Genomic DNA, 60,948 nt, shown 5'->3' with positions numbered 1-60,948 from the left:
TTTATCATTAACATATCATCGAAAAGACCATGAACTATAGTAACTATAGTATTTGTAACCTCTGTGACCAATAATACAAACAAATTTCAAATACACATACACAAAAGTTTACGTTTCAAAAGATCATGAATTGAATCAAAATGTCAAGCTTTCTAGCATCATACCAGAAAACTATGCGAGGGAAGCGCGAAGGATTAGAGGAACAACGTGGATCGGTCCAAAGACTAAAAAGTAGAAACGACAAAGTAGTTCAACTGCTGAATTTCGAGGTAAGAATTTTGAGTGGGATACTAAATCCAAGAGTGTTTTATAGTGCTTGGTTGTCCTCGAGAACTAGCACACAACATAGGGTTTCCAGCTGGTTGGCAAAATCTTATAGATTTTTTTTTTTGGAAAAGTGGCTTGAGCTTTGTGTTAATAATAAAGTATGAAAAAATGATGCTTTTTGTTAACAACTATACTAATTATTAATAGAAAATGGTCAAGAATACACTAAGTAATATTTGTTTATAAAATAATATTAAGTATTAAAACTATTTAATGAAATGATGTTTTTTGTTAACAACTATATAAAAATTACTTTAGAGAAATTTTAATGGTATTTATTATTATTAGTTATTAACTCTTCTTTGTGAAAATAAATTTCAATGATTAACTCTAATGGATTTGACCAGAGCTATTTTCCCTTTTTTATATTAGTGATAATACTAATTAGCTATTAATGATTTTTTTATCTTACTAGTCATATTAAATATAAATAATAAAATTCGTTAAATTACTAGTTATTAATAGAAAAAGTTCAAGAATACAACTAAGTAATATTTTTATAAAAAATAGTAAGTATTAAAACTATTTAATGAAATAATACTATTTATTAAAAACTATATGAAAAAAGAATTTAGATGAATTTTAATGGTATTTTTTTGTTATTAATTATTAACTCTTCTTTATCAAAATAAATTTCAATTATTAACTCTTATGCATTTTTTTTGAATGTGGAACATATATTAGAAAAATTAAGTGGGCTATAGAGGCAGTTACACCAGACTCAATAAAAACAACACAATCTGGCGGAATCTCTTCAATCCAAACACAGTTTGGGTACCTTGAAGAGTTATTAGCCAAGTGATCAGCCACAAAGTTTCCAGATCGACAAACAAAAAACTATTAAAAAAAAAACCAAAAACTTGCAATCCTTAATAATATTAACTAAGTAAGATACCCCTTGCATAAACTTATGCGAAGTTTCATAGAGTTGAAGGCGATCAGTCTCCGCAAAAATATCTAGAACAAATAAATCCATAGCAAGCAAAAGGTACCAACAGAAAGCTATAGCGCGACGAGCAAAGGGGAGGAAGCCTCCACCGGGTTCATCATTGCTGCAGCCATGAATTTGTCATTCTCATTCCGAGCTATACACCCCAATCTAGCAGCTCCTCCAGGCCCCAAGGAACCAGCTAAATTCAACTGAACAATATTCTGACTTGGACGCCGCCAACAACTAGGGAACTCACGATGGACACCAGCAGCTGGGGCACTCGGCGGTGCTGTCAAAGCGTGCAACCGTGATACCAAATCATCCATAACCGAAGACACCCCATGAAATATAAGTATATTCCTTGCTTCCTAGATAACAAACAAAAATTTAATACACGCACCTGTCATGGCTGGGTCATCAAGAGCAAAAAAATGCTGCAACATACTCTCTATCGTGCTGTCTCCATGCACCGTCAAACATCCCGGGAAAGAAAACCACCACCGGACATAAAAGAAGAGCGTGGTTGATAGATTCAGAAGCCTCATTGCTAAAGGGACACTAGTCCTCGACATCCACCCCCTGAACGCGAAGAGAATGGCGAACAGGGAGGACGCCACTGGTAGCACACCAAGCTACCTCTTTGCAGCGAGGAAGGGCCTAAGCGTGCCAAAGAGACTCCCAAAAACACACTGGGGCATGTTGCATACCAGAAGAAGAAGTTGTACTCATGGCCCGTTCTTGTCGAATAAAGGAGTAACCGGACTTCGTAGTGTACAAACCAACTGTTGCAGCTGGCCAAAACAGCCCGTCCTTTCGAGCTATCATTGAAAGAGGAATTTGTAGAATGGCCCTGGTTGTAGGAGGCTATAAGACAAACTCAACAAGCTCCTGATTCCACACTTGTAAACTAGAATAAAATAATTGGGAAACAAGCTACAGATTGGCACTTTCGGCAAGCTCATCCCTATCGATAAGTAGGACATCTCTCAGAATCCATTTATCCCGCTAAATATCAATACTATGGCCATTACCCACCTTCCACCGAGCTCCCTCCTCAAAAACTCATCTCGTGCGAAAGATATTCATCCACTCATAGCTTGGTCGACTTCCTGTTTTTGTAGCACAAAGAGATGCTTGAGGGACATACATCGCTTTAAACAACCTTCCAAGGAGAGAATCCAGATTCCTGTGAAGTCGCCACCAATTTTTTCCCACAAGGGATGTGTTAAAAGCCTTAAAATCCATGAACCCAATGCCTCCATCAAACTTGGACCTGCATAGGGTGTCGCATTTTAGCCAATGGATGCCCCGCCGAGAGCCTTCTCTACTCCAATAAAATTCCCAACTCCATTTTTTATATTATGATACAAATAATTAATTTATCACATATTAATTAAATTTATTTAAAATATTATTTATCAATCATAAATATGAAAAGAATAAAAAGGCTTAAAGGGTCAAATGGCCCCTGGAATTACAAAGGGAATAAGTTCTATGACCTAAATTTTTTTTACATCTGATGACCCGGGTTTATATGATGTTTTTAGGGTTTTTCCTTGTAGGTTTTGAGTCTTTTTCTTGTGTCTCATGTAGTGTTTCATGCATTCTCATGCATTTTTACTTTTATTTGTGCATTTGCATTAGTTTAGTAATTTTGTAGTTTTATAAGGGCTTTAGTTGCATTTTATTAGAGTTTAGGAGTCTTAGGCAATTTCCACTTGTTTTGGAGCCTTTGTGCAAAACTGACCTTTAAGTTTCAAGATATTTTCCAAGCTTGTTCATCAAGGTTTCAAGTTGAATCAGCTGAAGATGGAGTGTCTAGAGGTTTGGAGAATTGAAGGGAGGCTTAAAGAGGCTTAAAGAGGAGTAAAGAGGAGTTAAAGTGAAGATCAAAAGGTTTTTCAGCGAGTCAGAGCGCCTAGGCGTGCTCCATTGGCGCCTAGGCGCCAATTGCTTTTTCCAGGGTTCTGGAATTGGCGCCTAGGCATGCTTAATTGGCGCCTTGGCGCCAATTACCTTCCAGAGGCTCATTTTCAGGATGGAATTGGCGCTCTGAATTGGCGCCTGAGCGCTCGGAACAACCCAAACTCGTGATTTTTGCCTATAAATAGGATTTTAGTCATTTTCTTTTGTAATCTTTGATATCTTTTCACACTTTGTAAAATTCAAAGGTAGAGGATCATCTAGGAGAGTGAGAGAGGGCTTCCAAGCTTGTAATTCAGGTTCTTGCCATGCTTGGCTAATCTCTCTTCTTTTGCTTTGGATTTCTTTGTAAGACTTTTTGTATTTGAGTTATAATCTTAAGTTCTTTCCCACATGTTCTTCTTCTTTCCTTGAATCTCATATCCATGCTTTATGTTTCAAGTTAGAACATGTGCTAGCTTTAGGCTTTTCTATAATAGAACGGAAGTTTGTTATAGATTAGGGACTTGTTATGGGATTACCTCTCAAAAAGTTAAATTTTTTATTCCAAGTCATAACTTAAAAATATAACTTTAATCAAACATTAATCTTCAGAAAATTCCAGACTTCTTCTACTCCAGACCTACTCTCCACCACAAATCCCTCCCATCAACCACCATGCACCCCACCACAACCCTTTCCCTCTCTCCTTTTCCTCCGTCGGTGCATTTCCCTCTCCTCGACGCCTTCCCTCTCCCTCCTCCACTTCTAGTTTCATGATCTGTGTAAGGTGAAGCGGGGGTGGAACTGGGCAGTTGCAACGCTGGTCGCACATGGTTATTACCACGGTGAGGAGTGGCGCAGTGGCTGAGGGTCTGGTGTGAAGAACCCCCTCCCCAATTTGAAGATCCACCATCCCCGTTCGGATCTGGGTTTTGCGGTTGGTGGAAGGAGGTTCTGGTTTTCCCACCCCTCTATTTTTCTCCATCATCTTCTTCTTCGCCTCTGAACTCTTCTATCATCTCGAACCATGAGCAGGTCAGGTCAGCCACCAGATTTGAAGAAGTAAGCATCGCTCTCACTTTTTTCACCCATTTGTTATTACCTTATTTTATTTTATAATTTCGGCTGCATTTTTTTCAGATTTCCGTACCCTTATTTTGTGAATGCGGCATGTACATGGACAAGAAGCTTCAAAGTAAGTTTATGTACTTTTACCTTTGCTAATTGTTCTTGTCTGCCATTTTTCTCCATCTGATTGAGGTTTTTGAATTGACTTGTGTTCCTGTATTGTTTATTGGTTAATGATGATTCAGATCTGCAGATGAGTATTATGGATGCAGATTTCCAGATCTGAAAAATAGAAGAAGGTTGCAAGATAGAGCTTGGGAAAGAGAGGATACGCACAAAATTAAATGATAAAAATCAGCCTCTTTGATTTGTTTACCCTGTTGCTGGTAGTTTTGTTTTTCTGCATACTGGGAGAGGGTGTCTTTTCTTGTTGCTGAACGTTGTTTCTGTTTCTTTTCTTTTTCCCCTTTGTAAATGGGTTTTAGCTCCCTTCTTGCTAATTCATTTAGTTATTCAATTAGTCAGGGCAGCCACCAGATTTGAAGAAGTAAGCAAAGATAGATATTTTGAGACGGGTAGAGTGGAATATTGAATTTTATGAAAAAAAAAAGAATTGCAAATGATGAAGAAGAGCAAATTTCTGGGTTTTTCAAGTTTAGGGGTTGAAGATGGAAAAAATAATGGAGGACGAAGATGATTTTTTGGAATTGCAAATGATGAAGAAGAGCAAATTTATGGGTTTTTTTAAATTTAGGTTTTAATATATGAGTTGGAATTAAAAAATAAATAGTTTATAATTTTTCTAATTAAAAAAATTTAAAATGTCACGTGAAATTGCTGACTATGACAAAATTGAAGGCTGACAACATTTGGTCTTAATTGAATTAAAATAATCTAGGGACCCAATTAGATGTAAAAAAATTTTAGGGCCTGAAACTGATTCTCTTTGTAATTTCAGGGGCAATTTGACTCATTAAGCCAAATAAAAAATATAAAAATGATACTAAGTAATATGGGGAAAACTTCCATGTCCCATCTCTCTGGAGAGGCAAAGGTGCCCAAAAAAAAAAGGACTGAAAGTCTAATTATTATTTTTTCGGTGCCATAAATGTAAATGCGCCAGGGGCCTATTTAAAAATTAAATTCTGCTTCCCATTTTTAACCCTTTATTTTTTGTTTGATTTATATTCAGTCCCTTATTTCTGTTTGATTCATATTCAGTCCCTCATAGTGAAAGAATAGAAAAATAATTGCATAAAACTATTCTCACTTTCTGGGTTCCATAAGTGGTAACTAGCTAGGAAAAATAATTTTATGTTGTTGTTTGTTCAATATTTGGTGAGAACTTGTGCAAAATCTGTGTCTCCTTGATGTTCCTTGTCAAGTCACGGTCCCAACAAGTCATACTAGAGCTTTAATGGTGACTCGAGGTGGCCGGAATCATCATTTTCGAAAATGACCCATTTTTAAAAGTTCCCGAAATGAAAATCTGAGGTCATAGATGGATTTAGAAGGTCGAGACGAGTCCGGAACAAGTTCCGGAATCTCAAACGGAGCCCGGACGAAGCTACACTCTCCCGCACTTGCCGGCGAGGTGGCCGGAGAGTGAGCCCACTCTCGGCCACGCGCCCCACTCACGCTAGAGGAAGAAGGAGAGTGGCGGCCACTCTTGGCTGTGAGACACACTCGCCTGATGACGTCAGAGACGCTGACGTGGCTTGTTCTCGTGCTGACATGTGGCAGAATGTGTTTTTTGGAAATTTTGGGTCATTTTTATCCGTTTTGGGTCCAAGAGGAGTCGATTCTAAGGTTTTCGACCGTTCCGGACACAATGGTGTGGTTCGTTTCTTGAAAATCTTTCCAGATTTGCAAATAGGACCAGAATGCCTTTGAATAAACTTAAGTAATGTGTTTTTTGGAAATTTTGGGTCATTTTTATCCGTTTTGGGTCCAAGAGAAGTCGATTCTAAGGTTTTCGACCGTTCCGGTCGCAATGGTGTGGTTCGTTTCTTGAAAATCTTTCCAGATTTGCAAATAGGACCAGATATTGGCCTTTGAATAAACTTAAGTAATGTGTTTTTTTAATAATTTTGGACATTTTTATCCGTTTTGGGTCCAAGAGGAGTCGATTCTAAGGTTTTCGACCGTTCCGGACGCAATGGTGTGGTTCGTTTCTTGAAAATATTTCCAGATTTGCAAATAGAACCAGATATTGGCCTTTGAATAAACTTAAGTAATGTGTTTTTTTAATAATTTTGGTCATTTTTATCCGTTTTGGGTCCAAGAGGAGTCGATTCTAAGGTTTTCGACCATTCTAGAAGCAACGATGGTATTCGTTTCATGAAAATCTTTCCAAATTTGCGGATATGATTATATCAATTCTAATATTTAAATGAATACTAGTTAATTGATGGATAATGACACTTTTAACCTAATTTAGTTATTTTAAAGTCTACGTTAAACTAGGATTATCCATTTTAATGACCTCTTAATTTAACGTTAGTTATTCCATTGACCCTTTTAAACGAATGTTAGTTATATTATTATCTCGATTAGACCATGGTTAGTTATTCTAATGACCCTCCTAACTGAAGCTTAGTTATAATATAGTCTCAGTTAGACTAGAGTCTATTATTCTATAGTCTCAGTTAAACTAGAGCTTGTTATTCTATAGTCTCAGTTAAACTAGAGCTTAAATCAGGTTTAACTTAAGATTAGTCAACTTGTGTTAGCGCAAAAAATAAGAGTCAAAGTATGAAAAAAAGGGCCATCAGCCAAACAAAATACCAATAGAATTGGCAAATGTAAAAAAGCCCAGATATGCGTTTTTGGCACCAAAAAAGAAGGGGTCAGCAGCAAAAAAGACTAGCCCAAGAAAAAAAACAGTCAAATCCTTATAGAAAAGTGAAGGGCCATCAGCCAAACAAAAAAAACCAACAGAATGGGCTAATGCAAAAAGGCCCAGATATGTGTTTTTTGCTAATTTGAATTGAGTTGGCAAAGCGCCAAAGCGACTTCCTAATCCTAATTAATCTAAGTAACGTTTAGATGGAGTTAATTCTTCCCTACCATTTTTAGTGTTTCTTATTCATATAACTTGAATTGAAGACTATATGTTTAATGAAATTGAACTTTCTCCTTTTCCCGGTGGAGACTGGTGGCCAAATGACCACAAAAATGTAATTCAACTTTTTGCTATTTAGATTAACAGATACATATGTATTTTAAAATGCATATTTCTTACATGTGAAATAAATAAAAATATACTTAAAGATTTAGGTAAAGATAGATACTTTTAAACTCTTCAAGGCAAGTGGTTTGCAAATTCTAGTTATATGTGTTTTTACTTTTTAAGACCTATAAACACCATATTTCATCGTTTAGTGTTCCAATTGGATCAAAGTAGTGCAAAATGGTATTTTGTTAAACGAACTTCTAACAATGTAAACACAAGTTATTCATTGATAATATGAAAGAACAATGCTCTAATAAGCATTATTCAAGGCATGAGAAAAGGAACAGAGAACAAGTTGTTTTGGCGAAAATCTAAATAATCAAAATTCACTCCGATGAGTATATATTGATTTAAAACAAAGAAAAAATTATAACCAACACGCATTTCCCTCATTAAATTGATGTTCATATATACATATGTTTTCATAGATATGTAAATATATCAATGTAAGCTCTATATAGTTGTACTGTAATGAAGGGATTGACCATTGATCACAATGAACTTATCCTAGTTTTAACTCTTAATTTTGGATTCTAGCATGTACATTAAAAAGGTGAAGTTGAAGCCCATGTCAGTTTTGAGCTTGAAGAAGACCTATGATCTACCACCCCATAACACAGATCACATCATATATTAGTGGTTGTTAACTATTTGATTGGGCACCTAACGTGTGATGTTTACCAGATTTAATTTTAGCCAAGTGGTGCAGACTAATTGTCTTTTCAAACTACTTAAGTTTAATCCAATATTAATTAATTAATTAGTTGAAGATACTCATTTAATTATTTGACGTAATGTATTTTTTCACAAGGTATATCCACAACTGGTAATCATATTATTAATCTCTTGAGATTCTGAGATCACATTAAGTATATATCTCCCAACAAATAATTATTCATACATTTCGTTCAAAGATCAAACTTTAAATTAGATACTTAAGAAAATAAACTATATCTATCTTATTAGTTATGCTATAGATATTGTTGGTGCAATGCATTTGAATTTTCCTTTTCATATATCAATTAGTATTAGTTTAATCTTCACCATCTCATAAGCTATAGACATTGCCGTGGCATGTGATTAATGATGAGGAGATCGTTGTCAATAGTTTCTCCCATATCAATGTCTTTCAATAAATATTAGTAATTAATTTTTTAATTTTTTTAGTCATCAAAGTTGATGTTTGTTAGAATCATAAATGAATTATTAACGTAGGTGATTGAAAACAACCAGAATGGACTAATGCAAAAAGGCCCAAATAATTTTTGGCACAAAAAAATGAGGGGTCAGCAGCAAAAAAGGCCCAAATTTTTTCATAATTTGTTTTTCACATTTTTAGCAAAAAGCATCAGCTAGATTCAAACTCGTGACCTGTGGGTTCCTAGGAACAGACACGTGCTGCCAATTGAACTGCGACATCAGTAGTGATTAGTTGTGAACATTAATAATATATAAAGGTTTGACTATGATTAAACTAAGGTTAGTTATTTAATAGTCTTGATTAAACTATGGTTAGTAATTTAATAGTCCTGATTAAACTAGGGTTAGTTATTTAATAGTCTTGATTAAGCTATGGTTAGTTATTTAATAGTCATGATTAAACTATGGTTATCTATTCTGATGACTTTAATAACCTAAGGTTAGTTATTCAATAGTCCATGACTAGAGTTAGTTATTCTAGTTACACTCTCAACTTAAAGTTAGTTATTTTAATAGTCTCGGTTAAACTAGGGCATCTATTCTAATGACCATCTTGGTAGGACAGGCCACATTTATTGCATTTGTAAAGAATATTCAATCAGGATGAATGATTAGAAATTTACATGATGAATGATTAGGATCATAATGAACGATGATCATGATGGGTGGTCAATATGATCCCGGTGGATGTTTAGAATGATTAGAGTGGTCAATATGATCACTTAAGGTTAGTTCATGCAAGATCGATATGTAAAAATAACATAATTAAGCATATGAGACTTTTAAGTTCTTAAGATTAGATATTCTAGTAACCAATAGGTCACGTGCATGTTCATCCATATATAAAGAAGTAGCATGATGATGATTGAACTCTTTGATTTGGACCATTAATGGCTTTGACACACTTCAAAGAACCTCATGATGGATGATTAGGATTACAATGATGGATGATCATGATGGATGGTCAATATGATCCTGATGGATGATTAGAATGAACCCGATAGATAATAAGGACGAACCCGATATTGAACCAACACATAGTTAGCTAACCTTGATCTTAAGTTCATAATATTAACTAGTTCATGCAAGATCGATATGCCAAAATTACATAATTAAACATATGAGGCTTTTAAGTTCTTAAGATTAGATATTTCGGTTAAGATTGACCTGCCAAAACAACCTAATTAAGCTTTTAAGGTTGATAAGTTACTAAGATTAGCCAACTCGACTTGTTGAAACAATCTAATCAATGTATATAACATAGAAAAGAGAATTACATTTATTTTTAAGTTCAATTAAAATTAAAACACATTTTTTGACCAAACAAATTTAATTGGATGTTTGTGTAAACAAAGTTTACACCGTCATTGCATATATCTTTAATCATTTAACAAACGATATAGCTGAAACAACCTGATTTTAGGTACTCAAATTTTCAACTTTCACCCTCAACTTTCCCTCTCAAATTTCCCTCTTGACTTTCCCCCCAACTTTCCCTATTAACTTTCCCTCTCAACTTTCCCTCCCAATTTTCCCTCTTAACTTTCCCTCTCAACTTTCCCCTTCAACCAATGAGATGTAGGCACCTATGTACTCTCTCTCCTCCTTATCTCAATACTCTCATCTCAAGCACGGGAGTTGGATTTGGGGCCTCCCCTATGGGGCTGCGCGCCCCACCCTTTTTTTTTAAACCCAAAAGTGCCCTACGGAAAGGTACTTTCCGTATTCAATTTAACTGAATACGGAAAGGTACTTTCCGTATTATATTTTGATGACTACGGAAAGGTATTTTCCGTATTTAACTCTGACAGGATTCCCCCTTTTTCCACCATTACTCCTCCCTCACCAACCTTCACCAACCCCTCACCAGCCCCCCTGAACCTCCTCAATGCCTCCAGACCACCCTCTCTCTCACCCTCTCCTACCTCACTTTCATTCCCAAGCTCTCCACCACCATCCACTCCTTCATTTCCCAAGCTCTCCACCACTACAACAAGTGTTGTAGTAGAGGTAAGTCTATGTGTTTATTTGTTGTTATTTTGTAGGATTAAGTAGTGGAAGTAGTTAGATTAAGTAGTTTAAGTAGTTAGATTAAGTAGTTTAAGTAGTTAGAAGGATGGGTTTTTGAATTCTGAGTCGTGATATAATACGGATTGTTATCTTCCGTATTGAATATGGAAAGTAACAATCCGTATTCGGTATGGAAAGTAGATTTCCGTATTGAGTATGGAATGTAACTTTCCGTATTCTCTTCCAGGGATGACAGATTCATTTTTCTTTGGTGAGTCACAATTGATTGAAGCTGGATTTCACAATGGTCAACCTGAAGAGGCCACTACAGAGGTGCCACCACCAGCATTTGTGCCCCCGTGTATAAGTATAGATGTCTCGCATTTATTTGCAACTGATCAGGTATTCTTTGAACATATTTTTGCATTGTTTTGAGAGTGTAATATATCAATTCTTATTATGTCTTGATCACCCTTGTAATCAATTCTTATTATTATAACAGATTTTCCCTACCCGTGATGATCTTATCAATTGGGTTCATGGAATTGCGATTGAAAATGGATATGTTACGTTGATCACAAAGTCAGATTATGGTGGGAATGGAAGCAGAAAAGCTTATGTCATGTTGGGGTGCGAGAAGCATGGTAAATATGTTCCTTATAGAGACCCTGACCTTGTTGAAGGGACGAGATCACAAAAGACAGGTTGTCCTTTTAGACTAAAAGGACGACCTAGGAAAAATGGCATAGATAGAGATTGGCGGCTAAAGGTGATGGAAGGTATACACAACCATGAACCAGCTAGGTCACTACTTGGGCACAATTTTGTTGGTCGTCTAAAACCCAGAGAGAAGGAGCAAGTGGGAAAAATGACAAGGAGTTGGGTTCCACCGAGAAAGATGTTGTTGACTTTGAAGGAAAACAATCCTTCAAACTTGACTACCATATCTCAGATTTATGGTGTTTGCAAGAGGTTAAGAAAATCCCTCCGCGGGGGATTGACAGAAATGCAACACTTGTTGAAGAAGTTGGACGGTGACAAGTATGTCCACTTTGAAAGACATGAGCCTGGATCGAAAGTCATTAGGGATGTATTTTGGGCTCATCCAAATGCTATCAAACTGTTCAACACATTTCCATATGTAGTGATTATGGATTGCACATACAAGACAAACAAATATGCAATTCCCTTGCTTGAGATTGTTGGACTGACTTCCACAGATAAGACATACTCCATAGCCTTTTGCTACATTGTTAATGAGGGCACAGATGACTACGTTTGGGCACTGGAGTGTATGAAGTCTCTATTAGCTGATCAAGCCATGTTGCCTAAGGTGATTGTTACTGACAGGGATCTTGCCTTATTGAGTGCTGCTAAGCAAAGCCTTCCTAACACTACACATTTATTATGTTTGTGGCACATCAACAAGTGTGTTTTGGCAAAGTGCAAACTCTATGTTGGCACAGATGATTTTGCTGAGTTGGTTATGATGAAGTGGGCAGAGGTGGTGGATGCTGCAACAGTTGAAGAATTTGAAGTGAAATGGATGCAATTGTTTAATATGTGCAAGGCAAAATACAGCAACTTTACCTCCTATTGTTCTACTACATGGTTGGTTCACAAGGAGAAATTCGCCAAGGCATGGACAAATCATGTGATGCACTTTGGAACAACAACAAGTAACAGGTAAAAAAATTACATGAGCTTAATTTATGCGTTGTTTGTTCATTTGATAGATTGTTGTTAATAAGATATCTATTTGTTGTTTGCAGGGCTGAGGGTGCACATGCCAGTTTGAAGAAGATGTTACGGGATTGCAAGGGTGACCTGGCCACTTCATGGGATGCGTCGCATAGTTTGACATGTAATCGACATACTGAAATATTAGCATCGTTTGAGCGCAGTATTCACAGAATTGATCACATTTTCATGTTCCCATTTTACACAAATATTAGAGGATTTGTGTCAAACAAATGCCTGCAGCTCATCGACGATGAACATATAAGAATGAAGTCCTACGGCGGATGCGATTGCTTGTTGAGAGAGACTCATGGACTACCTTGCGGTTGTGAACTTGCAGGTCACCGGTCAACCACTCTCTTGTCAATTAATTCTATTTGTTATTGAAAGTGACACTTTTGTGAACTTGCAGGTTATGAAAGAATTCCATATGAGTCAATTCATCCATTCTGGAAGAGACTGAGTTGGGAGCATGTACCTGAACCTGTTGCAGATACTACCAGCAACCATATTTGCGGCATGAACCATGGAGATATGCAACCAGAAGTTGAGGCATTGACACATTATTTCAGTTCTTTGGATACTGGAGGGCAGAGTATGGTAAGGAGGAAGCTTCAAGCGATCTATTGTCCTGAAAGCAGTTCACTTTGTACTCCTGCGGTTAAGATAAGGTCCAAGCGCACTCTTAAGGCGAATGAGAAAATACCACCTAAGAATAAAGCAATAGGATCCTTGACTCGTGATCTTTCAGGTTTTGAACATGTTGATAGGGAGATCAGAGAGGCAAAGAAGGTTTCACAACCACCAAAGAAGAAGAAGCGTGTGAAGAAGTCTGATACAAGCTATTTCATGGGTCATTTTCCAGCCTTTTTCCACCCATATATACAAACAGTTCAGAATGTTGAGGATGATGGTAACTGTGGCTATAGAGCCGTTGCTGCATTACTCGGACTACCATCAGGTGAGGAAAGTTGGTCATGGGTTAGGGCAGCGTTGATAGAAGAACTTGAACGACACAGAGGGTTGTATGATGAAATGTGGTCCAGACATGTGGTTAATGCCTTACATTCCCGACTCACTCTTCCTCCTGGTGATCCGGCTACCGAGGATAAATGGATGCAACTGTCAGAGATGGGATACCTTGTAGCAACCAGGTTCCAAGTGGTTTTCATATCCATCTCCTCTACGGGTTGTTGGTCATACCTTCCACTAAGAGGAGAAGGTCCACCGGATGTACATCCTGTTATAGCTGTTGGTCATGTGATTAATCACTTTGTACAGGTATTTTTTGATTGAGTACACTAATATCCAATTGGTGAATTGATTTGTTGTATTTGCAAGTTATCTAATTTTATTGTTATTCTCTATAATGTAGCTCCATCTAACTCCTGGACATTCTATGCCGCCAATTGCTCTCCAGTGGGAACGGTATGTTGATCCTACATCAGTAAGCTGGTGCGCCCCATATGGTACACGTTTAGGAAGATTCACATCAGAATACGAAGCTTGGCTTGTTACTTTTGGTGTTCCTCTTATTCACCAAAGCTATGTAGACATCACCTCAGATTAACACCACACTTTTGTGTGATATTCATTTGTAAACGCTCTGTAATATTAATCTGATGGGCCTTGCCTTTATGATGTTCATTTGTTGCTTTTAATAATATTAATTTGATGGTCATTGTTATATTGATGGGCCTTATTATTTTGAATCAGCATCAGGGATAATTAACATAGACAACCACTCTGTCATCAGAGTCCTGTCATTTTCATCCACCCCATCATCAGAGTCCTGTCATTTCCAACCACCCCATCATCAGAGTCTTGTCATTTTCATCCACTAAATGACGAACTTGAAACCTGACATTACTATCTACCACCAACCAACCCCAACCACACTTGTATTATCCACCAAACACCATAAATCTTTTGACCATTCTGCTATAAATCTCTCTGGGTTCTTTATTCTTCTTCATTCTTTTCTTCATGTCTTGCTTTCGAAGATAAAAAAAAAACAATGGAACAAGACTGGGATGCATTAGTCCGCCGTTGCAAACGTCAAGGCAGCACTTCTAGCAGCTCTCGTCCTCTCATTCATGGGCCAGCTGGCGCCGTCCAGGCTGCCATGTATGGGCGTAGATCCAACCCTAACACACTACTCATTCCGACCCAAGAATTTGTGAGGCGTGCGCTCGAAGACAGATCAACCGAAACCGATCCTGATTTCAATTCAAATGCTTGGCTTACAGCTTTGCAATTGGTGGAATCTGCCACTCCGCTGGGCACAATCACAACGAATGTTGAGAGAGTAGAGAGTGTTGTTGCTGTTATTAAATCATGCACTCCCAATGGTTTCGGAGATGCCAAAGTTACCCTCAAGGTATTTGCTCGCTTTTGTCCAGCTTCTTTAACCGTCAATTTGTTGTCTCATTTTCTCTCACGATTGCATTGATTTAGGACCCTACGGGCACCGTTGACGCTAGCGTCCATCGCAAGGCCTTCACTGACGGGGAATTTAGGAATGTCATAACTGTTGGATCTGTTCTTGTTCTCCAAAAGGTTTATTACCTTAAACATTAATCTTGCTTCCTTTGAACAAGTACGCATTAATCTTTTAAATTTGCAATTTACTTGTAGGTTGCTGTGTTTGCACCGAGTAAATCTGTTCGTTATCTGAATATAACGTTGCCCAACATAGTCAAAGTATTTCCACAGGATAGCGGACCCCACGACTTCATCGATATCACTGAGGATTAATTTTGTTTTCGTGTTGCTTCTGAATAATTTCGTGTACCCTTTAAACTGTTTGCCATGAATTATTTATGTTACTTATCCTGCCTTTGATTATTTACGGTGTAGTTATACGGGTTTTTTTCAATACAAGAGTCGGCATATAATGAGTGAAAATAGAAAGCATGATTAATATAAAGAGAGTCCTAATACAAAGAGTCACATGTCATAATATAAAAATACAAAAAAATATACAAATATACAGTCAATCACTCGCCCCGACCCCTACCGGCCCCTCTACGACCTCTAGGTCCACGGGCTCTGCCTCCACGGCCTCTGCCTCCACGCGCACCCTCTGCAGGAGCACCCTCTGCAGGAGCACCCTCTCCACGGGCTCTGCCTCCACGGCCTCTGCCTCCACGCGCTCTGTCTCCACGACCTCTGCCTCCTGCAGCTCTAGCTCCTCGGACAGCAGCAAAGGCTACCCCCTGGGTACCAATGAAGGCATTGGATCTAATAAGATCCAGCGCCCTCTCAGTGAGGGATCGGGAATGCGTGCCCTCTGCAGGAGCATCTGGCACCTCGAGTGACTGCTCCAACAAGTCCACGGCCCGACGCATAACAGTCTGCAAAAATAATGTAGATACATTAGATACAAATAAAATATCATGAACAAAAAATCACAATTGAATGGAAAATAAAATTCAAACTTACCACTGCACTGAACTCCTCCCTCCTATCATCAGGGATGATGAACCGATGGGACACAGCGCTGTACCACCTCATGTAATCCTCCACAGCCTCTCCCGGATATGTAGCGGGGATCCCCTGAGGGCGGAGGTGCGGCGCAAACTCAGCAAAGGCAGCATCTGCGGTCTCAGCAAGGGACCCAGACGTCTGGATCTCAGAGGGGTGTCGAGGGACATCCTGTATGAAGCCAAACTGGCGCAGAACCCTCTCTGGTAGATGCCGTCGAACAACACGGCCAAATGGCGACCGGATGTAGCCAGAATACATGGCCCTCGGATCCCGTGGTCGATGAGCCCGATGGTCCTCAAATGGGGTCCATATAACGTCATCCACCGTCAGCTCATCGAGCATGACTCGCCTCTCATCAAGGCCTGCATGCCCGACCCGGGACATAGCCCACCGCCGCGCCCTAGGCTGGTCCTGCGAGTACTCCGGATCCGCCCTACGGATAATGACGCGGTCAGAAAGGTACTCGTAGACCCATCCTAGCAGGAGCGAGCTAAAACCTCCCATCTGGGCCGTCCCCCTCCTGGACGCTCGACTAAGCTGGTCGTATAGCGTAGCGAGCGCAATCGCGCCCCACGCGTACTCGCACACTCGACCAAGATCCTCCAACATCCCTATCCAGTAGACGGTCGTATGGTAGCCTCCGCTCTTGCTAGCAAAGAGCGTGGCGCCTAGCTGGTTCACCAGCCAAATCCGTGCAGCGTCCTCATATCGGTGCTCTACAATGAAGTGAATTAAGTTAATAGTTTATAACAATACAATAATAATAGATACAAAGACAATACAATAATAATTAAGACATACCCGCCAACGCAGCCTCATACCGGGTCTGCAAGACCCCAAAGCGAATAGTCTGGGACCTATTCGTATCAAACTCAGCCTCATAAATACCAACAGATCCTCCCATCAACTGAGCACAGAGCGCTGCACACTCGTCCCTCTCCCCCCTCCTAGGCGTATAGAACCTCGACCCCATGGGGAGATGGAGAAGAGCCGACACGTCGTCCAAGGTGATAGTCATCTCCCCGAACGACATGTGGAAGCTACTAGTCTCCTCATGCCATCGCTCCACAAGGGCCAAAATAAGGCCTGCATCTGTCACCGGGTAGCTGCAATAGGGTAGCTGATGAAGACCCGTCTGCTCAATCAACTCTCGAACCCGCCTGTGACTGTCTGAATCACCATCACAAGCAAGGTTCCAAACCTTCCCCCCAGCTGTGGCCACCTTCAACTGTCGACGGTCCACATACCGCTCGTCTGTGCGTAGGAGTGCATGCCACGCCTAGGGAGCCTTGTGATCAGCATAATGGGTGAGGAGCGATAGCTCAATAGGCCCCCCCGGAAACGGCGGCAACCTCTGGATCAGGTCCTCCTCGCCACCCTGTGCCCCCTGCTCCCCCTGCTCTGGCGGCAGGACATCAGCATCAACAGTAGGCGGAGGAATACTATCCTCGTCAGATCCTCCCATGCCGGATGAGGCCTCGCCTGATGACTCCTCGCCGGAAGACTCCTCGCCTGAGGACTCCTCGCCTGATGACTCAACCATGGGAGAGGGCGGAGAAACAACTGTAGGTATCTCAACCGTGGGAGACGGCGGATAATCAACCAGAGGAACCTCAATCATGGGAGACGGCGGAGAAACAACTGGAGCTGAAGCCTCCACCGCCTGAGAGGTTGCAGCATGATCGTCGCGCCGGCTAGAAGCATGTAACCGCCGGTGTCTATCCTCAGTAGCCCCGACATCCTCACTAGAAGCATGAGACCTCTTTCTGTTCTTCATTCTCACTATATATTCAGAGCAAACATTCACTATATATACCATTTCAGCCATAGATAGAAACATGATGCAAGCAAATGGAAAATTCCTAGAATTTTATAAGTACATAGATGATAATCGGATCTTCTGTGGATTATGCATGCTTGGATCAACTTTTATTTTCCTAATAATCAATTATGGCATCTAGAAACTACTCACAAATGCTTTGGAAACCTTCTATAATTGATTCTGAACCCAGAATCAATTATAAGTGTTGGGTTTGGTTCTGAGATGAATACGGAAAACGTTTTTCCGTATTCAATACGGAAAACCATGTTCCATACTGAATACGGAATACCATTTTCCATATTCAATACGGAAACCTGTGATCCGTATTTACCCAGAAACGCCATTAACGACAATGAGCTATCGGCCCTAAACCCAAACCACATTCAAGACATTTCAGCCAACAATACCTCTACACAAGCAACAATCGACTACCCTAGGGTTCAATGATTAACATAATTTCAAGTTAAATGGGGAAAGTCCAAAAATCCTTACCTCTAGGTTTCAATTCTGAGAATGGGGTTGTGAAGTGCTTTGATGGAGATGATGGAACCTTTCAAGTACACGGTTCAAGCAAGGGGAGCGACAGAGATCGAAGGTTGAAGAGGGGAGAAGAGCTTGGCAAAATACGGAATGAAGTTTGAAATGGGTTTGAATAAACCCTTGCCGGTTTACATACTAATATAATACGGATATAAGACTTCCGTATTGAATACGGAAATGTTGCTTCCGTATTCTATTAAAGGGGGGCGTTCCAGTAATTTCCCCACTTTAAGTGGGGCGGGGAGCCCCATAGGGCCCAACTCCCCTCAAGCACATATCTCTCCTCTCTCATCAAATCAGATCCGCTTACTCTTTCCCTCATCTAACTGATTCATCCTCCTCTATTCCAGGCGAGCCAAAACAGCCACGGCCACACCACCAGAAAAAGAGACGATGCGTCCTCCGATGCTGCCACCACCATTCCATCCCTAGTGTCATGAGAGCTTCAATATTTCCTGACATCGGAAATTTCGCCCATTTCAACATCTCCAAAAACAGCCGCCAGCCTTTCGCCGTCTCCCGCCGCGCCGGCCACCAGTGCTCCGCCGAGTCTTGAGGAGCTGGTCGTGCTTTCTCCCGTATCCCCCGTGTCCCCGGTGGTTGTACCCACCATGCTGGCCAGGGAGCTTTCGGAAACATGTGCCGTGGTGGTCACATGTTCGCTCCCACCAAGATCTGGCGCCGCTGGCACCGCAAGATCAACGTGAACCAGAAGCGCCACGCCCTGGTCTCCGCCATCGCAGCCTCCGTTGTTCCGTCATTCATCCTCGCCCGCCCGCGGCCACCGCATCGAGACCGTCCCGGAGTTTCCCTTTGTCGTCAGCGACTCTGATGTGAATGGAGATTTTGATGTAGCATCTGATTGGGAGCCTCTCTCGCCGCCGATCAAGCCCAACTTCCGGTTATACCACATCTTCAGTTCTAAAGGTGTCGTTGTTTTATTCACCTCTTCCGGTTTCCCTTCTGTGGGTGAGTATGATGAAGTATTTGAATATGAATTTTTCCCGTTTCATGGAAGATAAAGAGAAAGGGGAACGATGGAGCGGAGCGATGACGAATCTATCAGAGATGAGTTCAAATCTAGAATCACTCCACAAGTTTCTCCTCACCAAAGCCGTCTTCTCGACGACGACACCTTCTCCAAAGCCTCTCTCGCCGCCGATCAAGCCCGCACCATCAAGCTCCTCGATCAACGAGTCCACACCTTGAAGCGAGAGCTCGACGCCGCCATCACCGCCGCCGCACGCGCTCGCTCCGAGAAGCGACACGCCGAGAACGCTCAGAGAGCCGCTGAATCGCGCGCTCTTGAGGTCACCAAGGAGCTCGAAAATACCACGAGTACGCACTCCTCCTTCACACCACAACAATAACAACAACAAACCCTAACGATTTCTGATTTGTGATTTGTGATTTTTGTTTTTAAGAGGTGTTTGAGCTGCATATGGAAGAACTGCGTGCGAAGCAAGAAGAAATCGCGAAGCGTGATAGTGATATTAAGCTTCTGGAAGCGATTATTCAAACGCTTGGAGGAAAAGAATCGATTTCTACATCTCTGTAAAAGCCAGCCATTGTTTCAAGTATGGTCATTGCCCTTGCTTTTTCATTATTGTGTAAACTCACGGGCCTATTTTTCTGTTTTAGGGACCTATCTCTTCTTCTTCCTAAGACCAATGTTGCCTGAAATCTCACACTGCAATTGAACCGTTCTTCCTTTAACAGGGATGGGTCCTTGCCGATTGAGGTGTGGTGGATAAAAGTGATTGGAGGTGCGCCGAGGTGTTGCTGACTTGAGGAGATGATGATAGGGTCTGCGAGGGAAACCCGAAATGGGTGCAGATGACTTCTGTGAGGTTTTGCTTTTGCTGTTGTTGGCCTTTGAAAGGATGGTGCTAGGGAAGAAATGTCTCTTCATTTTAACCTCGAGATACTTATGGAGTTAAGTATCATTGGAGTTAAGTATCATAGATTTGACTTCTCCATTTTCCCGTTGATCTATCTATTTCTTTTTTCTTTATTTTCTCTACTCATTATTCCATATTTCATGGCAGTGACAGGTAAACAAAGGCTTACGAAATGATTGGGGAAGAGGGGAACAACTTTGGATCAGAGGTGTGTCGAGGTGTTGCTGACTTGAGGGCTGAGGCAATACTATACTATCAAAACTGAGAGAGGAGAGCATAGATTTGTGCCTGATAGTGGTTCTGAGCTTCTTCCAAATACCTCAATATGAGGTTTGTTTCAATTGACTATTGCATATGCTATGTCATTTATTGATGTTTCATTTTTCATGTCTCCTCTTTTGGTATTATATGCATACAAAATGGCAAACAGACAATCCTGAATGTATAAGTGTGTTAATTTAATCTGTGATGTGGGTGTTTGCAGGAAGGACTTTCATAAATTGACTCTGCAAATAGCTTTTTCCTAACTCATTGTTTTTTTCTTCTGTCTTCATTGCAATTTTAAAGTTTCCCATATTTGTTCTGACGGGGTCCACCATGAGGGAAACCCGAAATATTCTGTGGGGTTTTTGTTGCTATGTTCGGTAGAGTTATGGAGACGCATCTTTAAGAACATATAATTTATAATCAATCTATAATGGGATGAAGGCTGGGCAATTTAGCTTTGATTATATTCTTTACTATACTACTATGATATTAATGCATTTGTATTTAGCTGAATCTTTTCTTCACTGTTAGGAATCGGTAAGGTTGTGAAGATGATCATGGCCACTAAAATATAGTTTACAAGCTTATAAAAGGTAGTCATTTATGTGTTGAATTTCTTACCACTTCATCCCAAAACATATTCAATTTTTTTATTGTTTCATTAAAGAAAATATTGCTTTTGTTTTCTCCTACCTTGAAAACAAAATTACTTTTCTTTCAATCGTATATATTTCCTTAATTGATTTGTTGATAAGTCATGAATGATATTACTTATTTGGATACTTGCCAATAACTGTTAGAAGTAATTGCTTATTGTCAGTTATGTTTCTTGCTTTTAATCTTGCTCAAAGTGTTTTTATGAGTCTGTTACAAAGTGAAGTGTCTTTACGAGTCTGTTACAAAGTAAAGTGTCTTTAAGAGTCAGTTAGAAACTCTAATGTTATTACTTCTTACACTTTATTAGGAGACATTGAGTAGGCTTTTCAGTTTCTTCTGATTAATATTTTCATAGTTTTTTGATTGAAATTTCAGCATCACTTGCCATTGGCATTGTTTTGGCCTGTCTTAAGAATTTTTGTAATTTTTATTTGATCTGATTTTACCGTTATTTCCAAGTAATGTCACCGTCAGCCATACATACCAAAGCTGACTCTTATTATATTATTGATTTGTGCAAAACTTCAAGTACAACTATTAAAGCAATGTGCCTATGTATAATCCGAGTACCATGGTTCCTTATGTCATAAGCTTACCTATTTCAGAGAAGTTAATCCATAACTAAGCTTCTTTTGTTTCCTGCATTATAATAAGCAGAATGCTACCTAGCAAGCTAGTGTCTACTACCATTATCAAACACTTGTGCATGTAAATGATAATATGGCACAAGTACTTTGCTTAACAGAAAATTTAGTTTCTTTAAAATAATGATATGTCATCATAGTGACAATTTATTAATACTTGATACCTGTTTCATCATTTTTATAGTCTTCTAATGAAATTTTGGTGAATGCAACAGTAATTTGCAAAGAAGCAAACATGAGCAGGCCCGGAGATTGGAACTGCAGGTCCTGCCAGCACCTGAACTTTCAGAGGAGAGATTCATGCCAGCAATGTGGGGACTCCAAATATGGAGACAGGATCGATTTTGGGGCATTTGGAGGTGGAATTAGAGGAGGGTCTTCATTTGGGTTGAGCGGTTCAGATGTTTGCCCCGGTGACTGGTACTGTGCTGCTGCTAACTGTGGTGCACACAACTTTGCTAGCCGCTCAAGCTGCTTCAAATGTGGTGCATTCAAGGATGACTTAGTTGGAGGCTTCAGCAGCGACATCTTGCGCTCAAGAGGCGGCTTTGGTGGCGGCGGCGGAGGAAGACCTGGATGGAAATCTGGTGACTGGATATGCAGCAGCCGCTTTTTTGGCTTATTTTAATCTTTATGCTCCTTTCAGAGTTCCTGCTCTTCCTTCTTTTAGTTTCCCTCTCTTTTTCATCTGTCAAAGTATTCAGGACTCAATTGGAGAAGAAAAAATAAAAAATTATAGAAATCTTATCTCTATCGTACTTGAGATTTCTTATCTCACTAATCTGTCCTTTTCATCTTACTCTCTCACATTTTCACTATCTCTTTATCTCCACCTCTTCTGCATCTCCTTATCACTTTACAGTCGGATCTGTTTCCTCTCCTGCCAATCTCTCTCTCCGGCGTCTCACCGCACACGGCCGTGTCAATTTTATTCGTGTGCTTTGGACAATTTTTGACAACTACTATTGAAGTGTTTCCTTTCCCTATTTGCTGGGTTAATTTCAATTGCTTTACTCTTCCGTATGCAGGCTGACAAGAAAGGGCTAGACCACTGGATGGATGTTGAAGCCTTGAAAGATAAACAAAAACAAGAAATTGGTAAAGAAACTAGCGGAAAAGTACTATGCCTTTTTAGCTTCTGAAGCTGTTACCAAGCAGATTCCTCATGAGCTTTGATAATCTCTACAACAAGTAGTGTTTCTGATTTAATTAATTGCTGACATTTAGCAGCTAGCTTTAAATTGCTAATTGATATAGTGCTTATTGCTTCATCTTTAGGGATTAATATGACCAGTGCTGTCTTTTTTAGGGATTGATTTAATGATTTAATAATTTTCTCTTTCGTCTGTGGGCATGTGTGTCAGTGTGTAAAATGATTTGTGGTTTCAGATTTTGAAGGAAGGGGAGCTTCAAGTTGCTTGTAAAGAGAGAGGGAGTCATTGTTGTCTTGTCAGTTTAGGGACATTGCCACCATTGTGATGCACAAGACTTACAATCCATGCCATTGACTCCATATCTAAGAGAAAGCTCAGATTTGCTAATTTGGTTTTCAGCTACAAGCCATGGCAATCAGGATCTGAATTTTTTAAACCCAAACTGGTGAAGTGGTTGAATCACCTGTTTACCAGGCGGGATCCCTTACCAGGCATGGTTTTTAGTTTTTACAATTAGCTTCAACATATCAATTGCTGAAGAAATGGGTTACTCTATTTTTCTTTTTCTGTAAGAGGGTGAGATTTTTACTAGATGAATTCAGAACGCTGAGATGAGTTCGGATTGGGTTTCAGAATCTCAAACGGAGCCCAGACGGAACGACACTCTCCCCCACTTGCCGGCAAGGTAGCCGGAGAGTGAGCCAACTCTCAGCCACGCGCTTCACTCGCGCTGGAGGAAGAAAGAGAGTGGAGGCCACTCTCGGGCTTGAGCCACACACGCCTCTGCCGGTTTGGTCCTTGTCATAAATCGGTCAACAACGGTGCAAGCCAGGAAAAACTGAAAATCCAGTGGTTAATCAATTTTAACCAGATCCAAATCTACATGCTCAGGCGGCACAATTCCTTCACTTCTGTCAGTTCCAAGTAACACCTTTTTATGTGAATTTATTGTTAGAATATAAATTAGACTTGACCTTTATTACTTTTTGAATTATAAGGACAGATGCAGCACTATAGCCTAGGGAGTAGATATCAACACTAGATATCAAAGATGAGTAAAGAATAGCATCAACGGCTTCACGTTGATGTTTCCTTTTTGAAATTTCAGCAGCTTTATTGTGATTAGGAGCTCTACCTTGACTATTTGCATCTCTGGTCTCTCTTTATGACATCTTTTTATGGCGGAAGCAGAAACTTTTGTAGAACTGGTTATTGGAACTGGCTTTTGTAGAAGTAGCATTGGTGTTATTAAAAAAACTCTTTAGTTAGCCTTGGAATTGGTTAATATTGAATCTGAAACTATAAATTTGTGCTATATACAGGTAGGAACCCATTTGTGATTGAAGCATAGTGGTGACTAGAATTACAAACTCAAGTGTGAAGAATTTCCACCAAAGCAACTAAAGTTTCAACTTTGAAGTAGATAATATCAGCACTAGGCAGCACTAGATAATATCCAATTGCACCGTTATTGTCTTGTCTCATAAATTTGTGATGGTACTCAATATCGAAGAACATTGCTTGCAATGTCATGTGCAGTTGTATATAAATTCCAATAACATGTTCAATGTTAACAAGTTTCCTTGTTTTCAAATAAAAAGAAATAAGCAGTCAATAATATTAATGGTGATGGAACAATTCATGGTGGTACGTGGGAAAGTATGAGTAGCTGTGCACCGACACACCGTACAATTATTAGTTTATGTTTGTAAGGCAGGGTGATAGCTAAATGTACTAGGATACTTTTAATATGTGCTAGGATTGAACCTGTCTGTACGATACCACCAAACGCGTAAATCATATGCATGTGTTTGCTTTTTTCTCTTCTAGCATCATGATAAAAAGAATGATAGATTGATTCATCAAAGCCATTATAACTTTTTATGGAGCATAGATGATAGATGATAATTGTGAGCGTTGGATGTTGCAAGGGCCAAAATTAAAACGAACACTCAGGATTAGGTGCAAGGGCCACAATCCATTTATGAAGAATGCATAATACAAATAAATTGCACCAATAAAAAATACAGGGAAACTCTAGTCCATACAGTTCAGCAAGCTGAAGTAATGAAAAAAATTTCACAAAGCAACTAAGAAGAGGTCAGAAGTCTTCAAAGCGCACATCAGTTCTCCCTTAATTTGGCTTTGCATACTGGTGTGTAATCTTTTGGTCTAATTCATCTTTAAGGGTGCCAATATTTCTGCACAAAAAAAAAACAGAACTGATCAGGAACTATGCAATATTAAAACTTGTGTACAATTCTTCATGCACTCTCAATTTACAATTCATCGGGTTCCATGTGGAGCTTTAATTGCTATCAAGGTTTCATTCTGGCAATAGAAAGACAATCTCATAAGCCAACATTCAGAATGAGTGAGCTTTACACATGTTTATTTGTTGTACCAAATTTATGACCACGGGGTTCTTCGATCACATACAACTTGTAAAAAACCAAATCTCAGCAATCAGAGGTGGCGTATGAATATAGAAGAGTTGGGATGAGGTCCATCGAAACATGTGAGAGGATGTGTTGAAGTGCATTATTAAGTGTGTGAATATGAAGTGATTGTGCACAATGACATATAGTTGAAGGGCATTAGGAAGCGTGTCGACATAAAGTTGAAGTGCATGTACATTGTGAGACACATTGACATAAAGATGATGACATCGTGTTGCGTGTTGACATAAAGTTAAAATACATCGTGAAACGTGTGACCATAAAGTTAAAGTGCATGTAAAGCGTGTGAATATAAAGATAATATGCATCATGAAGAGGAAAGTAAATTTCATCTTGAACCATTAGTAAAGAGGAAAGTAACATTCAATCACTACCCATCTCGATCTGTATGCTGAATGATGAAACCAACCACTAGATAAAGACACAAGGCAAACAAAATCTCAAGAAGGAAAATAACATAACATATAGAATTGAAGAAAAACACAAAGGGGAAAAGGGAGAAAACATGCAACCCAAGAGTGCTCTCTGGTTTCCGGATTCTAAGCATTCTTCAGGTGCAACAAAAGCCGATATAGATGGAAATGGCGTAAACTAGCATTTTGCTCCCTACTAGTTACAGAAACGTGTGACATAAAGCGATGATGTCACGTGCAACGCATGACATAAAGCAATGATATCTCGTGCAACGCATGATATAAAGTGGTGATGTCTCATAAAATGCGTGACATAAAGTGTGATATCTCGTGTGGCGTGTGACATTAAGCGATAATGTCTCGCATAATGCATGAAATAAAGTTATTATCTCGTATAACGCATAACATAAAGTGATGATTTCTCGTGTAGCGTGTGACATAGTTTATTCATAAGAATGACTAACAACATGATAGGTAGTAGTGACATCAACCAGACTAGTTTCGTGTAACACATGACATAAAGTGTAACACATGACATAATGGACAAAATTTCATGGTATGCCTGTTTCTAAAGGTTCAAATTCATCCCACCTTAAAGATTTCCACACTAGAAAGCAGCTAGTTCAAAGCCCTTAGGTTGTGTTTGGATGGGGTGATTTTTGGGGGGAATGTAATTCTAGAGGGTATTTTAAATCCTTTAAATTGAAATACCTAGTTTGGATGTCTATTTGTGGAATTGTGAAAATACTGGTAATTAAAAGAGGTAATTTAATGAAGGGATTATAGGGTAATCAAAATACCCTCAAAATTGGAAGTAATTGGAAAATCCCTCACTGCTCGTGTCTCTCACTCTCTCGTTCTCGCTCCCAATCTCACTCTCTGCAATCTCGCTCTTTCGATCTCGTTCTCACTCCCGATCTCACCCTCTCGCGATCTCGTTCTCTCGTTCTCGCTCTCCCGATCTCACTCTCTCTGCAAATCCCGATCTCACTCTCTCTGCAATCTCGCTCTCTCGTTCTTGCTCTCCCGAGTCATGGAGTGGCTCTTTCTTCCCTCTTGATTCAGGTAAAATCTCTTGATTCTTTCACAAATTTTGCAGTATTGTTGTTGTGGTTGTTGTTGTTTTTTCGATTTGATTTTGTTTTTGGAGTTGAAAATATCTGTTTTGTTCTTGTCTTGAGTTTTGTTCGTTGATGCTAGTACTGGGTTTGTGATGTTTTTTTTCTCCATTTTGTGCCTGGTTCAGAAGCAGATGAACTAGGTGAGGAAGGCAATAGTTTCTATTTTTTTACCAAAACAATAATTAGAGTTACATAAGAATTGCTCAAACTGAATCTGAAAATTGACTAGCTAGGCCTCAATTCATGTGTAAATCAAAGGTACTTTAATCCTCTGTTGCTCTTGGCCTTGACCCACCTTGATTTCCAACCACCCTTTTGGAATTTCTTTGGTCCTTCCATGGTGATGGTATGCTTTTGTAGGTGTATTTCTAGATTAGGATGGTTTTGGGGAGAAACAAAGGGACAAAAACCCATTATGCAGAGAAGGAGTTTGATGAATAAAGAGTATTTTTATAGCAAGTAGCAATAACATGATGTGTGTTATATATAATAAGGTGCATTGCATTCCTCAAGCATTATTCAAGTTGTCATGACAGTGATTTGATTTGTGTTTATTGTCACTGTTTTTTGCTAATCCTTGATGATCGGAAAAATATTTCAGGCTACTGCTATAAGTGGATACACTAGCAACTCTGCTTCTGCCAAGAAGTGCAGAAAGAAGAAGGTAAAGTTATTCATTTCATCTTATAGTCAAGCCTGTGATTTTAATATTTGTAGTGAGTTTTATTTCAAAACAACCATGGACATATTAGGATAGAAAGAACTTTTCACTACACTTCAGACGTTCATTGCTGCTGCTATATTGTCTTGCTCTCTAGAACTACCTAATTTTGAGCCCTTTGTAGGAGCGGAAACATGTACCGTCAAACAACCGAATTAATTTTCTTTTTTATTTCTAAATTTACGTCAGCCTAAAGCCCTTCATAAATCACCCAACTGTAACATACCCAATTCATTGGACACACAACTTGCTTGCAAATGTTATCCTAAGTCAAACTTAAACCTTTGAAAATTATAAAAAAATCCATGTGAAGAATCTGCACAGAGATAAGAATTGCAGCTTATAGTCTGAATTGATTTTAGAACATTTCATCATAAAACCAAACACATATATATGTTTATTTCATTTGGTCAATGGATGAGGGGGAAAGCTTTTTCATGAGTAGCTTCCATATTGTCTATGAGAAAAGAGAAATTTATTGAAACATGTTAGAAATCACTCATCCATAATGGAAAACTAAGACAAGAGGAAAAAACTCAATGCTTACTTAGTCTTTTTTTATTTTTATTTTAATGAATCTAACTGAAAGCTCCACGCTACTATTTAGAGAATGTTTTAACTTGACTCTTTTCATTTTCTTAGTGAGCTTGTACGCATCCCTTGTCCTTTTTATTCACATCTTATCCATTTTTATGTTTAAACTAGCTGATTTTGAATCTGATTGAGTTAGCTTCTCTTACTTCCTATTTTCTTTATAGTGTCATGCAATATTGATGTTTTATTATATTTTTTTTTAGTTAACAAATGGATCTTAGAGTAGTTGACACTTCAGTTCTTTTACGAAAACGTAAAAGAAATGAAGAAGAAGAGGCAAAATTGCAGGAGCAAATAGCATTCATTGTTGCTAGTGTCATTGCTATGCTTTTAGGTGTAGTAGCTTGGTATCATGAGATGCATTTTGTTAAGGAACCGTCCCGAAATTGGGAATTGGAGAGAAGCAATTTCCTTAATCGTCTGTTTAGAGGAACCGAAAGTGAGGAGCTATTGGAACATTTGCTATATCGACTTGTTGGTTGCCGGGTAATATTTTATAACTTGAGGATATTCATCATCTTTTTGTTATTTGATCTGTTTGCTGTGGACACTTCAATTAGGTTCAAGTGTTTCTATTTTACTACTGTATTTTCTTAAGTATTTCAAACTGATTCTGAGAAAATTATATATACTAGATTAATTCAGTGTGTTTTAGTTTCTTTGTTTTTTCTTAATTTATATCCGTTGCTTGAGAATTAAGCTGAGAAAACTAGTGGGTTGATGTGGGGCCAAGTAAATGTGGACTGCAATTGGATTTGGAAGGAACTTTGTTAGATTTTATAGAGAAAGGGACATATCCTGTCTATGATAGTATATCATAAAATGGATCCACTTTACTTAGAGATTCGTGCTTAACCTTTTATAATCACTTTTTCCATCTAAAGTGATTATGTGAGGTTCTAAACACACTGAAAAATATGACACACTAAAGTGATTATTTTCTGGTGTGGGCACATGACATGCAGTATTGATTTCCAAATAGACAATAACTGGATCTAGTAATTGGACTGAGAAGGGTAGTTGAATCACTTGAAGTTCAATCTTGTCTCACATTTTCACCAGAGTATAAAGATCATAGGGGTAAAAGCAAGAAGTAAAAGCACTTTGATCATCACAGGCTTTTAAAATGAGTTCTGATATGTGAGTTCAATCCAATTTTAATCTACCATAAACTGTAACAGCAATCAGGATCATAATCACTTATGATTTCTGCACATGATGTATTCAATCATAGAAGCTCATTTTGCTGCTATTATCTTTGTTTAGTTCTGTGGATGTATATCAAAATTCTTCTGGTTATTAGTAATTGTCTAATGTTTGTTTATGTTTGAAGGAGAGATGAGGGGAAAAAGGAAAATGGCGGAAGCTAGTAATGAGGATAAGAAAGATGATAGCAGAGCTTACTTTACTTGGAACTTGGAGATGGACCGTGCACTTGCTGATATACTTAGAGATCAAAGAAGCATGGGAAACAAGAGTGATGGTGCATGGAAAGCAGTGGCATATAACACTGCGGCTCAAATGTTGTCTTCACGCTTCAATTTGCAACTTATTGGAGAGAATGTTAAAAACCACATCAAGCTGTGGAGATCATGGTATGGCATTGTTAGTGACATCCTTAGTCAAAGTGGTTTTGATTGGGATGGAACCAAATATATGATTTCTGTTACAAATGAAGATGCATGGAATGAGTATGTCAAGGTAATCATTTTTAATGTTATTACTATTTAATTAAATTAGTGTTTGTGTTAGTATTAATATGCTGCCTATTTTCTTTGTAGTCACAAAATGACGCTAAGAGGTTTAGATTTAAGGTGATTGCTAATTGGGATGACATTGTAGACTTGTGTGCTAAAGATAGAGCAACAGGAATTGGAGCGGAGACATCCTTGGATGCAGATGACATCATGAGCAAAGAAGCAAATGAGGATGGAGCTTATATTGTGGATATTGATGCTGATGAACAAAGCTCTACAACAAGGAAAAGCAAACAACCAATGGAATTCAAAAAGGGAAAAAGTGGAGAGAAGAATGGGATAATTACTTCAATGAATAAAGTGACTGAGTCATTGAGTGAATTTGTGCAAGCAACTAGAAAAGGGGTGAAAAATGTCCAAGAAGTGGTTCATGATGTGATGGATGAGCTAAAGAACATTCCGGACCTTAATGCCACTCAATGGATAAAAGCAGTGGATTGGCTTTCAGAAAATCCAAATAAGTTGGAGATTTTGAAAGCTCTTCCCATGGAGAGAAAGAAAGATTACATCTTAGCTTTTATGCACTGATTCGTGATTTGCTATAGTTTATGGACTCATTTGTAGTGTTTCCAACTTTTCATTATGCCACTGTTGAGACTTTGTTTTATTTATTTTTCATTTGGATTGATGTTAGCACTTGTTATAAACACAGTTTGAAATTTAAATAATAGAAAATGTGATATCTCGATGAATGTTTGTTTGGATTGATGTTCGCACTTGTTAAAAACATAGTGTTTCCAACTTTTCATCATGCCACTGTTGTGATCCAACTAATTTCAGATTTTTGAGTCAATTCAGGGGGTTTGGGCATATTATAAAATTATGGGCTGATTTTAAGTTAAGTTTTTTTATTATAATTATTCAAATAATATTAATTAGATTAAAAAAATAAGATAAAGGAAATTTAATTACATTACCCAAACAAGGAATTTTCAATTGAGGGAATTGCATCACCTTATCCAAACAAGGGAATTTGAAAATCAAGGGAATTCAATTGATTGAATTCCCTAGCATTTAAAATCCATTGGATTTTTACAATCCTCCATCCAAACACACTCTTAGCCTCAAAGGAGAAAAAGCTACTCAAAATGTGGAAATCGAACAAATTTTCAAAGAACATAATTATTATGAGTAGCAAAAATAATGGATTATGAAACTGTCGACCTTCTAATTTGCATAGAGATGCTTGAGTAAATGACTAGCACCTATGGTAGATGAAAAAGGAACAGGACATCAATATAAAAACATGATAGTAGTGTATTAGAAACAAAATTTTATATTAAAGGTTTTACATAGAGATAGGATTGGCATCAAAAGAGAAGAAAAAAATATTTTTCTCAACACTGACTGGAGGAATGTCAGTGACAAAATTCATTTTTCGAGGTGGTTCCAAGGCTGGAACAAATAATCAGGGTTGTAACTTCACTAAATCATGCAATTGATCCAATTAGTTGAGAATAAAAAAAATGAAGCAAATATAATTGGCTAGGAAGCACAAGTTTTTGAGGAAAAACACTCAGAATCCAAAGGCTTAGTTGTGTTAGGTCTAATTTCTGCACCATGAAACAGTGAAAAACAGCAAAGTTATATACACCTAGCTCAGTAGAACTGGAATACCAAGTGACTCAAAAATGAAGTAAGCCATTAAAAAGTAACACTGATAATATTAAAAAGTAAGCTAGAAACTAAATCATCTAATATGAAATGTGCACATGTAATGTTATGTGTGAGATGGATCCTTATACTATAGTCAAATAGATCATAGTGCCCCACAAATGAATTAATGTATGGAATCCACATTTTTTTTGTACTTTATTATGAAAATCATTGAAGGAAAAGTTAAGCCAGTATTCCATAACAAACAATTTCTTCTTTTTTGTACTGTTAGTGCAATTAAAACAATATTGTACATTATGCGTATACCTACTAAATTTAATTCTCCTAGATACTTAGAAATGAAAAAGCTGGTATAGACATTTATAGAGTTTCCTGGTTGCTTGTATTGGGATTATCAGGCGATAATTTAATTTTATCGGTCAATCCTCAAAATGTTTTCCTCTGTAATACATATAGCTAATTTTCACCATGTTTGGATCTACTTTAACTCTCTCATGATCATTTTTCCCTATGTAAGAATTACTTCTAATAGCTTCTTCCAGAATCATTTAACCCCCAAATGAGAAAATCTTTTAAATTTACAAACATGCACTCAGTGAATGTGGACGATCCACTCTACCTTTCATTTCTACTTTTCTGATCTAAAGGAAATTTCTGGCCACTTTACCAAATCTAAACAAATACAATCAATACCAGATGTCAATCTCCTTCATTACAATTTATCCTCCTTCATTCCAAACAACATTACAATTTATCCTTTATCCTCCCTATTAAACAGTTAATATTAGCATGACCAAATGATCTCAGACACGAAACCATCCACCCTTTTTCCTCCTACAAACTGCCACAAGTTAATTTTAGCACCACAGAACATGGAGTCAATGAAACAAAATTAGAAACAAGTAGCACACTATGCGCATGTGTGGAAATTAATTGATTCTGAGAAAAGAGGAGTATGTCATATATCTAAGTAGCCAACAAACAGATGAAAGAAGAAAGTAGATAAAGACAAAACATGCACAATCACTATAGAAAATCCAAAAGTTAATAGCACAATTTAACAGTACCAAATCATGAGAATGGCCAAAGAAAAATCAACAATGAATTAAGAGCTTTACCATTTGGATGCATTACGTAGTAAAGTTCACGTTTCTTAAATTTCAATCGCAAATTTGATGTGCCAACATTTGATGACAAAGAGTGATTTTGAACATTACTCATTGCAATTGGTCACATCACATGGTTAAAACATGAAAGTCCTGAACTTTCCACAAACCCAAATCAATAAAGAATTCATAATGTAAATTAAATTCACATAAAAAAATGTGAAAGGTCGAGGAAGGAGAAACCTGGATCAACTTGCGCTAGACAGTCGGTACGATTTGTGAAAGATAATCCACTACATAGTCCATATACCTCGGTAACCAAATCACTCAAACTCCCTTGAATGCCCAGTCTCATAAATTGACTTCTTTAAAGCAATCAATTAATCTCACTATGCAGAACATAAACAAAGGAATTAGTGATGATAAACAAAGAAATTGGAGAACTCGACAGAGAGAGATAGAGAGAGGCACCCAAATCGAAGGAATAATGTAAAAATTCCCAGATTTTTCAAATGGACCTCTCACAATGAACAAAATATTGGAGGTGCGATTCAATAAGGTGCTACTCAGCCTAAAACGGGTTGCTCTTTCACCTTCATGATTCTTGTTTTCGCACATTTATCCTATTTTATTGAACAACTAGTGTGCCTGAAACTAAAAACTTGTCAGACAGCAAACAAGAAAATCATTCAGGAAAACACAAAGTAAACAAGGCAAGAAACAAATGAATGTCATGCACAATTGAAACCAAGGTGACAATCAAATTATGTCACTAAACTCACAAATGGTTCTTACCCATTGTTGCAACAGATCCTGCTAATTTAAGTTTAAAATGGTATAAATTAAATCAGGAACATAAGATCATAACAAAAATATTAGAAAATCCAGTTTGAGCACAAGGTAAAAAAATTGATAGTCTCTTATATGGTCCCCGACTGATCTTAAAAGTAGTTTATTATAATTAAATTAAGAATAGAAAATATCCCATGACCATAGTAGAGCCCAAAAGTAGAACACCCTTTTAACAAAATCAAGCACAAATATAGTAATGAAAATGAACATAAAAAAATAAAGGAGAAGGTGAGTTTTGTATGCTGTTCATCCCTAATGTTCACCCAGACAAAGAATATCGTATAAAACAACCTATGTCTTTGCGTCTGGCTTTAAACCATGACATATCAAATAGATCTCTCTTGAGGAAGGTCTTGTGGCTTTAGGCCTCAGCTATGATGACTTTCTAAATAATGGTTTACAAATCTGACTGATTTCTGCAGCAGAAGATTTCAAAGAGATTAAATAAACACATTACGCAACCAAATCAGCTGGAATAAAACTAGTCTTGAGAAAAATGAACCACCTTTGGAATCTTCACTCTCCAAAATCTTTATAATAAGGTTCCCTCCAACTTGCAAGACTCCCTTATCATTTGAACCGGATGGATCATCAACACTTTGCTCCTCCCGAATATAATCATCATCATCATCAGCTGAAGCTTGAACAGAAGAAGCAGCACTGCCAATTGTGATTCCAGAAACCGATGGACATGTCTGAAAGTATCACAGAAAACCCTTTTTGCTGCAGAAAACAAATCACCAAAAATCAGTTTCTAAGCCAAGATAGACCAATCATCCAAAAAAAAACCCTCATATCAAAGTCAATTTTTTTAATGGCTAGTTTAGCATATGCACAGAATTTTGTTTTCCTGACAAATGGTAAGCCAAATGAGAAAGAGATGAATAACAGAGGAAGTAAAATTAAAAATTGAACATAAGAGCGGAAGGTAGGAGATTGAACTCACCGTGCGAGGTACTACTCTTCATCTAGTCATGTCCTCTGGTACAACCACAAAAAATCTAAAATGCCAAGACAATCTGCATTCCTCTTGTACAATGTTACATGTTTCGTGTTCCTAAATTTGAAATTGGAAACCAGGGGTAGTCGTTTTGAAGGATATGGCGGTCGTGAGCAGGCCAGCGCCGAGAGCGGTGCTAGAACGATGAGACGCGACGACGTTTGGGTCCTTGGCGGAGACGGCGGTCATGAGCTTCAACGGCCGTGTGCGGTGAGAAGCCGGAGAGAGATTGGCAGGAGAGGAACCGGATCCGACTGTAAAGTGATAAGGAGATGCAGAAGAGGTGGAGATAAAGAGATAGTGAAAATGTGAGAGAGTAAGATGAAAATGACAGATTAGTGAGATAGGAAATCTCAAGTACAATAGAGATAAGATTTCTATAATTTTTTATTTTTTCTTCTCCAATTGAGTCCTGAATACTTTGACAGATGAAAAAGAGAGGGAAACTAAAAGAAGGAAGAGCGGGAACTCTGAAAGGAGCATAAAGATTAAAATAAGCCAAAAAAAGAGGAGTTCACACGTAAAATCAATTGACTAAAATCAGTTTTTTAATCTCAAAAAAAACAAAATATGGGCGGGAAAATTTAAATTTTGAGCGCCAAAAATTAAAATCAGGTTATTTCGTTCATGTTAATTTTTATGCACTCACAGTATAAAAGGTTTTACACGATCATTCAATCACAACATTCTATTTCCTATTTTAAATATTATGAAATTTAAAATTAGTTATGAGCCAAAAAATTGAGATATGATTGAACCTGTGTAAACTTATTTACACTGTCAGTGCATGAAAATTAATCTCTATTTAATTATTAGTAGAATAAAATCAGTTATTTACTTGAATGATTAAATGTGTATGCACCGACAGTGTAAACTTTGTTTACACTTTACACATACATCCAATTAAACTTTTGATTGTATGAACACGTCAAGTTGGCTAATCTTTGTAACTTATCAACCTTGAAAGCTTTATCAGGTTGTTTCGACAAGTTGATCTTAACCGAAATATCTAATCTTAAAAACTTAAAAGCTTTATATGCCTGGTTATGTTGTTTTGACATGTCAATAATCTTGCTTGAACTAGCTAATATTAGGAACTTAAGATCGAGATTAGCTAACGATGTGTTGTTCAACATGGCCAACTTTCTGACAAGTCACTCTTGACCTTTTTATATAAATATAATCTAACATCAATTTCATTTTGACCATCCATCGTGACAATTTTGATCCTCCATGAGTTTCATCCTGGCTATCCATCGGGTTCATCCTAATCATCTATCATGATCATATTGACCACCCATCATGACATCCATCATGTTCATCCTGATCATCCACATGGTTCATCTTGATCATCCATATGGTTCATCCTGATCGAATATTCTTTACAGATGCTATAATTGTGGCCTGTCCTAACAAGATGGTCATTAGAATAGATACTCTAGTTTAATCGGAACTATTAAAACAACTAACCTTAAGTTAAGAGTGTAACTAGAATAACTAACCCTAGCTAGGGACTATTGAATAACTAACCTTAGGTTATTAAAGTTAGTAGAATATATAATCATAGTTTAATCAGGACTATGAAATAACTAACCCTAGTTCAAGGTCCAAGTGTAAATGTTCTATAGTTTCCTCTTCATCATTGGGTTCTCTGAGGTGTGTCATAACTCTCGAGGGTCCAAATCAAAGAGTTTAATCATCATGAAGTTAATGCTTAAAGTGGTCGAGAAGGATAAGATTCCTCTCCATCTTCTTTAGTTCATTTTTTCATCCCTCCTCCTTATTATGATTATCAACATAATTAAGAGTATTTATAATAACAACCAACAGTTAGTTAATCATTTATTTTAACTCAGATTAATCAATCAAAATGAGATTTTATTAATTTCAAAAACTGTGAATTAAAGTCTCAAAAGTATGTTTTTGATATTGAAAAATCCTTAGAAAAAGCTCATAAATGAAATCAGAAGAAAAAAGAACTCGGAAAAAAGAAAAATGGGCTAGTTTTTTTTTTCATCTGCTGGCCCCTCCTTTTTTTGTGTAAAAAACACATATCTGGGCCTTTTTGCATTAGCCCATTCTGTTGGTTTTTTTTGTTTGGCTGATGGCCCTTCACTTTTCTATAAGGATTTGATTGTTTTTTTTCTTGGGCTAGTTTTTTTTGCTGCTGACCCCTCCTTTTTTGGTGCCAAAAATTCATATCTGGGCTTTTTTGCATTAGCCAATTCTGTTGGTATTTTGTTTGGCTGATGGCCCTTTTTTTCATACCTTGACTCTTTTTTTTTGCGCTAACACAAGTTGACTAATCTTAAGTTAAGAGAACCACTATAATAGATAAACCTGATTTAAGCTATAGTTTAACTGAGACTATAGAATAACAAGCTCTAGTTTAACTGAGACTATAGAATAACAGACTCTAGTCTAACTGAGACTATAGTATAACTAAGCTTCAGTTAGGAGGGTCATTAGAATAACTAACCCTAGTCTAATTGAGATAATAGTATAACTAACATTCGTTTAAAAGGGTCAATGGAATAACTAACGTTAAGTTAAGAGGTCATTAAAATGGATAATCCTAGTTTAACGTAGACTTTAGAATAACTAAATTAGGTTAAAAGTGTCATTATCCATCAATTCACTAGTATTCATTTAAATATTAGAATTGATCTAATCATATCCGCAAATTTGGAAAGATTTTCATGAAACGAATACCACCGTTGCCTCTGGAATGATCGAAAACCTTAGAATCGGCTCCCCTTGGACCCAAAACGGATAAAAATGACCAAAATTATTAAAAAAACACATTACTTAAGTTTATTCAAAGGCCAATATCTGGTCCTATTTGCAAATCTGGAAAGATTTTCAAGAAACGAACCACACCATTGCGTCCGGAACGGTCGAAAACCTTAGAATCGACTCCTCTTGGACCCAAAACGGATAAAAATGACCCAAAATTTCCAAAAAACACATTACTTAAGTTTATTCAAAGGCCAATATCTGGTCCTATTTGCAAATCTGGAAAGATTTTCAAGAAACGAACCACACCATTGCGTCCGGCACGGTCGAAAACCTTAGAATCGACTCCTCTTGGACCCAAAACGGATAAAAATGACCCAAAATTTCCAAAAAAGTAAAACACATTCTGCCACATGTCAGCACGAGAACAAGCCACGTCAGCGTCTCTGACGTCATCAGGCGAGTGTGTCTCACAGCCGAGAGTGGCCGCCACTCTCCTTCTTCCTCTAGCGCGAGTGGGGCGCGTGGCCGAGAGTGGGCTCACTCTCTGGCCACCTCGCCGGCAAGTGCGGGAGAGTGTAGCTTCGTCCGGGCTCCGTTTGAGATTCCGGAACTTGTTTCGGACTCGTCTCAACCTTCTGAATCCATCTATGACCTCAGATTTTCATTTTGGGAACTTTTAAAAATGAGTCATTTTCGAAAATGATGATTCCGGCCACCTCGAGTCACCATCAAAGCTCTAGTATGACTTGTTGGGACCGTGACTTGACGAGGAACATCATGGAGACACAGATTTTGCACAAATTCTCACCAAACATTGAACAAACAACAACATAAAATTATTTTTCCTAGCTAGTTACCACTTATGGAACCCAGAAAGTGAGAATAGTTTCATGCAATTATCTTTCTATTCTTTCACTATACTTATCTATGAGATTGTTATCACCAAACCATAAACATATTTTTTGACTTGGACAACCCTAGTTTTAGATCCACAACTCATCAATGCACAATCCTCACTTTTGGATCCACCACTCTCCATCCTCATTTGGTTTAATCCATTTTCACTCGTAGGAGAAGGAGAAAGTAAGTTTGGAGAAGAGAGAAGAGCAATGGATCCTTCAGATTTTGGATGCATAAAATGAATTTAATCCATGGTTTTGTGTATATATAGTTAGGACTAATTTTAAGATATCAAAACTCATAGGGTCTATAATGGATTGGATAAACATTGCAGTCATTTACGTGAATATAAAAATGTAATAGGACCAGAGATATATTTTGAATAGTGCATAGGACCAAGCCATAATTATTTTCCTCAACTGATCCGGACCATTCAATTAAAATATTATAAATCAATGGCTAGAAAAGGGGAGGCACCCATGCCTCTTCAGAAAAGTGGCATATGGAAGCCTGTCCCAAGTAATATTATTTTGGTCAAATTGTACTCATCTCCTATGAGATTTTTATTGTTGCACTAGTACAAGCTACCCTTATTTTATGGGAAACATAAAGTTAATCTCTCATGTTAGTTTATTATTATTGCATTGACATCCCATAACATGTATCATTATAACACTCATCACCCCTTTACTATTATAAATGATTTATGAAGAAGGGGAGTTAGTGCATTTTACAAAATAAGAGGATGTCAATGCAATAATGAAAAACTCCAGAGAGGTCAATGGTCTAATAAGTAGAATAGTTGTTTGCGCAATAGCACAACACTTTCACTAATGTGATTTTATGGTCTAGCTAGTAGAACAACTATTTAACAGTAAAAGCGTTGTGTTTTATGGTGGAGCTGAAGATCTTTAAACTTACGGTTTGGGTTATTTCTAGGCGAATCAAAAAAATTGTTCCTCCTAAATTGGTGTTGTTTTTTTGCCAGACAACAAATATCAAAATTGTCGTGAAGGTTAATTTATAGGGGTGTGGCATAGAGATTGAAGATGGCAAGTACCTTGTGTTGGTTGTTTGCACAAACTGCAACTCACTTGTTGCTAGGTGATGACCCGGGATTTCAAGCTATTTTCCTAGTTTATTTGCATGCATTTTAATGTATTATTTAAAATATTTTAATCATTTTAGGACACTCTAGGCCTATTTCATGCATTTTAATATTTTTATTTAGTTTTAGTATTTTTCTACATTTTATATTATTTTTCTAGATTTTATTAGGATTTAAATTAGCTTTATATTCTATTTAATTATTATTAGAATTTATTTACTTTAATTTAGGATTAGATAAGTTTATTTTAAGTTGTTATCTTATTTTTATTTTGCTTTATTGTTATTTTAGGAGAAGATTTGAGAAAGAGAGAGAAAATCAGGAAAAGAAAAGGAAAAAGAAAAGAAATTTGCTGCTTTAATTGGTTCTGTTCCAGTGTTCCGCGCGTCTAGGTGCTTATGGTGTGCCCGCACATCTGATCAAGCCAACGTAGCCGCTAGGGGTGTACAAAACCCGGCCCGACCCGTCAACCCGTCATGGCCCGGAACTTTAGGGTCGGGTTAGGGCCACGATTTCTCGGCCCGCTTTATAAAAATGGACTAAAAGTCATGTCCTATTAAAAACCCGGCTTCGGGTAGGGACGAGTTCAGGTTGATCTTCGGGTTACCCGGCCCATCCCAAATAGATAAATTAAAAATAATAAAACTAATATTATTTAGTCCACATTACAAATTAAGCCATTGTTATGACATCATGGAAATTAGTGTATGTTGAGAAAGCTCACCAAGTAGCAATTAAGATTGTAAGCGTAACTGATTCTACACTTTCTTTTGTTTTCATGAAGAAGGATAAATATGACCAGCCCCATCCCTTCTTTTATAAACTTGTACCGTACTGAAAGTTGCATGTTATTCTCTGCTTTTAGTCCTATGGAAAAATAGCAAAAGTGAAATTTGTGTTTATTTTGATAGATGCTTTAGCAAATAATCAGAGCCTTAAGGTTTTTAAAATATTGTATGTCATTCTTAAAAAATTTCATTTAGTTTTAAAATATTTAATGTCCTTCGGGTCAACCCGGTCCCGTCCTTTATAGAACCGGTCTTAATTAGACCCGAGTATTATCGAGTTGATTCGGGTTTAAGGACGGGTTAGGGTCCATAAAATTACCCGGTCAATATTTAGGGCCGGGTGAGGGACAACTATAACCCGTCCCAACCCATCCCTCGTGCACCCCTAGTAGCCGCTCCATTGATCAGGCGTTCAAACTCGTGAGGGTGCATTGTGTTACGGTGCACGCGACTGCACCGGATCATCATCTTCATCAGATAGGACAAAAACGGACAGAACACGAAAATCACTATAAAATCGGTTTTTAACCTATTTTTTGAGGACATTTTGTTCATCTCTCTCTTCTAAAACCTAAAAAATAATTTTGGGAGATATTGAGAGCAACTTTTCTTGAGCTGTTTTTCCCGGAGTTAACCCTAGCACCATTTTGAGCTTTTTGAAGAACTCTTTTTATTTCAATAATTTATTTGATCATGGAAGCCATGCTTGGCTAAACCTCCGTAGGTACTTGAGATTTTTTGTTTGATTCTCTTGACCTTATGTTTTAACAGACTAATTAACTCATGAATTTCATAACTTATTTATGATGCTTGGCTAAGTTTCTACGTGATAATCTCTTAACTACGTAGAACTTCCAATTAAACTGCTAAACAATTTTTTTTTCTGTATCTGTTTCTGTTTCTGTTGTTGTTGTTGTTGACATCTTGTGCCTAATTTTACACTTAAACTACGTACAACACACACTTTAAGGTGCATGTCCTACGCAGTTTACAATGATGTTTTCGGATTATACTTGTGTAAGGGAGGTGGAACTAGATGTGTGTGTGTGGGTGGTGGGGAGGGGGGTGGGGGTTGAGAATAACAAGTACCTATAAAAAAGAAAAAGAAGACAAAAAAATAACCATGAACTAGTATTGGGTAAATGCTCACTTTGGTCCCTGAATGTGTACTCGCTGTCAACTTCGTCCCAAAATTTTAAAAATCCATCTTGTTGTTCGTGATAGTGGCAGCCGTCAGCCAAGTTAGTCCCTCCTTTAGTTTTGGTCAACTAGCGGAGATTACGTGGCAGTTAAATGCTGATGTGGCAAACGTTAGACAAACTAGTCCTTGAATATGACAAACATAAAGTCATTTGCCAGTTGAGCCACACAATCTATTATATATAATGTGAATTCAATTATATTTATTTAAATGTTAGATGCAAAATTGAAATTGAAATTGAAATATTTAGATTATTATTCTTCATCTCCTCATCTTCAATATGAGGGTGAAGCCCTATCATTCAGTCATGGGTTTCTTGATTTAGTTTTCTTGTATCTCTTGTTTCACTATAGCTTCCACCCTCAACGAAACCTCAACCTCACCTGAATCGTCTTCTGCTTTGAACAACAGTGTCAGACTTAGAGGCTAATGTTGGTGAAGCCCTATCATTAGGGTTCGTGGTCCGATTCCCACCCAACATTTGGTGATGGGTTTCTTGATTCAATACACCAAAGAATGAAAAGAGAGGGAGGGTGCCCAACAAACATCTTCTTGGAGAATAACATTTGTGTATGGCCAACAAAGAGAGGAGCAAATGATCAAAAAAAAGTTGAAGAATTAATGGATAGTATCACTGAAATTGGTCTGCAACTACATGCATGTAAGCACTTTCCCTCTTTCAATTGGCTTTTGAGTTTATATATTTCTGCTATATTGGGTTAGACAAAGAGGAGGAGGATGAAGATGAAGAACAATGATGAAAGGGAAGAAGAATGATGAAGATGAGGAGATGAAGAAAAATAATTTAAATATTTCAATTTCAATTTAACATCTAACATTTGCCACATCAACATTTAACAGCCACGTAATCTTTGTTAGTTGACCAAACTCTGACGAAGAGACTAACTTGACCCACGTCTGCCACATTTAGGACCGCGAGATGAATTTTTAAAATTTACGGATGAAGTTGACAGTGAGTGGCACATTCAAGGACCAAAATGAGTATTTACCCAATTAGTATTTGTCATTAAAATATCAAAGAAAATACCATGAATTATAATATCTATACACAAACCACAAGGTGTGACGTATTTGTTAGTTCATTTCGTCTCTTAAGTCTTAACCATGATGATAGGAGTTCGATCCTCATCCACAAGAATGAAGTGCATGTTGTGGTCAGTCGTTTACTACTTAGTGCAAGCACCCACGACAAGGGGATTATTCATTGTTGTTGGTGGTGGATACCGTGGGCACACCCAAAAAACTAGTATCTATACATTACAAGAAAAATGATCATAGGTGTCAGCTTTCGTCGGTTGAAAGCCAACACTAACAAGCCAAACCCCAACACTTTAGCTGATTTAACTTTAGTGTCGGGGGTTGCTGTTAAATGACTCAAAGCTAACATGTAATGTTGGTTGCATTGCCGACATTAACTAACATGTATTATTAGAGCATCTCCAATGCAAGGTTCTTAGTTCTTATTTTGGAGTTAAGAACTAAGAACTAAGAACTTTACCATTGGAGGTGCTGACATAGACTCCTTAGTTCTTAAAAATAAGAACTCAGAGTTTAAAATATTAATTATTTCTCTCTCATCCAAATTACTTTATTACTTTATGGGTTTTGTTTTATTACTTTATGAAAATAAAAAGTATAAATAATGTGGTTGGTGGGACCAAATGAATAGTGGTAAGAACTAAGAACTAAGAACTCATGGTTGGAGTAAAATTGCTTGAGAGTTGCTTAAACACATGTGGCAATACGGGCCCACATGAAGAGTGCTAGGAACTAAGAAATAAGAACTAGCATTGGAGATGCTCTTACAACACTTGTTATCCTATTTTTTAATGTACACCTTTGAACTCATTCCTTGTGCCATTTTAATAAAATTCTCATGAAAGAAAAAACTATAAAGTAGAAGAGCCGGTGTTTGATTTTATTATATTTTATTCTAAATTTTAAAAATTTCTTTATATCTTTTCAAGAAAAGTGTTAATTTATGGTGGTTTTAAAAGTTAAGTTATTTACTTTTATTTTCTGAAACTTATTTACTTTTCAATAATAGGGCATTTAAAATTAAACAATACCTTTGTGGTTTCATTATATTTTGATAATTTGATTTAATTTTTTTATGAATAATCTTTTGGGTTGCAAATGTCAAATGATTGCAATTGCAAATAAGGGTCAGAGTCTAGTAGTTTTATTGGGCTGGTTTGGGTAGTTTGTTTTGTGGTGTCGAAAGTCCAAATGGTCTCCTTCTATTGGCTTGTCACATGCTGTTTTTGTCTTGATAATGGTGGGGCTCTTTCTTTTGGCCGTAATGGAATTGTTTGAGGCGTTTTTTGTTTGCTTATTTTGTTGGTGTTGATGGGGTGAAATTTGATTAGTTTTCGTTCATGTGTTTGTTTGAAGATTAATTTTTACACTCTCATTTTTTATTATTTACACATCCATTTGGTTTAAATTTTAAAAAGAAAAGAAGGTGTTAGATGTGTAAAAAATAAAAGAGAGATGTATAAAAATTAATCCTCATTTGTTTTGGGCTGCTTGTCGATTAAGTTTGAATTTTCTTTTCTTGGTTTTGTCATTTTTCTTTAAGGAAGGGATGGCGACAAGTTGTTTTTCTTATTCTTGCTGTATTAAGCACCTGATTCATAAGCAAGGTCTTTTGAGGAGATATGATGCCATGAAATTGCTTGGCTTGGCTTAAGAATATTTGGTTCGTTGGAGTTTTGGGTTATTGTAGGGGGTTTAGATAGAGGATATTTCATAATGTTTAATTTGTTTACATCCATTGGGTGTTGGTTGCTAATTCTTCAAATTAGTTTTGAAGCTGTTTGATATCTTGTACATGAGTTGTTACTTCTATGGAGAATAGTTGTTTCTCGTGTATTAATTTTAATGAATATTTCTTTTGCTTTTGGAAAAACTAATAATCTTTTATATTTTAATGATATTCCATCTAGTTAAAACATTTTTTTTGGTAAATGGTTACGTTTTTTTTTGTTAATACCATCTAGTTAAAACTTGACACCATTAAGTTGAAGAAAATTGTATGAAAATTTAAAACATTAGGAAAAGGAAGGCAAACAAAACCATTTTGCTATCTATGCTTTTAATAAAATACTTTCACGAGTATATGTGAATGCTTGAGTACCTTGAAACCATTAAATTGACAAAAAGTGCTATGAAAATATATAGCAAAAAGTAAATGAGGGGAAACAAATGTCATTATATCTGCGCTAATAACAAAATACTTTCACAATGAGATGTGAGTGCTTGAATACCATTACACAAGATTAAACTAAACTATGTTGATAGGTTAATTAGAAATTTCAAACAATTTTTCCAAATATTGACCAAAATCATATGAGTGCCAAATCAGAATAACAAATTAAAGAACTTATAAGATGCGAGAAATAAAAGTTTATCATCTTCTTCAAGAATTAAACCTTTCTTAATATATCATTGTTTACATCCCAAAACTTTTCCACCTCCATCATGTTATGCCATCAAATATACACACAATATAATCAATATTTTTATTTACCCTATAATAGAAAACACAATAAAAAACTTAATTATATAAATTAACTTAGTCACAGGCAACAACTTAGCTACAATATCATGTAAAACAACTTGATATAGTGCCACATGATAATCAGGAAGCAAAAGCCAAAAACAAAAACCAGAATTCAGGATATTCAAGGATTACATTACTAAACTTCAAATAGACTCACTGTATTCCTTATATAAATTTCATATTTTAGAAGAGAGGAGCTCTGCAGGGTGTTCCCTTTCTTTTGTTACGCTGCGTCGGGGGTTTAACAGTTCCCACATATTTTCCCTGATTAAGACTCTGAGTGAAAATAAATGGAGGATTTGAATCATTAGGCTTCCTTGAAACAGCTTCAACCTGAGAAAGTTTAGATAAAAAGGTCAAAGAACACTAAGTACAAAGTCCAATTTAATGGAAGAGGGAGTAAATAGATGAAAAACATAAATTTTCACCACCTTGCATGAAATGGAGCAGTAACGATATAAGTCAGGCTCCATCAACTTCCTGTTACAGGTGCGGCATGTTTCTTCACTCTTTTTTGCTGAACCAAAGTGTGGAAGAGGCTTCAGAGAAATAATCATATGCGAATTGCATTTGTAGGGCTGCAACCAAAGATAAATCAAATAAAAATGTATAGTGCTGATTTTGGTTACTAAATTTCACTTTCTAAATCCAATATTCAATTATTTCAAGAATATGTAAAATGTAATAAGAATTGTTGACGTGTTTTAAAGGCCCAAATTTTTATTTGAGTTGTACTAAGTTGTTTGGTTAACTAGAAAAAATGGAATATTTTGACTTTATTCCATTAGAATTTTTATAGATGTGATATGAAAAATACTTTTGAGACCGTCGTCGATAGATATGATTTTATGTGCCAGTATATTATGCAAGAACACATGAAAAAAATAAAATAATATAGTGGTAAAAAATCCCTACAAGAGGATATTAAATATGTCCATGAAGAAGAAGCTAAACGAGTTGCAAAATATTTAGTGATATCTTGTGCTACCTCTATATTCATACATGCTTCATTTAGTTGCATAATTATTCCTAGGTCAGGTGATAGAATGAACCTTAAAGTACGAGCAATAACCACATGAGCTAAATCTAGTAAGTTACATCTTATATGAAAAAAGTATCACCTAGTAAAACAACCAAAGGGGAAATGAATAAAAAATACTCAACTCCACAATGTAATGTAGATATCTAATTAATACTTACCAAAGCGATAATGATATCCCTCAAATTCTCACATGAATTTATGCAAGTTATAATACCTTAAAAAAACTAATTCATATACACAAGTTATATTGCGTATATTTAGATAACACACATGAAATTTTCAGTCAAAACCTTTAAGTCAAGGTAGAATGTTATACCTGAATTTGTGAGCAGTCTATATACTTTTCAATTGAATCAAGAGAGACAACATCTTTGTAACTGTGTCTGTAGATTTTAAGCATCCTGTGTTGGTGATGAGTTTCTGATGATGCACAATGTTGACAAATAGACAGCTTGCAATCTACGCAATACTTGTTCAACTCATTCCTATTTAATTGATGAGTTGAGCATGGGTCAAAGAAAGTTTTGCTTAAAAAATCCTCAAGCCATTTTGGCTTGCAGACTTTATTCACCTGCTCTCCCTACAAAGTATGGCATGTCAGTAAAGCTTGTACCAAAAGTTATTAAAATGAATCATCACTTATCCCTCTATAATTTAATCATTTTCATTTTTTTTCTTTCTTTAATTTCTTTGTGTACTGTAAAATTTGGTATTTCTACTTAAATATTAGTGATTTTTGGTTGCTAATGTACTTTGTTACATTTAACATCAATATATCTAAACTCACTTTATTGTCTATCGATGTTATCGTTTACCATTGAGACAAAAAATAGCATTACAAAGAGCAAAAATAATTAAAGGTACACTATCATTTCTAATCTTGAGAAGAAGAGAAAAAGTATAACAAGTTATTCCATGTAAAAATATATGGAGATGTGTACATAGCGAGTAAAACTGACTAGATGTTAGAGATCAGGATGATAACAGTTTATGATGAAGCAACACATAACTAGAGATCCTTCATTTCAAGCATTATTTATTATTTTTTTAGGATGTTCATTATTAAAACACAACTAAAGGGAAAAATGCAGCATTTTAACATGTGAAAAATTCCTAAGACGACAATCAAAGTAGATATACCAAATATATAAAAATTTCTATCTACTTGCACAAGAACTGTTATATTTAATCTATGAAACCATTCCAATTCTAGTAAAATTACTTTTTCTTCATTAACCTCATTGATGAGCATATAAACAGAGGAAAAAATCTAGAAATTTTTTTATCATCCTAAGTCACTTTTCTAACATGAAATTTTGTCACCAAAAAAATACTTCATTTACCTGACCTTTTTTTTTTGAAAGAAGAGCGAAAATATCAAAAGAATAATCAAAATACTAAAGATAAATGATCTGCTAGATTTGTATAAAATAAATATACAGGAAAGGTTTTCTGATTATATACCTTGTCCACTTTTTTGGATGAAGAAGCACTCATCGTTTCCTTCTTTCAAATTGAGATGATAGTATTTGATTTTATTTCAGAATGAAAAGATGTTCAAAGAAGAATTATAGATTCAACTGGAAGAACTTTCCTAACATAAAATAAACAGAGAAAAAGGAGAGAGTGAGAGAAAGGGTCTCCCACAAAGAATACATCTAGATGGTGCTAAAGAGTGCTTATATACTCAGTGAAGAAAAAGACATTCATTTGGTAAAAGTTTTAATTTACAATGATAATTGAGAAATTGCAGTTAATCCTCGTTAACATATTTTCTTACTGCAAGACGATGTTTACTCAACATTTCAACTTTTCACTTTAGTCTGTTGTATTACTCAGCAAATTGGCATCTAGTACAAAAGCTGGCGTTAATAGTGTGCATGTAATCAAAACTTACAACTGGCAAAAGCACCCGATGATGATGGTAATTTCCTCATAAATTTTGAAAATTTTAGATGAAGCCAGTAGAGAGTGTGTGACGTTACTGGTGTGCATGTAATTAAATCTTACAATTGGCAAAAGTGCCAGATGATGCTGATTTCCTTAGAAATTTTGAAAATTTTGGATAAAGCCAACCAGCTAAGAGTGTATGACGTTACTAGTGTGGCTGTAATCAAATTTGAAAATTGGGAAAAACACCCGATGATGATGTTGATTTCCTCAACAATTTTGAAAAATTTAGATGAAGCCAATAGAGAGTGTGTGACGTTACTGGTGTCCATGTAATCAATTCTGACATTTGACAAAAACACATGATAATGATACTGATTTCCTAAAAAAAATTGAACAATTTAGATGAAGCCAACATAGAGAGCGTATATTAACAAAAAGGGGAAAAGAAGTAAAAAAATATGAATCAATGTTTATCATTAACATATCATCAAAAAGACCATGAACTATAGTAACTATAGTATTTGTAACCTCTGTGACCAATAATACAAAAAAATTTCAAATACACATACACAAAAGTTTACGTTTCAAAAGATCATGAATTGAATCAAAATGTCAAGCTTTCTAGCATCATACCAGAAAACTATGCGAGGGAAGCGCGAAGGATTAGAGGAACAAAGTGGATCGGTCCAAAGACTAAAAAGTAGAAACGACAAAGTAGTTCAACTGCTGAATTTCGAGGTAAGAATTTTGAGTGGGATACTAAATCCAAGAGTGTTTGATAGTGCTTGGTTGTCCTCGAGAACTAGCACACAACATAGGGTTTCCAGCTGGTTGGCAAAATCTTATAGATTTTTTTTTGGAAAAGTGGCTTGAGCTTTGTGTTAATAATAAAGTATGAAAAAATGATGCTTTTTGTTAACAACTATACTAATTATTAATAGAAAATGGTCAAGAATACACTAAGTAATATTTGTTTATAAAATAATATTAAGTATTAAAACTGTTTAATGAAATGATGTTTTTTGTTAACAACTATATAAAAATTACTTTAGAGAAATTTTAATGGTATTTATTATTATTAGTTATTAACTCTTCTTTGTGAAAATAAATTTCAATGATTAACTCTAATGGATTTGACCAGAGCTATTTTCCCTTTATTATATTAGTGATAATACTAATTAGCTATTAATGATTTTTTTATCTTACTAGTCATATTAAATATAAATAATAAAATTTGTTAAATTACTAGTTATTAATAGAAAAAGTTCAAGAATACAACTAAGTAATATTTTTATAAAAAATAGTAAGTATTAAAACTATTTAATGAAATTATACTATTTATTAAAAACTATATGAAAAAAGAATTTAGATGAATTTTAATGGTATTTTTTTGTTATTAATTATTAACTCTTCTTTATCAAAATAAATTTCAATTATTAACTCTTATGCATTTTTTTTGAATGTGGAACATATATTAGAAAAATTAAGTGGGCTATAGAGGCAGTTACATCAGACTCAATAAAAACAACACAATCTGGCGGAATCTCTTCAATCCAAACACAGTTTGGGTACCTTGAAGAGTTATTAGCCAAGTGATCAGCCACAAAGTTTCCAGATCGACAAACAAAAAACTATTAAAAAAAAAAACAAAAAACTTGCAATCCTTAATAATATTAACTAAGTAAGATACCCCTTGCATAAACTTATGCGAAGTTTCATAGAGTTGAAGGCGATCAATCTCCGCAAAAATATCTAGAACAAATAAATCCATAGCAAGCAAAAGGTACCAACAGAAAGCTATAGCGCGACGAGCAAAGGGGAGGAAGCCTCCACCGGGTACATCATTGCTGCAGCCATGAATTTGTCGTTCTCATTCCGAGCTATACACCCCAATCCAGCAGCTCCTCCAGGCCCCAAGGAACCAGCTAAATTCAACTGAACAATATTCTGACTTGGACGCCGCCAACAACTAGGGAACTCACGATGGACACCAGCAGCTGGGGCACTCGGCGGTGCTGTCAAAGCGTGCAACCGTGATACCAAATCATCCACAACCGAAGACACCCCATGAAATATAAGTATATTCCTTGCTTCCTAGATAACAAACAAAAATTTAATACACGCACCTGTCATGGCTGGGTCATCAAGAGAAAAAAAAATGCTGCAACATACTCTCTATCGTGTTGTCTCCATGAACCGTCAAACATCTCGGGAAAGAAAACCACCACCGGACATAAAAGAAGAGCGTGGTTGATAGATTCAGAAGCCTCATTGCTAAAGGGACACGAGTCCTCGACATCCACCCCCTGAACGCGAAGAGAATGGCGAACAGGAAGGACGCCACTGGTAGCACACCAAGCTACCTCTTTGCAGCGATGTAGCTAGCCAAAACAGCCCGTCCTTTCGAGCTATCATTGAAAGAGGAATTTGTAGAATGGCCCTGGTTGTAGGAGGCTATAAGACAAACTCAACAAGCTCCTGATTCCACACTTGTAAACTAGAATAAAATAATTGGGAAACAAGCTATAGATTGGCACTTTCGGCAAGCTCATCCCTATCGATAAGTAGGACATCTCTCAGAATCCATTTATCCCGCTAAATATCAATACTATGGCCATTACCCACCTTCCACCGAGCTCCCTCCTCAAAAACTCATCTCGTGCGAAAGATATTCATCCACTCATAGCTTGGTCGACTTCCTTTTTTTGTAGCACAAAGAGATGCTTGAGGGACATACATCGCTTTAAACAACCTTCCAAGGAGAGAATCCAGATTCCTGTGAAGTCGCCACCAATTTTTTCCCACAAGGGATGTGTTAAAAGCCTTAAAATCCATGAACCCAATGCCTCCATCAAACTTGGACCTGCATAGGGTGTCGCATTTTAGCCAATGGATGCCCCGCCGAGAGCCTTCTCTACTCCAATAAAATTCCCAACTCCATTTTTTATATTATGATACAAATAATTAATTCATCACATATTAATTAAATTTATTTAAAATATTATTTATCAATCATAAATATGAAAAGAATAAAAAGGCTTAAAGGGTCAAATGGCCCCTGGAATTACAAAGGGAATAAGTTCTAGGACCTAAATTTTTTTTACATCTGATGACCCGGGTTTTTATGATGTTTTTAGGGTTTTTCCTTGTAGGTTTTGAGTCTTTTTCTTGTGTCTCATGTAGTGTTTCATGCATTCTCATGCATTTTTACTTTTATTTGTGCATTAGCATTAGTTTAGTAATTTTGTAGTTTTATAAGGGCTTTAGTTGCATTTTATTAGAGTTTAGGAGTCTTAGGCAATTTCCACTTGTTTTGGAGCCTTTGTGCAAAACTGACCTTTAAGTTTCAAGATATTTTCCAAGCTTGTTCATCAAGGTTTCAGGTTGAATCAGCTGAAGATGGAGTGTCTAGAGGTTTGGAGAATTGAAGGGAGGCTTAAAGAGGCTTAAAGAGGAGTAAAGAGGAGTTAAAATGAAGATCAAAAGGTTTTCCAGCGAGTCAGAGCGCCTAGGCGTGCTCCATTGGCGCATAGGCGCCAATTGCTTTTTCCAGGGTTCTGGAATTGGCGCCTAGGCGTGCTTAATTGGCGCCTTGGCGCCAATTACCTTCCAGAGGCTCATTTTCAGGATGGAATTGGCGCTCAGGCGCTCTGAATTGGCGCCTGAGCGCCCGGAACAGCCCAAACTCGTGATTTTTGCCTATAAATAGGATTTTAGTCATTTTCTTTTGTAATCTTTGATATCTTTTCACACTTTGTAAAATTCAAAGGTAGAGGATCATCTAGGAGAGTGAGAGAGGGCTTCCAAGCTTGTAATTCAGGTTCTTGCCATGCTTGGCTAATCTCTCTTCTTTTGCTTTGGATTTCTTTGTAAGACTTTTTGTATTTGAGTTATAATCTTAAGTTCTTTCCCACATGTTCTTCTTCTTTCCTTGAATCTCATATCCATGCTTTATGTTTCAAGTTAGAACATGTGCTAGCTTTATGCTTTTCTATAATAGAACGGAAGTTTGTTATAGATTAGGGACTTGTTATGGGATTACCTCTTCTATACTTGCTACTAGGAATAGAGGAAGGGTTGGGGTTTGTTGGCCTGAACTTTATAATCTTTATGCTTCAAACAAATGTTTAAGTACGCAAGGAATTAGGCTTATCTTTTGGTTTGAAAGAATTATCTATGCGAGGCATCGATAGGTAGTTGCTTAGGCTATAACATCAAGGAGAGATTCATGAGAACATGTGCTTAGAATGATGTGCTTGAATTGATTAGTTGAGCAAGAACCCAAAGTAAATCACTCTTTCTTTTCATTTTCTGTTTCATTTCTGAATTTATATTTCCTTTTTCCTTATTACTACTTCGACATATGTTTGCCTCAATAAAACAAACCTTCAAACTCGAGGCTTAAACCGAATCTATTCACTCACAATCCCTGTGGTTCGATATTTAAAACCGGGTGGATTCCGTACACTTGCGGATTTACCAACAACATCAAATTAAGTCTCTAAGAATTTTTTTTTTAATTCAATTAAGGACAAATGATGTCAGACCGTGATGCGGCTTCAATTTTAGCCTACTCATCTTTTCCACGTGGCATTTAATTTTTTTTTAAATAATTAATTCAAAAAGTTAAATTTTTTATTCCAAGTCATAACTTAAAAATATAACTTTAATCAAACATTAATCTTCAGAAAATTCCAGACTTCTTCTACTCCAGACCTACTCTCCACCACAAATCCCTCCCATCAACCACCACGCACCCCACCACAACCCTTTCCATCTCTCCTTTTCCTCCGTCGGTGCATTTCCCTCTCCTCGACGCCTTCCCTCTCCCTCCTCCACTTCTAATTTCATGATCTGTGTAAGGTGAAGCGGGGGTGGAACTGGGCAGTTGCAACGCTGGTCGCACATGGTTATTACCACGGTGAGGAGTGGCGCAGTGGCTGAGGGTCTGGTGTTAAGAACCCCCTCCCCAATTTGAAGATCCACCATCCCCGTTCGGATCTAGGTTTTGCAGTCGGTGGAAGGATGTTCTGGTTTTACCACCCCTCTATTTTTCTCCATCATCTTCTTCTTCGCCTTTGAACTCTTCTATCATCTCGAACCATGAGCAGGTCAGGTCAGCCACCAGATTTGAAGAAGTAAGCATCGCTCTCACTTTTTTCACCCATTTGTTATTACCTTATTTTATTTTATAATTTCGGCTGCATTTTTTCAGATTTCCGTACCCTTATTTTGTGAATGCGGCATGTACATGGACAAGATGCTTCAAAGTAAGTTTATGTACTTTTACCTTTGCTAATTGTTCTTGTCTGCCATTTTTTTTCCCTCTGATTGAGGTTTTTGAATTGACTTGTGTTCCTGTATTGTTTATTGGTTAATGATGATTCAGATCTGCAGATGAGTATTATGGATGTAGATTTCCAGATCTGAAAAATAGAAGAAGGTTGCAAGATAGAGCTTGGGAAAGAGAGGCTACGCACAAAAATAAATGATAAAAATCAGCCTCTTTGATTTGTTTACCCTGTTGCTGGTAGTTTCGTTTTTCTGCATACTGGGAGAGGGTGTCTTTTCTTGTTGTTGAACGTTGTTTCTGTTTCTTTTCTTTTTCCCCTTTGTAAATGGGTCTTGCTAATTCATTTAGTTATTCAATTAGTCAGGGCAGCCACCAGATTTGAAGAAGTAAGCAAAGATAGATATTTTGAGACGGGTAGAGTGGAATATTGAATTTTATGAAAAAAAAAAGAATTACAAATGATGAAGAAGAGCAAATTTCTGGGTTTTTTAAGTTTAGGGGTTGAAGATGGAAAAAAATAATGGAGGACGAAGATGATTTTTTGGAATTGCAAATGATGAAGAAGAGCCAATTTCTGGGTTTTTTTAAATTTAGGTTTTAATATATGAGTTGGAATTAAAAAATAAATAGTTTATAATTTTTCTAATTAAAAAAATTTAAAATGTCACGTGAAATTGCTGACTAGGACAAAATTGAAGGCTGACAACATTTGGCCTTAATTGAATTAAAATAATCTAGGGACCCAATTAGATGTAAAAAAATTTTAGGGCCTGAAACTGATTCTCTTTGTAATTTCAGGGGCAATTTGACCCTTTAAGCCGAATAAAAAATATAAAAATGATACTAAGTAATATTATTTTGGTCAAATTGTACTCATATCCTATGAGATTTTTATTGTTGCACATGTACAAGCTACCCTTATTTTATGGGAAACATAAAGTTAATCTCTCATGTTAGTTTATTATTATTGCATTGACATCCCATAACATGTATCATTATAACACTCATCACCCCTTTACTATTATAAGTGATTTATGAAGAAGGGGAGTTAGTGCATTTTACAAAATAAGAGGATGTCAATGCAATAATGAAAAACTCCAGAGAGGTCAATGGTCTAATAAGTAGAATAGTTATTTGCGCAATAGCACAACACTTTCACTAATGTGATTTTGTGGTCTAGCTAGTAGAACAACTATTTAACAGTAAAAGCGTTGTGTTTTATGGTGGAGCTGAAGATCTTTAAACTTACGGTTTGGGTTATTTCTAGGCGAATCAAAAAAATTGTTCCTCCTAAATTGGTGTTGTTTTTTTGCCAGACAACAAATATCAAAATTGTCGTGAAGGTTAATTTATAGGGGTGTGGCATAGAGATTGAAGATGGCAAGTACCTTGTGTTGGTTGTTTGCACAAACTGCAACTCACTTGTTGCTAGGTGATGACCCGGGATTTCAAGCTATTTTCCTAGTTTATTTGCATGCATTTTAATGTATTATTTAAAATATTTTAATCATTTTAGGACACTCTAGGCCTATTTCATGCATTTTAATATTTTTATTTAGTTTTAGTATTTTTCTACATTTTATATTATTTTTCTAGATTTTATTAGGATTTAAATTAGCTTTATATTCTATTTAATTATTATTAGAATTTATTTACTTTAATTTAGGATTAGATAAGTTTATTTTAAGTTGTTATCTTATTTTTATTTTGCTTTATTGTTATTTTAGGAGAAGATTTGAGAAAGAGAGAGAAAATCAGGAAAAGAAAAGGAAAAAGAAAAGAAATTTGCTGCTTTAATTGGTTCTGTTCCAGTGTTCCGCGCGTCCAGGTGCTTATGGTGTGCCCGCACATCTGAGTAAGCCAACGTAGCCGCTAGGGGTGTACAAAACCCGGCCCGACCCGTCAACCCGTCATGGCCCGGAACTTTAGGGTCGGGTTAGGGCCACGATTTCTCGGCCCGCTTTATAAAAATGGACAAAAAGTTATGTCCTATTAAAAACCCGGCTTCGGGTAGGGACGGGTTCAGGTTGATCTTCGGGTTACCCGGCCCGTCCCAAATAAATAAATTAAAAATAATAAAACTAATATTATTTAGTCCACATTACAAATTAAGCCATTGTTATGACATCATGGAAATTAGTGTATGTTGAGAAAGCTCACCAAGTAGCAATTAAGATTGTAAGCGTAACTGATTCTACACTTTCTTTTGTTTTCATGAAGAAGGATAAATATGACCAGCCCCATCCCTTCTTTTATAAACTTGTACCGTACTGAAAGTTGCATGTTATTCTCTGCTTTTAGTCCTATGGAAAAATAGCAAAAGTGAAATTTGTGTTTATTTTGATAGATGCTTTAGCAAATAATCAGAGCCTTAAGGTTTTTAAAATATTGTATGTCATTCTTAAAAAATTTCATTTAGTTTTAAAATATTTAATGTCCTTCGGGTCAACCCGGTCCCGTCCTTTATAGACCCGGTCTTAATTAGACCCGAGTATTATCGAGTTGATTCGGGTTTAAGGACGAGTTAGGGTCCATAAAATTACCCATTCAATATTTAGGGCCGGTTGAGGGATAACTATAACCCGTCCCAACCCCTCGTGCACCCCTAGTAGCCACCCCATTGATCACGCGTTCAAACTCGTGAGGGTGCATTGTGTTACGGTGCACGCGACTGCACCGGATCATCATCTTCATCAGATAGGACAAAAACGGACAGAACACGAAAATCACTATAAAATCAGTTTTTAACCTATTTTTTGAGGACATTTTGTTCATCTCTCTCTTCTAAAACCTAAAAAATAATTTTGGGAGATATTGAGAGCAACTTTTCTTGAGCCGTTTTTCCCAGGAGTTAACCCTAGCACCATTTTGAGCTTTTTGAAGAACTCTTTTTATTTCAATAATTTATTTGATCATGGAAGCCATGCTTGGCTAAACCTCCGTAGGTACTTGGGATTTTTTGTTTGATTCTCTTGACCTTATGTTTTAACAGACTAATTAACTCATGAATTTCATAACTTATTTATGATGCTTGGCTAAGTTTCTACGTGATAATCTCTTAACTACGTAGAACTTCCAATTAAACTGCTAAACAATTTTTTTTTCTGTATCTGTTTCTGTTTCTGTTGTTGTTGTTGTTGACATCTTGTGCCTAATTTTACACTTAAACTACGTACAACACACACTTTAAAGTGCATGGCTACGCAGTTTACAATGATGTTTTCGGATTATACTTGTGTAAGGGAGGTGGAACTAGATGTGTGTGTGTGGGTGGGGGGGAGGGGGGGGGGTGGGGGTTGAGAATAACAAGTACCTATAAAAAAGAAAAAGAAGACAAAAAAATAACCATGAACTAGTATTGGGTAAATGCTCACTTTGGTCCCTGAATGTGTACTCGCTGTCAACTTCGTCCCAAAATTTTAAAAATCCATCTTGTTGTTCGTGATAGTGGCAGCCGTCAGCCAAGTTAGTCCCTCCTTTAGTTTTGGTCAACTAGCGGAGATTACGTGGCAGTTAAATGCTGATGTGGCAAACGTTAGACAAACTAGTCCTTGAATATGACAAACATAAAGTCATTTGCCAATTGAGCCACACAATCTATTATATATAATGTGAATTCAATTATATTTATTTAAATGTTAGATGCAAAATTGAAATTGAAATTGAAATATTTAGATTATTATTCTTCATCTCCTCATCTTCAATATGAGGGTGAAGCCCTATCATTCAGTCATGGGTTTCTTGATTTAGTTTTCTTGTATCTCTTGTTTCACTATAGCTTCCACCCTCAACGAAACCTCAACATCACCTGAATCGTCTTCTGCTTTGAACAATAGTGTCAGACTTAGAGGCTAATGTTGGTGAAGCCCTATCATTAGGGTTCGTGGTCCGATTCCCACCCAACATTTGGTGATGGGTTTCTTGATTCAATACACCAAAGAATGAAAAGAGAGGGAGGGTGCCCAACAAACATCTTCTTGGAGAATAACATTTGTGTATGGCCAACAAAGAGAGGAGCAAATGAAAAAAAGAGTTGAAGAATTAATGGATAGTATCACTGAAATTGGTCTGCAACTACATGCATGTAAGCACTTTCCCTCTTTCAATTGGCTTTTGAGTTTATATATTTCTGCTATATTGGGTTAGACAAAGAGGAGGAGGATGAAGATGAAAAACAATGATGAAAGGGAAGAAGAATGATGAAGATGAGGAGATGAAGAAAAATAATTTAAATATTTCAATTTCAATTTAACATCTAACATTTAAATAAATGTAATTGAATTCACATTATATCCATTAGATTGTGTGGCTCAACTAGCAAATGACTTGTTTTGTCACCCTTAGGTTATGGGTTCGAATCCCCTAACACCATTTTTTTTTTTGTAAAATTGGTGATTTTTTAGTAGGGACTAAAGTGTAGACGTGTGCCACATTCAGAGACCAGTTTCTCTAACATTTGCCACATCATCATTTAACAACCACGTAATCTTTGTTAGTTGACCAAACTCTGACGAAGAGACTAACTTGACCCACGTCCGCCACATTCAGGACCGCGAGATGAATTTTTAAAATTTACGGATGAAGTTGACAGTGAGTGGCACATTCAAGGACCAAAATGAGTATTTACCCAATTAGTATTTGTCATTAAAATATCAGAGAAAATACCATGAATTATAATATCTATACACAAACCACAAGGTGTGACGTATTTGTTAGTTCATTTCGTCTCTTAACCATGATGATAGGAGTTCGATCCTCATCCACAAGAATGAAGTGCATGTTGTGGTCAGTCGTTTACTGCTTAGTGCAAGCACCCACGAGAAGGGGATTATTCATTGTTGTTGGTGGTGGATACCGTGGGCACACCCAAAAAACTAGTATCTATACATTACCAGAAAAATGATCATTGGTGTCAGCTTTCGTCGGCTGAAAGCCAACACTAACAAGCCAAACCCCAACACTTTAGCTGATTTAACTTTAGTGTCGGGGGTTGCTGTTAAATGACTCAAAGCTAACATGTAATGTTGGTTGCATTGCCGACATTAACTAACATGTATTATTAGAGCATCTCCAATGCAAGGTTCTTAGTTCTTATTTTGGAGTTAAGAACTAAGAACTAAGAACTTTACCATTGGAGGTGCTGACATAGACTCCTTAGTTCTTAAAAATAAGAACTCAGAGTTTAAAATATTAATTATTTCTCTCTCATCCAAATTACTTTATTACTTTATGGGTTTTGTTTTATTACTTTATGAAAATAAAAAGTATAAATAATGTGGTTGGTGGGACCAAATGAATAGTGGTAAGAACTAAGAACTCATGGTTGAAGTAAAATTGCTTGAGAGTTGCTTAAACACATGTGGCAATACGGACCCACATGAAGAGTGCTAAGAACTAAGAAATAAGAACTAGCATTGGAGATGCTCTTACAACACTTGTTATCCTATTTTTTAATGTACACCTTTGAACTCATTCCTTGTGCCATTTTAATAAAATTCTCATGAAAGAAAAAACTATAAAGTAGAAGAGCCGGTGTTTGATTTTATTATATTTTATTCTAAATTTTAAAAATTTCTTTATATCTTTTCAAGAAAAGTGTTAATTTATGGTGGTTTTAAAAGTTAAGTTATTTACTTTTCTTTTCTGAAACTTATTTACTTTTCAATAATAGGGCATTTAAAATTAAACAATACCTTTGTGGTTTCATTATATTTTGATAATTTGATTTAATTTTTTTATGAATAATCTTTTGGGTTGCAAATGTCAAATGATTGCAATTGCAAATAAGGGTCAGAGTCTAGTAGTTTTATTGGGCTGGTTTGGGTAGTTTGTTTTGTGGTGTCGAAAGTCCAAATGGTCTCCTTCTATTGGCTTGTCACATGCTGTTTTTGTCTTGATAATGGTGGGGCTCTTTCTTTTGGCCGTAATGGAATTGTTTGAGGCGTTTTTTGTTTGCTTATTTTGTTGGTGTTGATGGGGTGAAATTTGATTAGTTTTCGTTCATGTGTTTGTTTGAAGATTAATTTTTACACTCTCATTTTTTATTATTTACACATCCATTTGGTTTAAATTTTAAAAAGAAAAGAAGGTGTTAGATGTGTAAAAAATAAAAGAGAGATGTATAAAAATTAATCCTCATTTGTTTTGGGCTGCTTGTCGATTAAGTTTGAATTTTCTTTTCTTGGTTTTGTCATTTTTCTTTAAGGAAGGGATGGCGACAAGTTGTTTTTCTTATTCTTGCTGTATTAAGCACCTGATTCATAAGCAAGGTCTTTTGAGGAGATATGATGCCATGAAATTGCTTGGCTTGGCTTAAGAATATTTGGTTCGTTGGAGTTTTGGGTTATTGTAGGGGGTTTAGATAGAGGATATTTCATAATGTTTAATTTGTTTACATCCATTGGGTGTTGGTTGCTAATTCTTCAAATTAGTTTTGAAGCTGTTTGATATCTTGTACATGAGTTGTTACTTCTATGGAGAATAGTTGTTTCTCGTGTATTAATTTTAATGAATATTTCTTTTGCTTTTGGAAAAACTAATAATCTTTTATATTTTAATGATATTCCATCTAGTTAAAACATTTTTTTTGGTAAATGGTTACGTTTTTTTTTGTTAATACCATCTAGTTAAAACTTGACACCATTAAGTTGAAGAAAATTGAATGAAAATTTAAAACATTAGGAAAAGGAAGGCAAACAAAACCATTTTGCTATCTATGCTTTTAATAAAATACTTTCACGAGTATATGTGAATGCTTGAGTACCTTGAAACCATTAAATTGACAAAAAGTGCTATGAAAATATATAGCAAAAAGTAAATGAGGGGAAACAAATGTCATTATATCTGCGCTAATAACAAAATACTTTCACAATGAGATGTGAGTGCTTGAATACCATTACACAAGATTAAACTAAACTATGTTGATAGGTTAATTAGAAATTTCAATCAATTTTTCCAAATATTGACCAAAATCATATGAGTGCCAAATCAGAATAACAAATTAAAGAACTTATAAGATGCGAGAAATAAAAGTTTATCATCTTCTTCAAGAATTAAACCTTTCTTAATATATCATTGTTTACATCCCAAAACTTTTCCACCTCCATCATGTTATGCCATCAAATATACACACAATATAATCAATATTTTTATTTACCCTATAATAGAAAACACAATAAAAAACTTAATTATATAAATTAACTTAGTCACAGGCAACAACTTAGCTACAATATCATGTAAAACAACTTGATATAGTGCCACATGATAATCAGGAAGCAAAAGCCAAAAACAAAAACCAGAATTCAGGATATTCAAGGATTACATTACTAAACTTCAAATAGACTCACTGTATTCCTTATATAAATTTCATATTTTAGAAGAGAGGAGCTCTGCAGGGTGTTCCCTTTCTTTTGTTACGCTGCGTCGGGGGTTTAACAGTTCCCACATATTTTCCCTGATTAAGACTCTGAGTGAAAATAAATGGAGGATTTGAATCATTAGGCTTCCTTGAAACAGCTTCAACCTGAGAAAGTTTAGATAAAAAGGTCAAAGAACACTAAGTACAAAGTCCAATTTAATGGAAGAGGGAGTAAATAGATGAAAAACATAAATTTTCACCACCTTGCATGAAATGGAGCAGTAACGATATAAGTCAGGCTCCATCAACTTCCTGTTACAGGTGCGGCATGTTTCTTCACTCTTTTTTGCTGAACCAAAGTGTGGAAGAGGCTTCAGAGAAATAATCATATGCGAATTGCATTTGTAGGGCTGCAACCAAAGATAAATCAAATAAAAATGTATAGTGCTGATTTTGGTTACTAAATTTCACTTTCTAAATCCAATATTCAATTATTTCAAGAATATGTAAA

At 36.5% G+C, this 60,948-nt stretch overlaps 5 protein-coding genes and 3 long non-coding RNA genes across 19 annotated transcripts; 3 read left to right on the top strand and 5 right to left on the bottom strand.

Moving 5' to 3' along the window:
- Positions 1–15,332: 15,332 nt before the first annotated feature.
- Positions 15,333–17,184, bottom strand: LOC130722222 (protein MAINTENANCE OF MERISTEMS-like). Its single transcript, XM_057572891.1, has 3 exons — positions 16,707–17,184; positions 15,861–16,621; positions 15,333–15,772 (listed from the first exon to the last, which is right to left on the bottom strand). Exons 1-3 carry the CDS (start codon positions 16,936–16,938, stop codon positions 15,416–15,418), a joined length of 1,350 nt encoding a protein of 449 aa, XP_057428874.1. The 5' UTR covers positions 16,939–17,184; the 3' UTR covers positions 15,333–15,415.
- LOC130722225 (proline-rich receptor-like protein kinase PERK12) lies at positions 17,184–18,395 on the bottom strand. Its single transcript, XM_057572896.1, has 2 exons — positions 18,220–18,395; positions 17,184–17,687 (listed from the first exon to the last, which is right to left on the bottom strand). Exon 2 carries the CDS (start codon positions 17,680–17,682, stop codon positions 17,185–17,187), a length of 498 nt encoding a protein of 165 aa, XP_057428879.1. The 5' UTR covers positions 17,683–17,687; positions 18,220–18,395; the 3' UTR covers position 17,184.
- A 176-nt stretch (positions 18,396–18,571) lies between these two features.
- On the top strand, positions 18,572–19,834 carry LOC130722226 (uncharacterized). Its single transcript, XM_057572897.1, has 2 exons — positions 18,572–19,605; positions 19,694–19,834. Exons 1-2 carry the CDS (start codon positions 19,305–19,307, stop codon positions 19,699–19,701), a joined length of 309 nt encoding a protein of 102 aa, XP_057428880.1. The 5' UTR covers positions 18,572–19,304; the 3' UTR covers positions 19,702–19,834.
- A 152-nt stretch (positions 19,835–19,986) lies between these two features.
- LOC130722227 (uncharacterized) lies at positions 19,987–24,528 on the top strand. 7 transcript variants are annotated; one of them, XR_009013833.1, is made up of 5 exons: positions 19,987–20,218; positions 20,316–20,498; positions 21,952–22,927; positions 23,126–23,803; positions 24,213–24,528. It is a non-coding gene; the product is annotated as an uncharacterized LOC130722227 (long non-coding RNA). The 7 variants fall into 7 exon arrangements; XR_009013835.1 differs by having other exon boundaries at positions 23,126–23,814; XR_009013838.1 differs by lacking the exon at positions 24,213–24,528 and having other exon boundaries at positions 21,952–22,323; positions 22,765–22,927; positions 23,126–24,196.
- A 320-nt stretch (positions 24,529–24,848) lies between these two features.
- Positions 24,849–26,144, bottom strand: LOC130722229 (uncharacterized). The gene is made up of 2 exons (XR_009013842.1): positions 25,862–26,144; positions 24,849–25,091 (listed from the first exon to the last, which is right to left on the bottom strand). It is a non-coding gene; the product is annotated as an uncharacterized LOC130722229 (long non-coding RNA).
- A 4-nt stretch (positions 26,145–26,148) lies between these two features.
- LOC130722223 (uncharacterized) lies at positions 26,149–30,641 on the top strand. Of its 4 annotated transcripts, XM_057572894.1 has the most exons (5): positions 26,149–26,827; positions 27,485–27,547; positions 28,402–28,684; positions 29,532–29,899; positions 29,980–30,641. In XM_057572894.1, exons 4-5 carry the CDS (start codon positions 29,537–29,539, stop codon positions 30,481–30,483), a joined length of 867 nt encoding a protein of 288 aa, XP_057428877.1. In that variant the 5' UTR covers positions 26,149–26,827; positions 27,485–27,547; positions 28,402–28,684; positions 29,532–29,536; the 3' UTR covers positions 30,484–30,641. The 4 variants fall into 4 exon arrangements, with proteins under 4 accessions (XP_057428877.1, XP_057428876.1, XP_057428878.1 ...); XM_057572893.1 differs by lacking the exon at positions 26,149–26,827 and having other exon boundaries at positions 27,360–27,547; XM_057572895.1 differs by lacking the exons at positions 26,149–26,827; positions 27,485–27,547; positions 28,402–28,684 and adding an exon at positions 28,738–29,338.
- Positions 30,642–30,779: 138 nt separating this feature from the next.
- Positions 30,780–35,014, bottom strand: LOC130722228 (uncharacterized). Of its 3 annotated transcripts, none has more exons than XR_009013841.1 (4): positions 34,477–35,014; positions 34,036–34,253; positions 33,150–33,946; positions 30,780–33,067 (listed from the first exon to the last, which is right to left on the bottom strand). It is a non-coding gene; the product is annotated as an uncharacterized LOC130722228 (long non-coding RNA). The 3 variants fall into 3 exon arrangements; XR_009013840.1 differs by having other exon boundaries at positions 30,780–32,831; positions 32,922–33,946; positions 34,477–35,010; XR_009013839.1 differs by having other exon boundaries at positions 30,780–32,413; positions 32,691–33,946; positions 34,477–35,009.
- Positions 35,015–45,035: 10,021 nt separating this feature from the next.
- Positions 45,036–46,490, bottom strand: LOC130724862 (protein RGF1 INDUCIBLE TRANSCRIPTION FACTOR 1-like). Its single transcript, XM_057576131.1, has 4 exons — positions 46,466–46,490; positions 46,211–46,314; positions 45,284–45,430; positions 45,036–45,185 (listed from the first exon to the last, which is right to left on the bottom strand). Exons 1-4 carry the CDS (start codon positions 46,488–46,490, stop codon positions 45,036–45,038), a joined length of 426 nt encoding a protein of 141 aa, XP_057432114.1.
- Positions 46,491–60,948: the final 14,458 nt, after the last annotated feature.

Source organism: Lotus japonicus, chromosome 6, assembly GCF_012489685.1.
Source record: "Lotus japonicus ecotype B-129 chromosome 6, LjGifu_v1.2".
In the NCBI taxonomy this organism is placed as follows: domain Eukaryota; kingdom Viridiplantae; phylum Streptophyta; class Magnoliopsida; order Fabales; family Fabaceae; genus Lotus; species Lotus japonicus.
This window is presented reverse-complemented; position numbering and strand designations above follow the sequence as displayed.

What these genes read in the sequence shown, in the direction of transcription:
- LOC130722225 (XM_057572896.1), bottom strand. Translation starts at nt 17,682, where the DNA reads ATGAAGAACAGAAAGAGGTCTCATGCTTCTAGTGAGGATGTCGGGGCT.
- LOC130722226 (XM_057572897.1), top strand. Translation starts at nt 19,305, where the DNA reads ATGGAGCGGAGCGATGACGAATCTATCAGAGATGAGTTCAAATCTAGA.
- LOC130724862 (XM_057576131.1), bottom strand. Translation starts at nt 46,490, where the DNA reads ATGCCATACTTTGTAGGGAGAGCAG. An exon ending in ATACTTTGTAGGGAGAGCAG is followed by an intron (nt 46,315 to 46,465) that starts GTGAATAAAGTC and finishes GTGCATCATCAG; the next exon opens with AAACTCATCACCAACACAGG. An exon ending in ACTGCTCCATTTCATGCAAG is followed by an intron (nt 45,186 to 45,283) that starts GTGGTGAAAATT and finishes AAACTTTCTCAG; the next exon opens with GTTGAAGCTGTTTCAAGGAA.
- LOC130722222 (XM_057572891.1), bottom strand. Translation starts at nt 16,938, where the DNA reads ATGTCGTTCGGGGAGATGACTATCACCTTGGACGACGTGTCGGCTCTT. An exon ending in GTATGAGGCTGCGTTGGCGG is followed by an intron (nt 16,622 to 16,706) that starts GTATGTCTTAAT and finishes ACTTCATTGTAG; the next exon opens with AGCACCGATATGAGGACGCT. An exon ending in GGGAGGAGTTCAGTGCAGTG is followed by an intron (nt 15,773 to 15,860) that starts GTAAGTTTGAAT and finishes TTATTTTTGCAG; the next exon opens with ACTGTTATGCGTCGGGCCGT.
- LOC130722223 (XM_057572892.1), top strand. Translation starts at nt 29,522, where the DNA reads ATGTTTGAAGGAGAGATGAGGGGAAAAAGGAAAATGGCGGAAGCTAGT. An exon ending in CATGGAATGAGTATGTCAAG is followed by an intron (nt 29,900 to 29,979) that starts GTAATCATTTTT and finishes TTTTCTTTGTAG; the next exon opens with TCACAAAATGACGCTAAGAG.